This window comes from Acomys russatus, chromosome 2, assembly GCF_903995435.1.
Source record: "Acomys russatus chromosome 2, mAcoRus1.1, whole genome shotgun sequence".
In the NCBI taxonomy this organism is placed as follows: domain Eukaryota; kingdom Metazoa; phylum Chordata; class Mammalia; order Rodentia; family Muridae; genus Acomys; species Acomys russatus.
Window position 1 is genome coordinate 41,865,222 of NC_067138.1, and position 72,089 is coordinate 41,937,310.

Consider the following 72,089-nt stretch of genomic DNA (forward strand, 5'->3'; position numbering starts at 1 on the left):
TGCCTCCAAAGTGTCCTCCCTTAATTGGTCCAAACTTTGAAGCTGAGTGTTGTAATTGCCAAAATCACTGTAGTGTCTACCACTTCCAAAATTGTTTCATCATTACCAAGTCCATTATAGCCATCCCCACTGCCACCATATCCACCAGCTCCATAGCTGACACCAAAGCCACCAAGGCTTTTGAAGGTTTCTCCTCAACTGAAATTGTCAATGTCACCAAAATTGCCTCCATGACCACCACCAAGTTTCTGAAACCACCCCAATCTCTCTGGCTGGATGAAGCACCCGCCATCTTTTGCTTTGATGTGGCTTTTCTTGTTTCACAGCTGTAGCCACTCACAGTGTGATGTTTTTGAACAATCTTATCCAGAGAGTCATGGTCAGCAAAGGTGACAAAAGCAAAGCCCCCTTTTTTTCCCACTGCCTCTTTCAGTCATGATTTCCTTTTTTCTTTTTTCTTTTCTTTTCTTTTTTTTTTTTTTTTCATTTTCTTTTCTTTTTCGAGACAGGGTTTTTCTGTGTAGCCTTGATTGTCCTAGACTCACTTTCCATCTTCCCATATTGCTCAAAATAGTCTCATAGGAGATGCTCTTCACTGTCTTCTTTAATACCACTAACAAAAAATCTTCTTCAGAGTTAAGTGAGCATCTAGTTTCTGGGAATCTTCTCTTGACACAGCTCTCTTGGGTTCCACAACTCTTCCATTTGCCTTGTCTGTTCTTGCATTCATAGCAGCATTCACATCCTACACAGTGGTGTTGGACCTCTCATTACACACAGTCAGTGAGTGTCCCCCATTGCTCAAAATGACTCTTCCTGCTCTCCTTGGTTGTTTCAAGCTCAGCCCTACAATGAAGAGCTTCCACAGCTGTTTTGGCTCCTCAGGAGACTCTAACTTAGACATGATGGCAGGGAGATGGGTGCTTTCCGTGATGCTATCTCGCCTGTGTCAACGACCAGAAAGGAGTCATCTCTCACTTTTAATTTTGACTCTGGTGTCAGTCATCATTACCACTGCAACAAAAGCATCCTTGACCATAACAGCATCACAGCATGGACCACAGACACCAACAAGTTCTCCTTAGGGAGTCCTGATAAAAGACACCAACTCTGTCTCTGGAAGAAGCATGGATCACAAATTCGCATGGCCTTTGCTATATGTCAGGTTTTGTTCTAATTCAATTCTCTGCAACTAAGAGTAATTTGCATCCAGGCCAGGAAGATGTTGATGTCAAGGTTACCCTAGGACTTCCCTGTATCAGTTTCCCATTATTTAAAATTTGGAATTAAATAACAGCTTCTGGGTTGGTTATCCACTTAGAAGTACAAGAATGTTAAGTGCTGGCTTAACTCTTAATAGTATCTATGAGTAGATCCACAATCTGCAATGTGTCTGCATTTTTGAGGCAATCAGACAGACTCTTTGGTTTATGCTTTTTCCTTTTCCAATGTGAAGGCTTATAATATCTTGCACTGACTAAACATTACTGTGAGTCTGTGTTAAAATGATGGCCAGAATGTTTTCAAGTTTTAATCAGAATAAATAACAGAAATATTAGTACTGACAAGAGTGACTCTAAAGTGTCCCTATTTATTGTCAAAACAGCCTCTCTATTTAAAATATCCAAATGTATTAAGTGCATGGAAAACAGTGAGGATCAGGAGAACTACATGTGAGAAAAGAAACTAATAAATATTTAAACAAGTTTGTAAATTATTTATAAATATCTTTTCTAAAGTCTTTGATGTTCATTCCTTTTCTTTTTTTCTATCTCAGTTTACTCTCAGAAAATGTATAAAGTTTTTCCAAAAACTATGTATGTCATTTGTTCTTTTTCTTTCAGCTTCTTTTTTATATGTCGCATAAATATTTCATGATGAAAGTTCTTCTCTTGTTCTTATATATGGAGCTTAACAAAATGTTCACCACATCCTTATGTTCAAAGAAAATACTATCCATTTTTAAACGTACTATGCACTAATACTAACAAACACCTGAGCCAAACCTGGAGGCATCTATCCATTGTTTGGCAAAGTTTGGAAGTACTATTTTATTACTGAGTAAAGAAGTTGCATCCACATATTTTAGGAAGGAAATTGATGAAGTCCCTTCATATTAACCCTTTAAGAATGTCAGCAGTAAGCAATAAACAAAAATATGCTTCTGGATATTTTGAATTTCTGGAGCTCTTTTTGCTGGTGGCATGTGGTGGGGATAAGTGGTATGTTTCAGTATCTTGAATAAGGCTTTTGGGGGATTATGGGTGACAAAGCATATTTATACATTCCTTATTGTTGGATTTAACCAGAATAATACAGAGTGGTAAGGAGAAATGGGCAAGAAAACTAAGCAGTTAGGAGAAAACTCCAAATGAAACTTGACAAACTGTCCGTATCTCACAAAGATATCTTTGATGCTAGTCCATCATATGGTTTAAATCCAGTCTGGATGAATGAAAACACTCTTCTTAGTGTTGGAAAGAATTAGTGAGTCTAGACGTTCCTTCTGATTTCTTGGTTGAAACTGGCTTTAATTTTTGCACACAGTGGAAACGTATGAGTTCCATGTCGTATCACTTGATCCTTTCTCACAGTCCTTGGGAAAGTGATTTACTATATGTTGGATCGGTTGTGGCTATGTGGGGATATTGGTGCTGCCACTGAGGTTGGTGTGAGGAAAGCACTGCTGAATGTTGATCTACATTTCTGAAAAAGGATATGATTAGTCATGTCACAATATGAAGCAAAAGGAATGCCCACTGTGCATTATGACTTGACACTGTCTCTTTCCTTTTCTAGAAAAAGGACGGGAAACCACAGTCTGGAGAGCTGCTCCCTGAGTAGGCATAGCAACCCATGAGAACCAAAACCAGTGCAAAGCATACGTAGAGCTATTAAGATCACCTTCTATATTCTGAATCACATCCACACCATGAATTATATTAGAATTATGTCTTTGAGATGAATTGTTCAGAATGAAATCATTGAGATTACATGTAGAAGATGTTACTGAGAGTTAGGTGGAAGAGCATGTAAATTAATAGAAATGTATTTCTTGCTGTTACAACTGTTCTTTTTTTTTTAAAAAAAAAGTCTGTTCAAAGTTCAGTTTTTAGATTTAATTTATTTTTTTAACAATTTATTCAGATTACATGCCGATTGTTATCCCCTCACTTGTATCTTCCCATTCCCCCTCCCTCCATCTTTCACTCCATTCCCCTCCCCTAGGCCTGTGACAGAAGGAAACCTTCTCCCCCTCTATATGACCACAGCTTATCAAGTCTCATCTGGTTAGCTTGTTTCCCCTTCCTCTGAGTGCCACCAGGTCTCCCTACCAAGAGGAAGTGGTCAAATAGGGAGCTAGATCTGAATAGAGGGTCTAAGTTTACTGCATGCATTGTCCTTGCTTGGTACAGCAGTTTGTGCAGACCCCCCTGAGTCCAGATCCACCATCCTTGATTGTCTTCTTGTAGGTGTTCCTAATAATTAATTTTTCTTTTTATTTTGTTTGAGAATTTTCTATATGTGTACTGTAGTCATATAATTTCTTCCTACCATTTCCAATTCTATCCATGCTACCCACTACTCTCTCTCTCTCAAATATATGACGTTATTTTTTATTTTCTTACATATAAATATATATGCATATGTTAATACATCCTGCTGAGTCTATTTAAAGTACTACAATGTATATGTATTTAAAACTAACCATTTGAAACTGGATAACATATCAAATACAATTTCTTTTTATATCTGGTGATTATACAAATGTAATCACTAATGTATTTTTAGGTCTTTCAGGAAGACTCACTGGAGGAGTACTACAACAACATTCAGCTCCCACATTGACTCTAGGCAACCAGAAGAGTCGTGGACCCAATTTATTAATGGCTGTAGGGTTACTTTTTGGGAATGTGTGGAATGATGGGAACAGAAGGTTGAAAATGGACAGCCATGTCAGGGAAAGGACCCCAAAAGTTATGTACATAGTTCTCAAGCCAGGAAATATAGAGAGAGTTCTGGTTTCAAATCTCTTCATAGATGGTCACTCCTTACTAAATTCTTTATACGAAGGTAGGAGCTAGAACTGCAGATCAGGCATTGATCTCTTCTGGTGCAGTTTATGCCTTGGATCACCAGACTTTCATAAAAAAGAGATGAAGTCTATTTCCCAATTTCATATCATCTAAAAGATTTTATAGTTATATCAGAGGAGAGATAGTATAGTAAAGAATAAAATCTGTCTCTAGCTAGGAGTATGCTATTGCTTTCTCCATTCAGGGTGGCCTGGCCTCAGGAAAGTAGAATTATCCCATAGGAAGGTGGGCTTACCTTAAGCAATGATAAAAACACAGATAAGTACTCATCCATGTAATGAGGTAGTACTTTTCCTTCCCAGAGTTTCTACCACCTAGAGCAGTAAGAAAGACCACATCCACACAGTTTTGCCTGTTGTTCTGTTTTTCTAAAATATCTAGAAAAACATAACTTTTCTTCAATCTCATTTCTGAGCTCATTCTTCCCAACACTGTGGCTTTCCCTAATACTCTGGGGTTCCTTTTTTGTTTCTAAACAAACCCTAGTATCTGAACATGAGATCTGCACCCATGAATATTTTTCTTTTAAACTCATAAATGTATATGTATATGAAAGCTCACTGCAGAGTCAGCTATATGAGCTCATATTTGCAGGTTACAGACATTGGAATCAGCAGCAATACTGTAAAGATTTTCAGGAATACCTGGCCTCCTCATGCTCCAACGTTTGTTTTATAAAAAGCTTCAGACTACTCAATGCTATTTTCCATATTCCCTCCAGGCCTTCCCATCTCAATTATATTCTATTCTCTGGGAAAGCCCAAAGAAATACACCTTGAGTGTGTTTTACTAATCCCTTGTGATACAATATTCCAGTCAGCCATTTTAGGAAAGAAGTGATGAGCATTCAACAACATTTATTGAACATTTGCTGTGCTCCAAGCGTAGAAACACAGACTCCCCATGTTTACTTTGAATAATTTAGCAGGAAAGTAATAATTTAAAATCCTTGCCAGCAAGTGATCAATATTAATTGATTGTTGATCTCAGCTATTGAACTCAAGTGGAAAAGGCAGACATTATACAAATAATGAAAACTAAATAGCTATATACAGAAAATAAAGTAGCAGTGGGGAATAGCATAGAGTTTATCTGATTTTAAACTATGCAGAAGTGAATTAAAATAGAAGGTTTAATATTTTATATTATAGAAATTACTGGCAGGGAAAAGTAAAATTTCCCTAAATCCATATGTTTGAGTATGATTGCTTATGAAGACATTTTAAATTAAAATCAAGGCCCAATTTTCAGTTTTACATACAGTTGAGGACAATAGCAAGAGGGAAGAGAGGGAGAGAGAGAAAAAGGGAGAGAGTGAACAATAAACAAAGAAAGGAAAAGAAGAGACAATAAATTAAAAGTACCAGCATTCAACTCATAGTTTGATGCATATACATCCTTACATTGAATAGGAATTTTTATAGGTAGTGGTCTATAATTTACTTAAACCTGCTTGCAGATGATATTATAAACATTAATATTATATTTTATCTTATAATGGAGTTTAAATTGATAACAGTGGCTTTTAAGTGCAAGTTCTACATTAAAACACCAATAATGATAATATGCTCAGTGTTAATTCAAAACATGAAGTGGACCAAATTGATCATTTCTGGTTTCTGATATATATTTTAGAAACTTTTATAGTCTTAACTCTTGGTAGTAGGCCACTGTTCTTCATCCTAATTAAAGATGAAGTATGGTTTCTGTACATAAAGAAAAGGTCTTTGTTATTGAGACAAATTGCTCTCTCTATTTTAGTACAACTTCATTGAATTAGTATTACTTGGCTCTGATTCCAGCAAAGCATTTAGAGATCAAATCATATATTAGCTTTAAGCTTCAATGTTAGATTTATGATTTTAATTTCAAATTCTTTAATGTTTCAAAACAATGGTGTCAAAATTGTTAGCCCCAACGTCTAAGTCTAGGATATGTATCTTGCCAGGATTACCATGTATGGCATCTATTTATATATTGGAATATATCCACAGCTACATTTAAAAGTTTGATGTTCCATTAAGTTTAATCAAAAGTCATTTTGAGTGCCAGTAAATGGTTACTATAAGGCTGAATGTTTTTAGATGAATAGAACATATAATATTCTAGACTCAGTTTTACAAATGATCATCACAATAAATTTGTAAATGTTTAGGTAGTATGTTGTTTAGATCATTGTCCTTGAGATAGTTCTACATTATGTTTTATATTACAAGTTTCCGTTACAATAGCAAACTATAATATAGTGTATCTCCAAAAAGTAGATGGGTAATAAACAATGTATTTTACTGAATTACTAGAAGTGAAATAAAATCATGCTTATATTGAGTCTATGAATTAAGATAAAATGTTCTATTTTAAGCTTTAAAGGCCATTTTAATACTTCATTTATCTTTTTTCCTATTTTATTCAATTTTGAATAATATATACAGTAGTATAAACAGTTATTTACAAATCTGCAGTGAACACAATTTGGGGTTCGCATTTTCTTTTAAATTGTGACTTATATTACATTTTAGTGTTCTCTATTGTCATTGCAAAGCATTATGCCAAAGGCAATTTATAGTAGAGAGCAATTAATTTGGGGACTCATGATTCCCAAGGTTTTGGGGTACATTTGCATCATGGTGGGAAGCGGGAATACAGGCAAGCAGCCAAATCACTGGAGCAATAGCTGAAAGGCCGTATGTTCACACAATAACCACAAGGCAGAGAGAGCTAAGAACGGGATGAGCTTTGAAAACCTCAAAGCTAACACCCAGTGTCATACATCCTCCAACAAAGCCATACTACCCAATCCTTCCCAAATGTTTCTACCAACTGAAGAAGAGTTTTCAAATGTTTGAACCTATGAGGACTCTTCTTACATAAACCTCAACAGATTGCATCTTGAAAAAGGTAAGAATAAGAAACTAATAAGCAAATGTTTAATAAGTAACTATTTCATAGCTCTTAGTACACAAAAGTTAATACACATTCCCATTTATTTTTCCTTATATTTTACTGTTTTATTTTATGTGAATTCTATTGTGTATTCTATATGAATGTATGTATATGTATCACATACCTGCTTTGCGCTGAGGTTACAGGCAAAGCTACTATGTCAGTCCTCAGAAACAAACCCGCGTCCTCTGCAAGAACAGCAACAGCTCTGAACCCCTGAACCATCTTTCTAGCTCCAGATGTACTTTTTTTTTTTATTATAGACATTAAAAATATTCTGTTTTATACTTTAACTTTCTATTTTAAGTATTTACTTTAAGTATTTAAGTATTACTGTTTTAATGAACTATTTTCTTATTTCATAAATTTATGTCTTAAGATGTTTTCATTGAAGTGTGTTCCGAATTCTGAGCAGACTCTCCCTTTACTCTCGTGTTTCCCTCTTCCCACTCATTAGTCCTCTTTTCTCCCATACAGTTCACTTCTACTTTTATATTAACTATACATAAAGGATTTTATGTATCTATATAAAAGCTGGGGCACAGAAGTAAGAAAAATATTTAATATTTGTCTTACTGAGACTGACTTAATTCATTTAATGTAATTTTCTCCAGTAATATCCACTTTATAAACAACAAATGTTCATCCTTCTTGATGGCTGAAAACTATATTGTAATCCTAAACATCACAGAAATTAAAATCAAAACTGCTTTGAGATTTTAATATTATCACAATCAGAATGGTGCCAGGAAAATAAATAAAAACAAATTTTAGCTGAGATGGAGACAAAAGTAAACATTTGTGTGCCTCTAGTGGGAGTATAACAGTCCACCTACTCTAGATATCAACATGGAGGTTTCTCAAAAGAAGAAAACATATAATGGATAATACAAGTTAGCAAAAACCTAACCTATAATTAACTTATTCTGTTATTGAATTTGCTGATATATATTTTTGAGTATATGTAGCTCCACCAATGTTTCAGAGCTCAATGTTTTGAATTATCCTTGCCTAAATGGAACACAAAACAGACTATAAGATAAAAATCATTCAAGTTCTAAAGGGAATTTAAAATTGTCCTCTTTCCATCCACACAGTGCTTTTCTGGTAAGTCAATCATTTCACTTCATATTTTAATAGCCATCATAAAATTTATTATTTTGATAGAGCTTAATGTCATGCACATTGGTGCATGAGAAAGATAATGTGACTTGATCTTTTAGATAATGACTACATACATTTCTTTTTTCTTTATTTTATTTTTTATTTTTTCAACTAAACCTATTTTATTTTTTACATACACATTTATATTATTACATATATGTACAATAAACTACCTATAGCTAGAAGAACCATGACACAATCAGGAATTATATAAATGTTACATTTATAGTGTCTGGCTATTTGTATTTGACAGCCTTGAAGAAAACATCTTTCCTATCCTTGTGTGCCTAAAATTCTGAATGTAAATCAGTATCTATCATATCTCATCATTATCAATTTAAAACATCTATCTAGACCAAGTAATATCTTAACCCCTAAACAACTAAGCTTAATTGTAAAACTAAACAATCTAGTCTTCAACCCCATCAGAGACTTAAGAAGGAATAAACCTAATTACCTGCATATACAGGCAGTGTAGGTTAACAGCGTAGTAAATGAGAAGGTGACTGACCTGAATAGTCACCCAAAACTCTCTATAACATTGCAGCGTCAGCCTCAGCCTTCTGGCCCTATATATCTGACAGACATATTTGTCAGGGAACAACTATTGAGGACTTGCTTATCCTGTCTTGGCAGAGTGTGGCCATTGACTTTTACCTGCATCCAAGCTTGCCCATTTTTAGGCATAATTCTGTCTGTGGTACAAATGAGCACATTTTCCCAGTGGCTTGTTTTCCATATTTGAACCTATCTCTATAAGGAGGTTCTTTGATGCTCATCCACTTTTTTGAGGTAGGCTGCATGTTGCCAGGAGTTAACCTGTATCATTGTCAGTGAATATTTAAAATGATAGAAAAACACTTTAAAATGCCATATTCTGCATGTCTCTGAGGTATTTGAAGACCTTGTCTAACTATTCTACCTTATATTTCTATAAAACTGTATCTATCTGTTGTACCTAAGATGTATATTATTGTAATAAAAATAGACTAGTAATTGATATGATCGTGATTTTATCAATTAACAATTAACTTGTGTAACTTATCTGTCATAAACAGTCTGAAATAGCACTTTCAAAGTATTGGAAGTAATCTTGTATCATAATTGAATTATAAGGGTACAATACTTCATATTAATATAAAAATATGTCTAATATGTGTGAATAATAATCTTACATTTGAATTATATACCATTGTATCAAAAATTAAACTTATTTCATATCTATATACAAAATTCTATACCAGTGAATTAAAAATAATCTTGTGAGTGACAATTGAGGCCTTAAGTATGGAATAGATTCACTAAACTACTTTTTGTTCTATTTTCCCTATATATTTCTATATTCCTCCTTCTTTATCTTTCAACCCCTATCTCCAAACCTAAGAATGGGAGATAAAGAAAAACAGAGACATCCCTGAGTCCAAGCTTGTTTTCTCTCCAAATAAGACCAATAATAACTTATAACTAATTTCCACTGAAAATAGCCCTCTATAGCTGAAGGAAGCAACCAAGTACCTTACACTTTAAAAATAGTTTGAACACTTTCTCCTCCTATATTCACTAAAGCAAATAAAGGCAAATCAAAATGCTATAGCTTACTTCAAGAATAGCTGAAACTCTTTAGTATTCCTTAATGATGTGTCTTATAGGTGTTTTTGAAGCATGGATATACTGAAAATAGTTTATGAAAAGTATTTATCTGGTATCTACTTTGTGAGAAACCTTTATCATGCAGTTCCTGGGAAAGCAGAATTAATACACTTCCCTCCATAGTTAAAAGCATACTTGAAGGTATTCTCTGAATGTGTCTTGGCTCTCTTCAAGCATGACTGACTCCACAGCAGGTGCACATCATTGAATATTTCATTCATAGCCCTTATTTTTCCCACGATAATATGTCATTTTATTTCACAAATCTTACTTGATGAATGTTTACCCAAGTATAGAATACATAGAGTGTTCTCAATTCAGGTAATTGAGAAGATACTTTGAAGCCTTCACATAAGGAAAACCCCAAGCACTAATGGTTTCACCAGGCCGACTCCAGACACTTAAGGAAGTAATAATCCTAATCTTATAAGAATTTTCCAGATAAATTCAAGGAGTCAGCATTCATATTCATATTCTCCATCTTATTATCTCCTGCTTAACTTAATTAATTATAAAATATGACAATAGCAGAGAAACAAGAAGCTATATAAAAATTTACTACATAGGCATCTGTTCAGATTCAAAACTAAGAACATGAAGTCAAAATCCAAATAATATATTAAAAATATTTAATAATTTGTATTTGTCCAATGCTTTACTTAGATTAAAGTACCTTAATAAAGCATACAATATTCACAGTATTTTTACAGTAGCCTTAGCAGCCACTGAGTTTTGGGGTCCTACCTCCTATTTCCCTGGTCACACTAAAAGGACAATCATTAGTTTTGCTGCACATTAGTATTTAAACTTTCATGTGATAATGATGGTGGTATCTGGGATTTGTGAAAAACATTAAGATGAAATTACCTTCTCCTGATCAAAGGAGTAGAATGAAATTTCAACCTCTGGCCCTACAGCAGGACCATAATATTTTATCATCCTTAAGATTCCATATAGTATTTTCTCTTCTGTGTAAGAATTAATCCAGTTTGGCATGTCAATCATATAGCCAAGAGTCTGTCTCCCAATAAAGCTGGTTTACACGAAGATAAACTAAGAACAAAGAATAATTTATCAATGTATTTATTCTCCCGAGAAGCCCTCCCTCATTCAAGATGTTAGACGTTTTCGTCACTTAACATAACAGAAATTTCCTGTTTTTATAAATTATTCAAAAATAGTATATTTTTTTCCTCTTTATTTTATCCTTCCTCCCTTTCTTTTTTTTCTTTGCATTTTGTTACTGTCCAAATCCTACTTTCCTAGACACTCATCTCACTGTTTTTCTCTGAAGCTGATCTTTCACTACTACCAAAAGACTACATTTCAGAATGGCTTGCTCTGCTTAGCATGGCTTTCTTTCTTTTTTGTCTTCATTTCCCTTCTGGTAAGTGCCAATATTTAAACCTTTCCTGGTGTGCTATTTTTCTCTTAAACATTAACAAAAATTTTCAAGTGTTCTTCTAAGAAAATATCTAAATTACTTTATTAACAAGATAAAGAAGCCAAAAACAGATGGCTGATTTCCTCAATACCAGTATCATGAATATAAGTTATTAAATGTATAGAAGTTGTCAGCCAGGCTGGAGAAATGGCCCAGTGGTTAAGAGCATAGCCTGATTTTCCAAAGGTCCTGAGTTCAATTCTCAGCAACCACATGGTGGTTCACAACTATCTGTAATCTGATATAATGCCCTCTTCCTGCCTACAGGTATCTTCTCATCTAGGTGATGTTTTCTGCAAAGCTTAAAGATTCTTAGATAATTAATGTCTGCTGAATATTACTTAAAGAGGTTATATAGATGAACTCATAAACTAGACGTTCTCATTAAAATATTTGAAATATTTTTAAATAATTTTGGATTATATTTTCCCATGACTTCATAGATTTAATAAATCAGAATATATATAGAAATTTTTTTCTTGTAGAAATACTCTGGTCTTACTTTGAAGATGACTTTTTTATAGTGTAAATGACAAGTTTTGGTGGTAAAACACAGTAAGAGACTGTCTATTGTTTTCAAATTAGGTGTTCTTTTTTCTTCTTTCAGTCCTCCTTTTCTTCCTTCTTACTGGATGTGAAAACAAAGCCCAGAATCTCGGTCATCTGAAAGACTTACTCCCAGCCCCAGTATCTGATATTTCCCCTTTCTATGTAATTAGTGTGCATTTACTGCATATATTGTATGATTTGGCCAACATTTTTGTGCCACAAATTAAAGAGTTTCTTGTAAAAAGAGAGAGAAAAACTGTAAACATATGACTAACATAACATGAGAGAAGCAGGAAAACAACCATGGGAACACTGAGCCAAGACTGGAGGTTAGGAAATTTTCTATACTTATGTCCAAACAGAACTCGAAGGTCTCTCATGCTTCCTCATTGGGCCAGCCTCCTATATGATTTCTGACTACACGAAATAAGGATTTATTTAATGAAAACTTGAAGGGTGTAATTGTCTACTACCTTCACATTTCCACATGTTTTTTGTTTGTTTGTTTGTTTGGTGCTTTGGTTTTTTGTGTTGATGTTGTAGTTTTGGTTTTTCAAGACAGAGTTTTTCTGTATAACAGTCCGGGCTGTCCTTGAGCTCTCTTCATGGACCAAGCTACCTTGAATTCACAGCAATGTATCTGCCTCCACCTCCTAAGTGCTTAGGTTAAAGGCTTGTGCCACCATGCCCAGCTCACTTTTATTTTCTTATTCATGAGTACCACTAATACCTTGCTCATTATATCACTCTCTGATCCCCATCTTTGGTACTTTCTGTATCTATAGATTTGATTCATTTGCTTACTCAAAAATACTGTTCTCATTCAAAGCAAATAAATGTTTATTCTGAACAGCCATGGCCTAGAAACACAGATTTTGGTTACCTCAAATTCCATGTTCCAACCTAAAAGCAAATTCATGAAGTTTTTAACGTAACAGAACAATGAAAATTACAAATACATTGGTTAAAAACAAAACAAAACAAAACAGCTTGGCAGGTTGTAGGCCCCAGATACCATGTGACTGTATTCTGGGGCCTTTGGTTGATAAAGAATAACATTTTGTTAAGTTAACACATTCCAAAGTTTTAATCTGTTATCAGCTTGTTAGACCTGCCATAGAGGAAAGCAAGGAGTGGCTCTTTACAAAGATAAATACTGCCCAAGACCTGGGTGGACCTGCAGCACTCTAACCTCTACTTACCACTGAAGTTTTAATCAATCAATCAGCTTTTGTAAACACAGCTTCTTTCTAGAAAGTCTTGTGCAGATGCTCAACACTATTGATTTAGCTTATGATTCATTAATTTCTTACCATCAGTGATCTGTTTTTTCCTTGGATGTAACCTAAAACCTGCTGCCAGAATATATGTTTGATTTTTGGTTCAAGGTTTCATCAGTGTCATCTGTGTCTGAATTTCCAATTCTTTCATCTCAGACACCATGAAACCACAAGATCCTTATCTAATTGACAGGTTATGGCACACTCTCCTTTATTTTACAGATATGATATCCTTAATGGTCCTCATTAGTTCACTATTAAAATTCTTTCCTCAAATATTACTTTAAATATGTTCCTTTATTTCTCTCCATTGACTACCAGACAAAATCACATTTTGGATATATTAAATTTTTAGTTGGTACAAAGCTATACTGGAACAGTATGATGTGACTAGATACACAAAAAAGAAATACCCTTACTGTTCCCAAAAGAGTCCTTTACCTACTGGCAATAAACTATGCTTCAGTGTTCCATTCATTGACCATTCTCAAGGTACTTGTTATATGTCATTTCATCACAAGCAAAACTTCAACATTCTCTTCCCACATCTATATCTGAGAATACTCTTTTCATATTTCACTGAAGAAATGGAATGAATTTGAAGAAATGTCATCCTGTTGCTAAATCAAGTACATAATCTGTCACTGTACACACTGCTTTCCATCCCCACCGCCAAAAATGAATGAGTTAACTGCATTCTGTTTTTATGAGAAAAGCTCCACTTTTTATCTCAGTCTTATTGTGCTTATTATTGCATATTATGGTTTTAGATCATCAATTCCTACTCTGTCCAGGATCACTTCCCTGTCATCACATATAGTAATCCATCAATCTGCTCTAAGAACCTGTGTGAATGCTAAAATCTTCAAGTTGTCCAGTGTATAAATGATAGTGTTTTCCTATGATGCATGCACATTCTTTTGCTTATTTTAATAGTTTTAGATTATTTAAGATAACTAAAAGAGTAGGTATGCTATGCAAATATTTGTCACCCCATTGCTAGTAAAAAAATATCTGTTCACATTGAGTACAAATTCGAGCGCTTTATTTATTTAAATTGTTTTAATTGACTCTGTCACCAAACACACAGTTATGGTGTGTTGACTATATTATAATGTCTTCCTTCTTAACAAATAGTCATAGGCAATGCTATTTATAAATTATGTATTTCTGTTTTGCTTACAAAATAAATATTTGGTGGTTTGTCTTCATAAAACTAACTAAATGTAAACTCCATTTTAATCTAGATGTTTGTGTGATTTCATATTGGTATTATCAGCTAATGTAATACATAGCTCAAAATAGAACTCCAGGAGAAACTAGGGATTAGATTTTTGTATCTGAGTCAGAACTGCATAGAAATTAATTGAATTTTTCTATTTTCTTTTATCACATAAATATTTCTTCTTCACAAAAGAAAATTCACCAAATATGTAGTTTCAACTTCCTTAACCTCATTTTATCCTTTCCAAATATAAAGTAAAGTTGACCATTTTAGTTTATTTAGAGAATGTTCTTAAGAATTGATTATTTTATTTCTGAACTTAAACATTTGCTGCTCATATAAAAACCCATTAGAACTTTTCACCAAATCCCTCAATACAGGATTAGTTACATAATCTGAAACACAATTTTTTTCAGCATATGCCATTCTAATAAATAGACAGAAGTTTACCTGAAATTAGTCTGTCATTTCTAGTATAGACTTATCTGAGACAAATAATTCACTCTGAACCTTTGATATACTACACAGACTTCTTATTTGTCACAAAACTAAGTCATTCACATATTACAGATTGCTGAGAATTCCCAAGGTGCTCAATTATGCTTATGGAACAGAATGAAAATGTTTGTGATAAATGTCCAGGTAGCATGATAGTCTCACTAAGAGCAATTTAAATCATGAAAAAGTCTTTCCACCAATCCATAATATATATATATATACATATATATATATATATATATACATATATATATATATATATATATATATATATATGTATATATACATACATACACAACAAAACAACACTATAACACAAAACAAAACTAACAAAAAATCTAATCTGACTTCCTTTCACATTCAAGAAAGGTTTTAGAAATGTGATCTCTAAATATGTGACAGGATAACAGACTCTGCATATAGTACCTCGAACTGATCCTGGGCCTGTGGAGTACCAGCACCTACCTCTGCTGACCCAGTGGGGGAACCAAGGTGTGGAGCAAAATTTCCTGGAGCTGAAACCAGGTCACCTACATGTTCTAGTGAAGAGTTCCCTGATTCCCATAGGCAAGGGCCCTCGACCTATAACCACTCACCAAAAATAAACTCTCAACAACCAGTAAAGGATGCCAGAAGCTACCTCCCACTATCAGAGACAGCAGGATGACTAAAGCCCAGCATAAAAACAATAAACAACAAAAATCAAACCAATATGTCATCTCCAGATCCTAGCTATACCAAAAAAAGCATTCCAGAGAACCCAAACACAATTGCAATACAAGAAAATGATCTCAAATACTTAGTAATGAAGATGGTAATGGAGAAAATGAATAAAATCCGTAAACAAATGGAGGAAGATGCAGCCAAACAGGCTAAAGACATAAAAGAGGTTTATAGAGAAGCACTGGAAGAAATTCAGGAAAATACAAAAAAAAAAAAAAAAAAAAAAAGAAAGAAAGAAAGAAAAAAAAGATGAAAAAAATCAATAAAACAGCTGATGATCTGAAGATGATAAAGACCCAGAAGAAAAACAGAAACTAGAGAAATTACAAAAGAAAGCAAGCAACACAGAGGGGAGTTTCTCTAAGAGAATCCAAGAGATAGAGGAACGAATCTTGGGACTAGAAGGCACAATCATAGAATCTGTAGCAACCATCAAAGAAAATGCTAACTCTGAAAAATTCCTGGCACAAAACATCCAAGAAATCAAGGACACCATGAAAAGATGAAATCTGAGGATAATAGGCATTGAAGAAAGAAAAAACACCCTACTCCAAGGCCCAGAAAATATTTTCTACAAAATCATAGAAGAAAATTTCCCCAATTTAAAGAGGAGATGCATATAAACATACAAGAGGTCTACAGAAAATAGAAGAGCCCAGAAAAGAAAATCTTCCCATCACATAATAATCAAAACACAAAATATACAGAAAAAAGAAAAACTATTAAAAGCAGCAAGGGAAAAGGACCAAGCAACATATAATGGCAAAACTATCAGAATTACTCCCAACTTCTCAGCAGATACTATAAAAGCCAGAACGCCTGCACAGAGGTCCTCCAAACCCTACAAAACCAGAGATCCCAGGCCAGACTGCTATACCCAGCAAAACTATCAATAACCGTTGATGGAGAAAACAAGATATTCCGTGACAAAAACAAATTCATTTCTGGTATTCTTGGTTTGAATCATTTCTCTCTGTCTTTTAGGTAGTTTGGCTAAGAATTTGTCTATCTTGTTGATTTTCTCAAAGAACCAGCTCGGTTTAGTTAATACCTTGAATTGTTCTTTTTGATCATAATTTACTGATTTAAGCCCTGAGTTTGGTTATTTCCAGTTGTCTACTACTCTTAGTTGTGCCTTCTTCCTTTCTTTCTAGGGTTTTCAGGAAAGTCATTAAGTTGCTTCTCTCCAATTCTTATTTTCTTCTTCAGTTCTTTTTTTTCTTTAATTGTTATAATTTACTCAGCTTTTATCTCAACTGTTATCTCCTCCCTTGTATCTTTCCATTCCTCCACTTAGTGCTATGAATTTCCCTCTTAGCACTGCTTTCATTTTGTTTCATAAGTTTGAGTATGTTGTACCTTCATTTTCAGTGAATTTTAGGAAGTCTGTATTTTTTTTTCTTCCCTGACTCAGATGTCATTGAGTATACAATTCTTCAGTTTCTATGTCTGTGTTGACTATTATTTTTTAATTTGTGTTGTTGAGGTCCAACTTTAGTACATGGTGGTCTGATTAGGTGCAAGTGATTAATTCAATTATCTTGTATCTGTTGAGGCTTGTTTTGTGGCTAATTTTTTGAAAGTTCCATGAAGTGCTGAGGAAAAGAAAGATGGAAGTTCCTGCAGGAGCCCTTCTAGGATTCGTGGGTATGGTCTCTGACTGCAGAGTGGTTTTCAGAAAAATGTCCATGACTCTACCCTGATGTACAATTATGAGTTCCAGCTCCTCAGACACTGTGCTTGTTGAATGCAGCCATTTTGGATACCTGTGATGTTAATGGAATTATTCAGTGCTGTCTTCCCCTTGACATTTATTTTGAATAAATAGAAATAGACATCTACATGAACGTTTACTTTGTTGTTTTACATAATCTGTAATCAATGCAAATTATGATATTGCCTTTTTTGTTTTGTTTGTTATTTGTTATATGTTTTGTATTTGATTTTTCAAGATAGGGTTTCTCTGTATATCCTTGGCTGTCTTAAACTTCCTTTGTAGACCAGGATCACCTCAAACTCATAGAGAGCTGCCTGTGTCTGGATCTCTGAGTGCTGGGATAACAAGCATGTGCCACCATCCCTGGCTCCAAAATTAACTACTTATCTGAAGAGTGATACAAACCATTTACATGTGTTGTCCTAATAATAGTATATTGTTACACTCTTGTTTCTCTTCAGGACATATAGATTCTGTTTATATATAAAGTATATGTCCCATCATTTTACATAAGCATACTTTTATAATAGTCTATTCATTATTAATAAAATTGTCATCACATCAAATGTCTTACCCCCTCCCCACATTTCTAATTTGAATGCTGTATACTTTTGTCTAAACTCAATTTTGTGTATAAGACTGATGTGTTGTCTTCTGCATTTTGGAAGCAGGGGCCTCCTGATTTAATTCTAGCTAATGGCAGCATTTATCTTTTCAAAACTGTTCTTGTAGTTCCCATTAAAGTAAAAAATTAAAGTAAATTCTACCTCTTGATTTTTCTTAGTAAGATAGTCAACTTGTCAAATGTTTATAGGCTTCTTTCTTACATATTTATTTAATGGTTTAAAAATAAATTGAAAGGGGATCCAAGATGGCGGCGAGCAGTATGGACCGTGTTTGGAGGCTCCAGTGAACAATTCAAGGATTTGCACAGATTTCTGAGCCAGGAACACCGAGGTCCGAACATCACGGCAGCAGGAGTGCTCCACGGTTTGGAGGGACCAGGGTGCGAAGGACCTGTGTGCCCCTGCACACAGGAGGAGCATGGATTTTCTCTGATCGGAGCGGCAGCGGCAGAGGCAGCAGCACCAGCGGCACCAGCAGCGGTGGCTGAGGTTTGCAGCTCATAACCTTCCGGTGGAGGCGATTGGTGTGGTGGCTGGTGGGAATTGCTGTGGGAGAGGGGACTTGGGGCAGGATTTGGGTCACGTGGAGCCTTCGGACCCAGACTAGACTCAGCGGACAGTTCGGCCCCAGAGTCCCGGGTACTGGCCCAGCCCAGCAAGCAATTCTGCCCGAGGCACTAACTCAGCTTCGGCCACAGCTCCCCTGCTGTGGCGCAGGCTTAGTTGAGCCCGCAGCTCCACACTAGGCAGCACCTCAGCTCAGCGGCAGCTCCCCTGCGGAGACACAGTCTGGGCGGAGCACTTGGTTCCAACACAGGCGCTAAATCAGAGCAGCCGCAGTTCTCCTGCTGTGGCGCAGGCTTGGCTGAGCACTCAGTTCCACCCAAGGTGCCTCCTCAGCTCAGCGGCAGGTCCCCTGTGGTGACACAGTCTGGTCGGAGCACTTGGTTCCAACACAGGCGCTAACTCAGAGCAGCCCCAGTTCTCCTACTGTGGCACAGGCTTGGTGACGTGCTCAGTTCCATCCTAGGCACCACCTCAGCTCAGTGGCAGCTTCCCTGCGGTGACACAGTCTGGGCGGAGCACTTGGTCCACCACTGGCGCTAACTCAGAGCAGCCGCAGCTCTCCTGCTGTGGCACAGGCTGGACAGAGTGCTTGGTTCCACCAGCTCTAAGACTCTGGTTGGACACAGTGTGCAGTTTGAATCCAGAATTCCTGGCTGAGATTGGTGGTCAGTTCGGGCCCTGAGTCAATAACTGACCACAGCACGCACTTTGGGCCAAAAGGCCCTAGCGGAGCTTGGTGCGTAGTCCTAGCCCAAAAATTCTGGCTGGACCCTGTGTGCATTTTGAGCCCAGATCCCTAGCTGAGCTTGGCAGACGGTTCAGGCCCTGAGAATCTAGCTGAGTTCAGCCTGTGGTTTGGGCCCAATGTTCCTGGCTGGATTTGGCAGGGAACACAGAAGGCTGTGGATACCTTGGCCTGACCCAACGCTCATTCAGAGACCCAGAACAATTTCAGGATCCACAGCACAGGGGGGCTGAAGATCACTGGCTGTGAGAGACCAGAACAACAGGGCTAACCTCCTAACATCCACACCAGTGAAGCTTTGAGCTCGCAGCCTAGGGAAATCGTGAGAAAACAAGTGAATCTATCATCAGAGACCCTCCATCCAACTCTGGAAGCTACCCAATAAAAAGAAAGATGGCAAGATGTCTAAAGGACAACGAAAAAGCATACACAAAAAAACCCCAAAACAACATGGCATCTCCAGTTTCCAGCTATCCCAAAGAAAACAACCCAGAGAACTCAAATACAATGGAAATACAAGAAAATGACCTCAAATCCTTAGTAATGAGGATGATAATGAAGGAAACAAATAAAATTCGTAATCAAATGCAGGAAGATGCAGACAAACAGGTGAGAGACATAAAAGAAGCACATAGAGTGGAACTGGAAAAATTGCAGGAAAATGCAAACAACCAGATAAATAAAACGGTTCAAGCTCTGAAGACCTATAAAGAGGCAATGGAAGAAACTCAGGAATATACAAAAAATCAGATGAAAGAAATCAAAAAATCAGTTCAAGATCTGAAAATGAAAATGGATTCAATGATAAACACACAGACAGAAGAAAAACGAGAACGTGAGACCTCAGAGAAGAAGGCGAGCAACACAGAGGTGAGCTTTTCTAACAGAATCCAAGAGATGGAAGAACGAATCTCAGGGCTAGAAGATACAATTATAGATATTGAATCAACAATTAAAGAAAATGCCAAATCTGGAAAACTCCTGACACAAAACATCCAAGAAATTAAGGACACCATGAAAAGAAGAAATCTGAGGATAATAGGCAGTGAAGAAAGAGAAGACATCAGACTGCAGGGCCCAGAAACTATTCTCAACAAAATCATAGAAGAAAATTTCCCCAATCTAAAGAAAGAAATGCCTATAAACATACAAGAGGCCTACAGAACACCAAATAGAATTGACCAGAAAAGAAAAACTGCCCGCCATATAATAATCAAAACACAAAACATGCAGAACAAAGAGAAAATATTAAAAGCTACAAGGGAAAAGGGCCAAATAACATTTAATGGTAAACCTATCAGAATTACACCCGACTTCTCAGCAGAGACCATCAAAGCCAGAAGGGCCTGGACAGAGATCCTGCAAACCCTAAGAGACCACAGATGCCAGGCCAGACTATTTTACCCAGCAAAATTATCAATAACCATTGAGGGAGAAAACAAAATATTCCATGACAAAAACAAATTCAAACAGTACCTATCCACAAACCCAGCTTTACAGAAGGTACTAGAAGGAAAACTCCATCCCAAAGGGTCAAGCTACAACCAAAACTACTCAGGAAATAGATAACTATCCCATGGCAAAAACACAACTACACAAACGCTTGACTGGAAACAACATTAAAATTAAGACTCTTAACAGTCACTGGTCATTAATATCTCTCAACATCAATGGCCTCATTTCTCTAATAAAAAGACACAGACTAACTGAATGGGTATATAAACAAGATCCAACATTCTTCTTCATCCAAGAAACACATCTCACCCATAATGAAAGGCATTACCTCAGGGTAAAAGGTTGGAAAAAAATATTCCAAGCAAATGGTCACAAGAAGCAAGCAGGCGAAGCCATTTTAGTATCGAACAAAATAGACTTTCAACCAAAATTAATCAAAAGGGATGAGGAAGGACACTTCATACTCATCAAAGGTAAAGTCAACCAAGATGACATCACAATTCTGAACATCTATGCTCCCAATACAAGGGCACCCACATTTGTAAAAGATCTCCTAAAAAAGCTTAAACCACACATCGATCCCCACACAATAATAGTGGGAGACTTCAACACCCCACTCTCACTGAAGGATAAGTCATTGAAACAGAAACTAAGCCGAGAAATAACATCATTAACCAATACCATGGGCAAATGGATCTAACAGATATCTATAGAACCTTTCACCCAAACAAGAAAGAATACACCTTCTTCTCTGCACCCCATGGAACCTTCTCCAAAATTGATCACATCGTAGGTCACAAAGCAAGCCTCAATAGATACAAGAGGATTGAAATAATACCTTGTATCCTATCAGATCACCATGCTCTTAGGCTGCAATTCAACAACAACAGAAATAACAAAAAGCCTACACGTACGTGGAAACTAAACAACTCTCTGCTAAATGACACCTGGGTCAGGGAAGAAATTAAGAAAGGAATCAAGGAGTTTCTGAAATTCAATGAAAATGAAGAAACAACATACCCAAATTTGTGGGATACATTGAAAGCAGTGCTAAGAGGAAAATTCATAGCACTAAGTGCCTTTAAAAAGAAATTGGAAACATCGCACATAAGCATCTTAACAACACAACTGGATGCCCTAGAAAAAAAAAAGAAGCAGAAACACCCAAGAGGAGTAGACTCCTGGAAATAATCAAACTCAGGGCTGAAATTAACAAATTAGAAACTAAGAAAACAGTCCAAAGAATCAACAAAACCAAAAGCTGGTTCTTTGAGAAAATCAACAAGATAGACAGACCTTTAGCCAAACTAACTAAAAGGCAGAGAGACAGTATTGAAATCAACAAAATCAGAAATGAAAAGGGAGACATAACAACAGACACTGAAGAAATTCAAAGAATCATAAGATCCTACTTTGAAGGCATATATGCCACAAAATTTGAAAATCTAAGGGAAATGGATGATTTTCTTGATCAAGTTCACTTGCCAAAGTTGAATGAAGAACAGATAAACAAGCTAAATAGTCCCATTTCCCCGACAGAAATAGAAGCAATCATCGATGGTCTCCCAATCAAAAAAAGCCCAGGGCCAGATGGTTTCAGTGCAGAATTCTACCAGACCTTCAAGGGCGAGCTAATACTGATACTCTTCAAGCTACTCCAAAAGATAGAAATGGATGGAAAATTACCAAATTCATTCTATGAGGCCATAGTCTCATTGATACCTAAACCTCACAACGATTCAACAAAGAAAGAGAATTTCAGACCAATTTCTCTTATGAACATAGATGCAAAAATACTAAATAAAATACTTGCAAAACGAATACAGGAACACATCAAAGATATCATTCACCATGACCAAGTAGGTTTCATCCAGGCATGCAGGGATGGTTTAATATACGGAAATCCATCAATGTAATCCACCATATATACAAACTGAAAATAAAAAACCACATGATCATCTCTTTGGATGCAGAGAAAGCATTTGATAAAATTCAACACCCATTCATGTTTAAAGTTTTAGAGAGATCGGGGATACAAGGCACTCTCCTCAACATAATAAAGGCTATATACAGCAAGCCAATAGCCAAAATCAAAGTAAATGGTGAGATACTCAAGGAAATTCCTCTAAAATCGGGAACAAGGCAAGGCTGCCCACTCTCTCCATATCTCTTCAATATAGTACTCGAAGTTCTAGCCAGAGCAATAAGACAACAAAAGGAGATCAAGGGTATCCAAATGGGAAAGGAGGAAGTCAAATTATCCCTATTTGCAGATGATATGATAGTGTATATGAGTGACCCTCAAAATTCTACCAGAGAACTCCTAAAGCTGATAAACACCTTCAGCAAATTGGCTGGATACAAAATTAACTCAAAAAAGTCTGTAGCCTTCCTATACACAAATGACAAGCTTGCAGAGGAAGAAATTAGGAAAACCACACCCTTCACATTAGCCACAAGCAATATAAAATATCTAGGAGTTACCCTAACTAAGCAAGTGAAGGACTTGTATGAAAAAAGTTTCAAAACTCTGAAGAAAGAGATTGAAGATGACCTGAGAAGATGGCATGATCTTCCTTGCTCATGGATCAGGAGAATTAACATATTAAAAATGGCCATCCTACCAAAAGCAATCTACAGATTTAATGCAATCCCTATCAAAATAACTACACAATTTTTTAAAGACATTGAAAGTTCAATTCTGAACTTCATATGGAAAAACAACAAACCCAGAATAGCTAAAACAATCTTGTACAATAAAAGGTGCTCTGGAGGAATATCCATACCTGATCTCAAACTATACTATAAAGCAATAGTAATTAAAACAGCATGGTACTGGCACAGCAACAGGCTGGTTGATCAGTGGAATCGAATCGAAGACCCAGATATGAATCCACACACATATGGTCACTTGATTTTTGACAAAGAAGCCAAATCCATTCAATGGAAAAAGGATAGCGTCTTCAACAAATGGTGCTGGTCTAACTGGAGGTCTATGTGTAAAAAAATGAAACTGGATCCATATCTGTCACCTTGCACAAAACTCAAATCCAAGTGGATTAAAGACCTCAACATAAAACCAGAGACACTAAGCCACTTAGAGGAAAAAGTGGGAAAGAGCCTGGAACATATTGGCACAGGAGACAACTTCCTGAACAGAACACCAACGGCCCAGGCCTTAATGTCAACCATTAATAAATGGGACCTCATGAGGCTGAGAAGCTTCTGTAAGGCAGGAGACACTGTCAAGAGAACAAAGCGACAGCCTACAGACTGGGAAAAAATCTTCACCAACCCTACATCTGACAAAGGTCTAATATCCAAAATATATAAAGAACTCAAGAAATTAAACACCACCAAACCGAATAACCCAATTGAGAAATGGGGCTTGGAACTAAACAGAGAATTCTCAACAGAGGAGTATCAAATGGCTGAGAAACACTTAAAGAAATGCTCAGCCTCCTTAGTCATCAGGGAAATGCAAATCTAAACAACTCTGAGATTCCATCTTACACCCATCAGAATGGCTAAGATCAAAAACTCAAGCGACACCACATGCTGGCGAGGATGTGGGGAGAGAGGAACACTCCTCCATTGCTGATGGGAATGCAAACTAGTACAGCCACTTTGGAAATCTATCTGGTGCTATCTCAGAAAAATGGGAATAGGGCTTCCTCAAGACCCAGCTATTCCACTCCTTGGAATATACCCAGAAGATGCTCCAGCACACAACAAGAAACTTTGCCCAACCATGTTCTTAGCAGCCTTATTCATAATAGCCAGAACATGGAAACAGCCTAAGTGTCCCTCAATAGAAGAGTGGATAAAGAGACTGTGGTACATATACACTATGGAATACTACTCAGCTATTAAAAACAAGGAATTCCTGAAATTTGTGGATAAATGGATTGCACTAGAAATGATCATAATGAGTGAGTTAACCCAGAAGCAGAAAGAATCAAATGGCATATACTCACTTATATCTGCATACTAGCCCAAGGGGCATGTCCCACAAAAGCCTTCACTTACCAGGAAACTGGGACAGAGGGGAAGGCATCCTATTGGGACTCTAAATGAGAGATGCATGGGAGAATAGCAAAATAAAAGGATACAGAGGGTCCTAGAAAGCTACAAGTAGAACAATATGATAGGCAGATTTGGGCCCAGGGGTCCCGCTCAAACTAAGGCACCAGCCAAGGACAATACAGGAGGTAAACTTTAAACCCCTTCCCATATCTAGCCAATGGTCAGAATATTCTCCACAGTTGATTGGAGAGTGTGATATGACTTTCTCACGTACTCTGGTGCCTCACATTTGACCATGTCCCCTGGAGGGGGAGACCTGGTGGCACTCAGAGGAAGGACAACAGGTAGCCAAGAAGAGACTTGATACCCTATGAGAATATACAGGGTGAGGTAATCCCCTCCAGGAACAGTCATAGGGGAGGGGAATAATGGGAAAATGGGGAGGGGGAGGAATGGGAGGATACAAGGGATGGTATAAACATTGAGATGTAACAAGAATAAATTAATAAAAAAAAAAGAAAGAAAAAAAAAAGAAAGAGAAAAATATAAAAAAATAAAAAAATAAATTGAAATATTAACAGATTGGTCAATTTCTAGTATTTTTATATAAGTTTTCATTTGAAAATATTATTTCCATAGTTTTTTTCCTAAAGGAATTACATTTATTAAATTCTACACTCTAAAAGTTACATTGGGCTATAGTATATTTCCTAGGCTACTTCTCTCCAAATTTGTCATTCATTAGTAGTCAAATATGCATTTTGTATATGGATGTATTTTAAAAGAAACTGTTTACTACATAAACTTGTTATAGGAGTAAAGGTAAAAGAAAGCAGTTCTGAGCTAAATACTACTGTCTCATACATGATGGATGAAGCTCACATAGCTGTGTGGATGGGAAAACAGTAGCTGTTGGAAAGAGATGTATAAGATGTCTTCAGTTGTTTAAGTGGCTGTCATGGCCAAGGATTTTCATTTATAGTGGTTATTGTATAAGGCTTCAAATATTCAAAGAAAAACTAACAGCCTTGGTAAAATCTGTGAAAAAGAACCCAATAAAGGAAGAACTCTATTCTCTCCATTTGCTTACATGTTAAGAATTAGTCCCTAAAGAAGAAATCGGTGGTTACACAAGGATATATTAAAGTTGTAGATTCAAAGCATACTTTAAGTGAATGGTGATATTGCATCTCTTACCATGTCCATTCATCTCACATACTTTTGATAGATCAATGACATCTTCCTTACAAAAGTAAAATTGAAGTTTGGAAATCCTAGCAACTTTTCTACCTCAATTTGCAGATGAATAATTATTATTTAGTAACTGTGATTTTCTTGTCATACATGGTCTAAATTTCATCTTTATGTTTTCATAGCAGGGCCATGGAGAGACTTTTATGTAAGGTCAGTAAGTGGCACCAGACTTCTCTGTTTCTTTTTTTATAGCCTCTGTCTGCAGTGCTGTAATAACTGCCTATGGATATGTGGCAGTCAACATTTTTCTCATAATTTCAGGAAGATATTACCTGATCTACATCATTCAGTTAGTGCAACGATCAATCATTCTAGCTCATTAATTTTGAAAGTGTTTATTAGAAGGTATTTTGTGTGATTCAAATCTTTGAGAGTGAAGCAAATTTCCTGTTGCCAATTATTGTTCATGTTAGATAACATTATCAAATTATGTAAGAATCAAAGGATCACAGCAAGGACTGAAGCATCAACCAAGAACCATGCCCTGATGATACTTAGGCCCCCTACATATATGGACAGCTTGGTTTTCATGTGGGAGTAAAGGGAGCAAGGACTGTCTTTGACAAGGACTCTGTTGCATGGTTTTTGATTACTTCCCTCTGGTGGGACTGCCTTGCCAGGCCACTATGGAAGGGGATGTGCTCAGTTCTATTGCGACTTGCAGTGCTGGGCTGGGTTGGTGGAGGACAGCTCTCCTTTTCTAAGGGATAAGGAAGGGGGCATAGGGAGAAAAGGGAGAGAGGAAGGGACCGGGAGGGTGGAATGAGGGGGCTACGATTAGGATGCAAAATTAATTAGTTAATTAATAATTAAAAAACAGAATTGTAGGACAGGTAAAAAATTGTTGCGCAAAGTATGACATCATTCTATAAACATTATACATAGTAAACTTTTTCATTGTAAATTATTGACACTGTTGGGAAATACTTAATTAATGATCAAATATAAAATACATCTTGAGAAACTTAGAAACTTCAAAAATATTAGTTGGGCATGATGGTGTATGTCCTTAGTCACAGCACTCTAGAGGCAGTGGACCTTTGAGTTCCAGACCAGCCTGGACTACAGAGTGAATTCCAGGACATCCACTGTTACACATAAAAAATCCATCTCAAAATACATAAACAAAAAACAAATAAACAAGAACAAAAAACAAAGGGAAGAAAAACTTGATAAATATCTATCAACTTAGTAATTTTGCCTACTAATTCTCCTAAAATTCACTGAAAATTGATTTACCTGAAAACTAGTTTTAAGATATTTGCAGATATTTGGATGGACCTGGGGAAATTATACTGAATGACATGAACAAGGCAAAGAAAAGTAAATGCTACATCTTCCCCTTGTCATGTGGCTCCTAACTTTGAATCTCTAAATGTATATGTTCCATTTGGAGTTCTTGTCTGGAAGCAAGAAAAATAGAAAGGCATTCCTTCATGGATTTCCTAAGTAGGAGAGGAGTAGACTTGAGATAATATGACACAAGTGAAAAGTTTTATGCAGGGAGAAGTTGAGAAAATAAGGGGAATGGATGGGAAGTGATGAACAGAATTTGGCTTAGTCAAAATAAACGGGCTATGAAAAAATATAGAAATCAACTATTAGGTAAACAAATTTGAGAATACAGCTATGAAAAACTTGAAAATATAGAGCACAGTTATCGTGCATGACTAGAAAAGGCTGCTCCTGGAAAGAATGGGTTATTAAACAAAAACGTGAGTGCTAGGGGTGGATTTCCTCCATATGAGATTTTGGTAAGGGAGACTCTTGGGGCCCTAAAAATACAATATGGTCTCACCATTTTTTTTGTCTGCCTCCCTAAACTAGATGAAAACTCTCTATTTTGAATACAATACGTATTTTAGTTTTATGATATAGAGAAATCAACTGTAACTGAGGCTGGACATTTTCTTTCTGCTTTAGTTTTCATTGTGCTGGAAGATGCAATGCTGCTGCTGGAGAAGAGACAATGTCCTGGTATTTCCTAGCTGTAAACCCTGCTAAGTACAAGAGCAGCCTGCCATGCAATACCATAAGTGCCATGAGAGGCATGACAGTAACATAACAGAGGTATCTCTGATTGGATTTGAAACACATTTCACAGGAAGTGATAGACCTAATGACTGATTGTAAACCTAGGGAAAAGCCCATGCTGGACACAGCTAGAAGCTCTGAGAAAGGATTACAATTTAGCTAAGTTAATACAGCACTATGCTACCTTCTTAATATCTCTTTTGAACTCATTTTAAAAATACATTCTCTTGCTGGGCAGTAATAGTACACGTCTTTAATCCCAGGACTCGGAAGGCAGAGGCAGGTGTATTGCTGTGAGTTCAAGACTGGCCTGGTCTACAAAGTGAATCCAGGACAGGCCAAGGCTACACAGAGAAACCCTGTCTCAAAAACAAAAAACAAAACAAAACAACAAGAAGAAAAAAACACAAACAAGCAAACAAAAAAAAAATTCTCTTTTTCTTTTGTTGTTTTTAGTTGTATGTTTACTCATTCATTCAATTGTTCACTTTTATATTAATTAGCTTACAAAGTAACAGTTTTCTGTATGGTATTTTGATACACACTACATTTTATTTTCTTCCTCTCCTCCCCTCTACTTAACCTTGCTTTCCCTTTCCCTATTGTACCTTTTGTATTCTGTATATCTTCTTTTTTATGATTTATTTATTTATTTTACTTATTAATTTATTCAGATTACAACTCAATTGTTCACCCATCACTTGTATCCTCCTATTCTTCCCTTGCTCCCACCCCCATTCTATAGCCCTCCCCTAGGTCCATGATGGAAGGTATTCTCCTTCCCCACTTTATGCTCACAGGCTATCAAGTCTCATTTCAGTAGTCTGTCTATTCTTTCTTTGAGTGCCACCAAGACTCCCCACCAAGGGGAGGTGATCAAATATGGGCCACCAGAGTTCATGTCAGAGTTAGTCCCTGTTCTTCCCATAACTGCGGAGAATGTCCTGTCCGTTGGCTAGATCACAGTAGGTGTTTAGTACTTATATTGTCCTTGGTTAGTACAATAGTTTGAGCAGCTAGTGACCATTATAAGTGAGTATACACCATGTGAGTCTTTCTGCTTCTGGGTTAACTCACTCAATATGATTGTTTCTATTTCTGTGCTAGTGAGGATATGGAGAAAGAGGAGCATTTCTTCATTGCGGGTAAGAATACAAACTTTGGAAATGTATCTGGCACTTTCTTAGAAAACTGGGAATAGGGCTTCCTAAAGACTGAGCTATTTCACTCCTTGGACTATACCCAGAAAATTTTCCGCCACACAACAGGGACATATGCTCAACCATGTTCATAGCAGCCTTATTCATAATATCCAGAACCTGGAAACAGCCTAAGTGTCCCTCAGTTGAAGAATGGGTAAAGCAATTGTGGTACATTTACACTATGGAGTACTACTCAGCTATAAAAAAAAAATGAGGAAATCCATAAATTTATGGACAAATGGATGTAAATAGAAACATTCTCTTAATTTTGACAACTTCATACATATGTACAATTAAGTATGATGTTATCAATCCATCTATTTCCTTTTTCTAAATCCTCCCATGCAGTTTGCTTATAAAGTACTGGGTTTCTACAATGTCGTTTCACACCTCTAGGTTTTAGATGATCCTCCTCATAACACTCTTCTTTCCCTTGAAAACAGTCACCATTAGAGCGTTTTCAAGCCTATTGTCCCTCTACTGCTCTCTTACTACATGAGTTCTATTAACCTCCCAAGGCAGCACTCTTTCTCATATCTAGTGCATACATAGTGTGATCTAGATACTGCAACTTAAACACACAAATGTGAAAATCAAAAGCTAAGACCCACATCAATGAGAACATATGATATTTGTCCTCTTGATTACGGATGACCTCTGTTACTAATCTACCTTAAAAATTCTTTCAGTTTTTCTGCAAGCTTTATATTTTTATTTACATCTAAACAGAATTTTATATATGTACACACAACATTTTCATCATCTATCCATTAGATGACAGACATTTAAGATGATTTAATTTCTTGAGTACTGTGAATAAAGCAGAGATTAATATGAATAAGTAAATGTCTCTATAGTAGGATGTACAGTCCTTTGGGTGTATGCCCAGGAGTGAAATTGCTTAGTCAGGTGGTAGCACTAGCTATATAGCCTTTGGAAGACTACTGATAAGGATTTCCATAATGGCTGGAAAAGTTTGCACTGCCAAAGCAGAATTGGGGTTTCTCTTTCTCTACACCTTCACCAGCAATCTGTGTCACTTGATTTCTTGATGAAAGTCACTCTGACTGTGGTGAGATAGAATTACATATTACATTTAATTTTCTTTTTTTTTTTATTAATTTATTCTTGTTACATCTCAATGTTTATCCCATCCTTTGTATCCTCCCATTCCCCCCCCCCCCCATTTTCCCATTATTCCCCTCCCAATGCCATACTAGCTAAGGGTGCTAAATATCTTTGCCATTTATAATCCTTCCCTTGATAATTCTTTGTAATACCTACAGTCTAACTTTTGATGAAAATCTATGGTTCCTTCACATTTTGTTTTCAGAGTCCTTTATGTAATCTATATGTTATTCATTTTATTTATAGCTGGAAAGTGCTTTTTCCCAACTTGTTAGGCCTCTTCACTGTTTTGACTGTCTCCTTTGCTATATGGAAGCTTTTTAAGGGCATGAATTCTCATCTCCAAATTGCTAGTTATTTCCTAAACTACTTGCAACTTTTTTTTGGAAGCATCTAGTTATTCCTGTATATGTAGTTCATTTCTTCCTTTTATTCCTGAACTTTCAGAGTTTCTGTTACCCAATGAGACTTATACTTACAGCCAACAAGAAAGTAGAGCACTGACCTGAGAGACATGGTTATTGTACTTCAATTCCTCATACTCTTTATTAGAACAACTGGCAATATTTGAGCCCCTCATATTCTTTCTAAAGATCGCCTTATCATGTGCAAAACAGAAAATATTCTCTAACCAACTACTATTTCTATTGTCTCCTAAAGATGCATTTGCTGAAAATGCTTATGAAATGAAATCTTTTGTGTACTACACATGAGCTAGCATTAAACTTGGAGTATTCCTGGTAAGGTGGATAATTTCAACATTTTAAGAGGTAAAAAAAAAAATAAAGATAGATTAAGTAGGATCTTTTAGTCTGTTGGGCTATTTAATATTTTTACTACATGTCAGGTAGGTTACTGAGTTAAGTAGTTTTTTTCATAGTTGTGGAGAATCCCATCAAGGCATACTATGAGGTGGTGGTCTTCTTTGAAAAACACCCAATAAAATCTCCAGGAATACTTTTGTCATTCAACTGCCCATCCCAGAGGCACTGAGTGTGAATCTCAGTATATTTGGAAATTACGACTTTAAAAGAAATAGTCTTGTGACTATAATGGTCACTTATATAAGGAAAGTGTTACCTGAAGGATAAAATAGAGAGATGAGAATTACAATGCTATAGCACTAAGCAATGCAAAACTCTCCTTCCTTCCTTCACAACATTTTATTGTGTTTTATTTATTGTATTTTTAGCCTGTTTGTAAGTAATTGTCTTTATTTGGGGATAAAAATGTATTTCATATATATTTCATCATTCTGGTTGTAATCATTTCCACTTACTTAAAGTAAAATATTTGAAAACTAGAGAGAGTGGCTTCTGGTTATAGCTTAATTAGTACCAAATTGAAATGCATGAATACTGCTTGCATTTCCTATTGTATTCTCTAGCTGTCAAATCCAAATTACAGAACAATTTTATCTAGTGTGTCACAATCAGTTTTCAATGATCTTACTTGCAATTAATTCATTTTGTACAAATTACACAGTCTTGGTTATGATGAATGATTTACCTATGTCATTTATGCAGTTGTCCCCAACTCTAAAAGTTCTAATTTTCTCATAAAACAAAACTTCATTTTGATATGGGTGATCTAGAAGAAATATTTGTAAAAGGATTTTCAACATTGATTATCAATTTGTGTGGTGTTTTAAAATAGGATAAATTTCAAAAATAAAGGGCCAACGTAGGAAAAATTCAAACTAGACTAGATCTCATGAATTAGCAGTACCGAGCCCTTTGTTCCCAAGAAGAAAGCAGCAAGAAAGAGTATCATCAAAGGGCATGTACCATCGACATAGCCAAATCCAAGTTTTAGCATGAACTTCTTTTATGACATTAGTGCTGGAAAATGCCATCTATGGAAGTTTTTTCTGGGTTCCAAGTTTCTGGTAGAATAATGTTATTATAGGTAACAGTATCTGTAGAGTGTTTTTGTAGTACCTGAAAATATTACACTCTCAAGCTGAATTTTTAAATTTTAAGCAAAAGTTATGTTTTTAACTTTAAATAATTATTATACCACCAAAAATTGATATTTATATTTCCCTGTAACTCAGCTAGATGAAGAATGAGGTAAGTTTATGCTTGGTCAGTTTTACATGAATGTGTCACAAAGTTTTTCAGAATAAATAGTTATATAGGACTGTAATGTAACAAAAAGACATCTCACAAAGGCCAGAAGATGATGATTCCTTAAACATCTATCTCTTTGTGTTGGCGAAAAAATATGGCGCCATAGACCTTTTGGGTTTTTTGTTTTTTTGGTTTTTTGCCTATATTTTGTTTTATTATAGTTTATTCAAACTACATACCCATTGTAATCCCCTTACTTTTATGTTCCTCTTCACAGCCTCCCTCCCCTAGACCTCTGAGAGGTGAGCTCATTCTTCACCACTCTCTGACCACAGCCTATCAGCTATCATCAGTGTAGCCTGCAGCTCCTTCCTCAGTGTTCCCACAGGCCTCTTACCCAAGGGACAGTGATCGAATCTCCAGTACCAGAGTTTCTGTCAAAGGCAGTCATCCATACCCACTCCTTCTCTCCCTTTGCCACATGGAGAATGAGCTGCCCATTGGCTATAACTGAGTGAGGTTAAGGTTCTCTGCTTAAATTGTCCTTGGTTGGTCCATCAGTTTGTGCAGGGCCCCTGGGTCAAGATCCACCTGCCTTGATAGTCTCCTTGTGGAGCCCATAACAACTCCTCCCCCCACACTAAACCCAGTCCATCTATCTCCCAACTTTTTCATACAATTCACAGTGCTTCTTCCATAGTCCTACTTCAAGTCTGAGCATCTGTCCAAACCTGTGGGGAGCCATGCTAAATTCAGCCATGTTAGAAATCCCATGCTTAAGTTGTAGGCTGTGACTTTCAAGTTGGTGACCCTTGCTGAAGGAGGTCTTGTGCTCTAGGCTATCTTTGGATTATCTACCCAGAGAAATAGGGAAGTTCTCACAGGGAACTACCCTGAGGATTAGGAATTTCTTCCAAGGATTGTATTCTTGCCTGGGGGCTAGGGAAAGTGGGATTAGAATAGATCCCGTTGACCTTGCTATATAAAGTCTTACTTGTCTACATTAAAGAGAGTTTTGATGAGAAATTTCCAGACTTGACTCATTATTTCTCGTGTTGCTGGGCCTCAATTTCAATCCCTACTCCCTCTTTCAGGGGAATGCTTGTTCGAAATTTCCTAGGGCCAGGATACAAATCCCCCACTGGTTGGAGTCTCTCAGAGGACATCTATGTTGGGCTGATATTCAGTTATAAGTGAGTATACACCATCAGTGCCTTTCGGGGTCTGTGTTAGCTCACACAAGATGATCTTTCCTAGTTCCATCCAACTGTCTGCCAATGTCAAGATTTCCTTGTTTTTGATAGCTGATTAGTATTCCATTGTGTAAATGTACCACAGTTACTTTAGCCATTCTTCAGTTGACAGTCATCTAGTTGTTTCCAGATTCTCGCTATTAGGAATAAAACTGGTATAAACATAGATGAGCAAGTGTCCTAGTAGCATGGTGGCATACCTTCTGGGATATGTGCCCAGGAGTGGTATAGCTGTGTCTTGAGGTAGTACTATTCCCATTTTCCTGAGAAAGCATCATAATGATTTCCAAAGTGGTTTTACAAGTTTTCACTCACATCGGAAATGGAGGAGTATTCCCCTTTCTCCATATCCTCTCCAGCATGTACTGTCACTTGAGTTTTTATCTTAGCCATTCTGATACTTGTCGTATGGGATCTCAGAGTTGTGTTGATTTGCATTTTCCTGATGCCTAAAGATGCTGAGCATTTCTTTAAGTGATTCTCAGGCTTGCTGTATATTGTCTTTACTATGTTTCAGTACCTACCATCTATCCATGCTCTTTCTAAGACTTTTTAACATTAACATATGTTGGATTTTGTCACATGCATTTCAGCATCTAAGGAGATAATCATTTGCTTTTTTTTCCTTTTAGTTTTATTATATGATGGATTATATTGATGGATTTCCATATATTGAACCATCCCTGCAAGACTGGGATGAAACCTAATTGGTCATGGTGAATGGTATTTTTGATGTGCCTTGGATTTGGTTTGTGGGTATATTCTTGAGTATTTTTGCATCAATGTTCATCAGGGTAATTAGTCTGAAATTCTCTTTATTTGTTGAGTCTTTCTGTGATTTAGGAAGTAAGGTGACTGTAGCTTCATAGGATGAGTTTGGTAATGTTCCTTCTGTTTCAGTTTTGTGGAATAGTTTGAAGAGAATTGGTAATAGCTTTACTTTGGAGGTCTGATAGAATTCCTCACTGAATCTGTCTGGGCAAGAGCTTTTTTGTTTGTTTGTTTGTTTGTTTGTTTGTAGACTTTTAATCTCTGCCTCTATTTCCTTAGTGGATACAGGTCTATTTAATTGTTTACTTCATCTTGATACAGTATGAATAATTGGTAGGTATCAATAAAATTATCCATTTCATTTGAATTTTCAAATTTGGTGGCATGTAGGCTTTTGAAGTAAGACCTAATGATTCTTTAGATTTCCTTGCTGTCTGGTGCTATGTCTCCTTTTTTATTTCTGATTTTGTTGATTTGAATGCTCTCCCTTTGCATTTTAATCTGGCTAAGGGTTTGTGTATCTTGTTGATTTTTTCAAATAACCAGCTCTTGGCTTTGCTGATTTTTTGAGTTGTTCTCTTTGTTTCTAATGTATTTATTTCAGCCCTGAGTTTGATGATTTCCAGCCATCTCCTCTTGGGTGTACCTGCTTTCAGGTGTGCTGTTAAGTTGCTAGTATGGCATCTTTCCAATTTATTTATGAAGGCACTTAGTGCTGTGAAGTTTCCTCTTAGCACTGCTTTCATTCTTTCCCATAAGTTTGGGTATGGTGTGCCTTCATTTTCCTTGAATTCTAGGAAGTTTTCTATTTCTTTTATATATCATCCCTGAGCCAGAGGTCATTGAGTATGGAGTTATTCAGTTTCCATGAGTTTGTAGGCCTTCTGTTGTTTCTGTTGTTGAGTTCGAGTTTTAATCCATGGTGGTCTGATAGGATGCAAGAGATTACTTTGATATTCTTGTATTTGTTGAGGATTGATTTGTGAATAAGTATATGGAGAAGGTTCTGTGAGATCCTGAGAAAGTGTATTCTTTTGTGTTTGAGTGAAGTGTTCTGTAGATATGAGATAGGTCCATTTTATTCATTTTATTCATTAGTTTCATTATTTCTTCACTTAGCTTCTGTCTTGATAATCTGTCTATTGGGGAGAGTGGAGTGTTGAATTCTCCCATTATTAATGTGTGTGGTTCAATGTGTGATTTTAGCTTTAGCAATGTTTCTTTTACAAATGTGGGTGTTCCTGAATTTGGGGCATAGATCTTCAGAACTGAGATACCTCTTGGGTATTTTTATTTTGATGAGTATGAAGTATCCTTCCCCATCTCTTTTGATTAGTTTTGGTTGAAAGTATAATCTATTAGATACTAGAATGGCTACTACAACATGCTTCTTGGATCTGTCTGCTTGGAATAACTTTTTCCAGCCCTTTATTCTCAGGTAATGTCTATCTTTTAGAAGTCTGTTTCTTGTATGCAGTAGAATGAAGAGTCCTGTTTTTGATTGCGTTATTTTAGCCTGTGTCTTTTTACTTGGAAGGGGAGGCCATTAATATTGAAAGGTGTTAATGATCTGTGGTTATTGGTTCTTGTTTCTTTCTTTCTTTATTATGTTCTTTGTGGTGGTGAGTTTGTGTGTGTGTGTGTGTGACATGTGTGTTTGTGTGTGTGTGTGTGTGTGTGTGTGTGTGTGTGTGTGTGTGTCTATGTTTCCTTTCTTTTGGTTTTGCAAATGTGGAGTTATTTATTTTATTTGTTTTTCTGGTTAAAATTAGCCTCCTTGGATTTGAATTTTGATTCTAGTATTTCTGTCCAGCTGGATTTGTGGATAGGTGCTGTTTAAATTTGTTTTTTGTTTTTGTTTTTTTTAACTGAATATCTTCTTTTCTCCATCTATGGTGCTTGAAAACTTTGCTAGGTATGATTGACTGGCTTGGCATCTGTGGTTTCTTAGTGTCTATGCAACATCTTTGTAGGCCTTTTTCGATTTCATGGTCTCTGTTGAGAAGTCAGGTATCATTCTGATAGGTTTGCCTTTATAACTATCTGACTTGGATTTTTTCTCTTGCAGCTTTTAATATTCTTTGTTTGTTCTGTACATTTATTGTTTTCATTATTATGTGACAAGAGGAGTTTTTTTTCTTGTCCAATCTATTTGAAGTTCTGTGGGTTTCTTGAATATTTATGGGCATTTTTTTCTTTAGTTTAGGGAAATTTTCTTCTATGATACTGTTGAAACATTTTCTGTGCATTAGGAGTCTTTTTTTTTTTTTTTTTTTTTTTTTTTTCTATTTCTATTATTCTTAGGTTTGGTCTTTTAATAGTGTCCCAAGCTCTTGTTGTTCTTTGTTGGAAGCTTTTTAAATTTAACATTTTCTTTGGCTGTTGTATTGATTTCTCTAATCATATCATCTACCATGAGGTTCTGTCTTCCATTCCTTGCATTCTGTTGATGATGCTTTTGTCTTTAGTTCCCTTCCTCTTCCCTAGATTTTCCATTTCCAGGATTGTCTCAGATTCTGTTTTATCCATTGTTTCCATCTCCATTTTTAGATCTTGAATCCTTTTATTATTTCTTTCTCCTGTTTGATTGTAGTTTCCTATAGTTCACTAATTTCTTTAGGTGATTTGTTCAATTCTTTCATCTTTTTCTTTGTGTATTCCTGTTCTAGTTTTAGGTATTTACTTTCATTCTTTAAGGACTCTATCATTTTATTAACCTCATATTTGAAAGTTTTCTTTTGTCCATCACATGAGATATTATCTCCAGGGCTTGTGGTTGTGGTGCTACTCATGGTTTCTCATGCTATCAGATAGCCTTGGGATCTGTTGCTTGTGTTCTTATACTCACCTCTTCCCACTGTGATGTCTCTGGTATTAGCAGAGAGATTAATTTGGTGGTCTCTGATGGTCAGAGTTTGGAGTAAGTGGAAAGGTTTCCAAACAGAGATCTGCTCAGGTGGGCCATCCAGACTCCTTAGAGTGGAGGAAAATGGGCTATGCTAGTGTTTTTGTAGCCCACAGCTCCCTCTGAGACCCAAAGGTAAGGAGATGTGCACCCTGATGGAATGTGGCTGGTTCATGGAGCCTGACCCTGTGCCTGCAGTGATGCAGGGACTTTTCTGTCGATTAGCTGGGTGACCAATGCCAGACCCACTCCACTCAACACAATTTGGGCCCCTCTCACCTGGGGACCACCAGCACGGGTATTTTGTAGTTGTCAGTTTGATATTTTGGCCACTGTGTAGACACTGTTGTCCTCCTGAACAAACAAGGTATGTGTTTGGTGCCTCCATCTGGGATACTTTCTGCCTTTTGATAAAAAAAAAATTTAAGTACAGTTGCCACTTTCAAAATTAATCATTATATTTGTGTTTTGTGATTGCTATTATTGATTGTCAACTGAATACACCAGGAATGAACTACCATCAAGAAATGGATGGCAAACTTGTGAAAGATATCTTGCTTTCTTATGGTTGAGTGATACACCTCAATTCCAAACCTTTGAGACAGGAAGACACATCTTTAATCTGTGCCACACCATCTTCCTGAAGCCTATATAAGGACATGGAAAAGAAAAGCTTTTGCTCAGCTTGCTAGCAACACCATGCCATCACTGGCTTTCTAGCCCACTTCCTGAGGATTCTAGTGCCTATTGAAAGCCACATAAGACATCCAGCCTCGTAGACGAAGCCAATTCTGGTTGTTAGACTTTCCAATCATGGCTAGTCATTCTTGGTTTATTTGGACCACAGCCAGTTGTTTTACTAATGATGTCCTAACGTAATAAAATAACTACAGCTGTTAGAAATCTTGGGGAAAAAACCATAAAACTAATTTTTAAGATATTTAATCTTTATAAATGAGTTTTATTGAAGTCATAAGTAGTAGAAGGATAAATGGCTAGTGAACTCATGGCTGCTGATAGAGATCAGGCCACTTATTGTTACAGAAAAGCATTATATTTTAGTCCTGGTTGTACTGTGACAGTTCTCAGATAGTGTTCATGGTCCTGTATCAGGCTCCCCAAATTGTTAGAGAATGTACAGATATGTGGCTTGAAAATTAATATTTTGAAAATGATTATCTTAATTCATTCCAGGGCAGAGAAGTAACTAAAAATTGTGAATTATCAACTTCTCATGGTAAACATTCTCTTTGACATAAGGATAGCTAGTTCTGAACCACACGTTCATACATCTGATCCTGTAAGTTGAAGTTTATTCATTAACCAACAAGCAAGAAAGCTAAAAAAACAAATAAATAAACAAACAAACAAACAAAAAACAAAAAACAAAACGAAACAAAAAAACCTGAAGCTTAAGTGGGGAGGACACAGATGACGACATTTGTTCTTTGGGAACAAATGGTCAAGAATGTACCACACTTCTTGTGACACATTTTAATTTATTCTAATCAAGTAAAATTATTTCAAAAATGCATCTCTCATGAAAGAAAAGGAATGCCTTCAAACCTTTCAACACTGTGAAAAACATCATTGTACCTTTACAGTATGGTTCAAAACATAGGATCCATCAATTGCCTTGTCATTTGCTTTGAGACTGATATTGAAAAGATTCCTCCTTCACTGCAACAATATAACTTTCCCTTTGCCAGAAGATGTTGCAGACAAATAGAAGTCTCCAATGTAATAATTTTATTGCTTCAGAATCTATGGCTTGATATTACCATCATAAATCACTGAAGCATGTAATTGCAAGAGAGAAAAGAAAAGGAACAGCCAAAAAATATTTACAAAGAGTGCCTGACCATAGCGTTGCATTGTGCTGAATCACAGCACTTCATGACATACCTAATATTTTTTTTTCTGTGCAGAAATTGATCTTCACTTCTATATATCTAATAGTTTTAAAAAATATTCTCTATCATGATCGAGGGATCCTCTAAATCTTAAGACAATGTAAGACAGTATGCATGAGATCATATATCTTGTTCTGAAGAACATTTTATACATTTTGCATCACTAAATTTTACATCACAAAATATAAATTATTAAGTTTGTGAAAATAATTTTGTGCTTTGTGATTTAAAGAATTATTAAAAGATTTTGGAAGCATTGAAATTCCTCTGTAATATAGTCTTCCACCTAGAGATATTTCTAAATACTAGACAATAATTTTTTGATTTTAATATTAAAAGAAATTTCACCTACGAACATTTTAAATGATTAGTTTTTCCAATATCCTTGGACGTGGTAATTAAATTTGTCAGGTATTTATTGAACATAGAGAAGAAGAAGTAGGAGAAGAAGGAGGAGGAGGAGGAGAAGGAGGAGGAGGAGGAGGAGGAGGAAGAGAAGGAGTAAGAGGAGGAAGAAGAAGGTGAGGGAAGAAAAAACTACATGTGGTGAAAATGACCCCTAATATATTCTTTAATACTTATAGACCAGAGCCTTTTTAGTTTTTAAAATTACTGTATTTTTATATTTTACATATGTATTTATATTATTACAAATATATATAATAAACTACGTACAACAAGAACAACCATAAAACAATCAGGAATTACATAAATGTTACATTGATAGTGTTTTGGCTATTTGTTTTCTGCAACCTTGAAGAAAACATTTTTTCTATCTTGGTGTGTCCAAAATTCTGACTGTACATCATTATTTATCATGTCTCATCTTTATCAACTTAAAACATCTATCTAGACCTAAACAATCTTAACCCCTAAACAACTTAATTTTAAAACTAAATTATTTGGTTTTCTACACCATCAGAGACTTGAGAAGGAATAAAACTATTTACGTGAATAAATAGGAAGTGCATGTTAGCACATTCCAAAAGGAAAAAAAAAATTAAAGAGACAGTTTGCTGCTTGAACAGTCACCCAAAACTCTCTGTAACAGTGGAGCATTATCTTCAGCCTTCTGGTATAGATTTTTGTAAATTGATGCAAAATTAATTTAACTTTGATACATTGGTATAAAATTCAAATTTAAAATTATTTTTCACACACATTATATATAGTTTTACTCTAATACAAGGTATTGTACCCACACAGCTCAAGTAGAATACAAGGTTAACTTCCAATACTTTCAAAGTGATATTGCAGGCTGTTTAGGATAAGTTATACAACTTAATTGTTGGTTAATCAAATCATTGTCACATCAATTACTAGTCTACTTATATTACAAGAATATAAATCCTAGGTTTAACAGATATATATAATTCTATAGGTAGATAGATACTTAGGTAAAATACTTAGATAAGGTCCTCAAAAACCTCAGAGACCTACAGAGTATGGCATTTAAAGATCTTTTTATTATTTTAAAGATTCATTGTCAACAAGACAGGTTAACTCCTGGCAACACCCAGCCTACCTCAAAGAAGATGATGAATATCACAGAAACTTCTTATGGAGATGGCTTTAAGTGTGACAAACCAGACAGTGGGCAAAATGTTCTCGTTTGTGCCACAGTCAACATTCTGCCTAAAAATGGGCAGCTTGGATATAGGCAGAGTCAATGATCAATCTCTGCCAAGACAGACAGGGTAAGCAAATCCACAGTAGTTCATGCCTCACAAATATGTCTGTCGGATATACTAAAATGCTTTTTTCCTGGTTTTCTTGAGTTCCTAAGTGGTTAAGAAAGCTCTGGTGGCAACTTAAGTTGTTCTATCTAGGTGACCATTGTTCACCGAATTCTATCATGAATAACTGATTGAATATAGTTAAATTAGTCAATATTATCTTCACTACACATGTGCCTCAGTTCTTTGTATACTTCTGACTAATGATCTGTTCTTCTTTGGTTCTAGGTAACCGTGACTAATCCTAGACACTGTGAAAAGTAGACACTGTGTCTACTATTATCTATTATAACAACACGTTTCACTCCTTGATATTTTCCTTACATGTTTGACAAGTCATGCAGTTTTACTTTTTCAAATAAAAATATCCATTCCCTTCTCTATTATGCTCTGTCAAGATGATGTTCTTTCAGAGTCCTTGTGGCTTTTAATGATTCCTCCACTTACATAGCTAATGTGTATAGTCAGAAAGTATGTAGTCAAAATGCTCTTATCACTTTCATTGTGTTCATAGTTCAGCAATTTAGTATTTTCTTCTGTTGCCTATCCCACACAGAAATGATGTCATTAAAGCTCTGCCTAACTTTCCAAGAGTTGTGTCTTTTGTACTCAACAGTAGAATGTTCATGTTTCACTGTCCAGTTTTTATGCTTTCCTAGCATTTCAGCTACATTTATTAGTTACTCTTCTCTTAAGATGGTAGATGTTAAATTCATCTCATCTTTCTGAGGTAGTCATAATCTCTCATGAGTTTAGGGACTAGCTATAAATCTTAAAGACTTTACAATTTCAGTAAAGACCATTTGTACCCAAGTCTTGCTTTTATAATGTTTGACTTCATTTCACTTTCAGAACTCAGTTGTATGTGGGGAGTAAGGAGCTTCACTCTCTTGTTTCTACGGGTTCACAAGCATGGAATCACTAACCATATTAAGCTGGACCCTGCCCTTCCATAGAATTATAATAACCTAAGCTCCTGCTTTACCTTTCACTTATATTCTTACATTTAATAGTACTCACTGCTCAATTTCTCTCTTTTCTCTAAAATTATGTACCTTGCTATTTTCCTATATACATTTCTTTAAATTTATGTCTCCAATTAAAAAAAAAACTGAAAAGTCTTTTTCTTTTCATCTCTACTGAAAATTCTTAACAGTGACTACAGCTTGGCAAAATAAATTGTTATTTACCTTTCTTCTTTATGAGACATTAGTTCTGATTTTGACATATTGTCCATTCTATATTGAAATGATTCCTTTCATCTGTACATTCCCTATTTTTCTCCTCATTTGCTCTTTACTTCTTTTTGTCCTTTTCAATCACTTTTAAAGTGTGAGAAACCTCAAAGTTCGTCTTCTGTCATTTTGTATTCTATATTGTGTTCTCCATTGTTAGACTTCCTCAAATATTTTGTATTTTTGATGTTGTCACATGTATCTTATGTATGAGCGTGATATTTTTTAATCTTTATTGAGTTGTTAATTATACTTGAGATGCTACACTTTTAAAAATGGACTACTATATCTTTCAAACTTTTCAAATAATTTTCCATCTTCCATCTACTTTCTTGGAAAAAAATGTGTGTAGATAAATTCTGTCTTCCCCAGAGTTGATATCTTTCTCAACAAGCAAGGGTTTTTAGACTGTACTGTGTTAAAACACACTAATATCTCATCATAGTTCTAAATTAGAGATGTGTGAACTTAGGTTACCAAAATCTTGATATCTGGGAGTACCATTCATATTATATGTCACACAACGTTGCTGAGTTTGAATGAATTGTTGGTTTGTTCGCCCTCATTATGATATGGTAGTTTTTGTTTTGTTTTATTTTGTTCTATTATTAGTCCATACAAGCCTGTTTGTTTTCTAATGAGAGACAGAAAAAGGCAACCTCCAAATGGAAGGGCTGGTGGAGTGAATTATTGGGAGTAGAGGGAGGAAAATTGAAATTAGAATATATTATGAGAGAAAATGTATTCTAAGGTAAAGGGAAAAACAAAATAAAAGCCTTGAGTTATGAGGTGAAAGAAAGAAAGAGAGAAAGAAAGAGAGAGAGAGAGAGAGAGAGAAAGAAAGAGAGAAAGAAAGAGAGAGAGAGAGAGAGAGAGAAAGAAAGAAAGAAAGAAAGAAAGAAAGAAAGAAAGAAAGAAAAAGAAAAACAATGGTAAAAATCATGGTGGTCTTATCTGGTGCACCCTGCTACACCTAGAGACAAAAAATGCTGACATGGATGTTTATTTTGCTCATTGATTTTTGAAAGAAACTGCTCTGTTATCATGTGTGTGTGTGTGTGTGTGTGTGTGTGTGTGTGTGTATCTAGATACACACACACACACACACACACACACACACACACACACACACACATATATATATATATGCATTTACACATAAGGTCATGTTTAAACACATACACTAAATGTATCTATTAAATTATATGCATCAAGAATTTAGTTTTCATAAAGTTTACCTTCATGCTGTTTGATGAGTATTTTGACAATAATCAGTACAAATTTGGCTGCCACTGCCGCTTTAGATGACATTTTTCTTTTGATATTGTTAGCTAAAATAGGTATAGCTGTCAAGACAATTTATAAATTCAATTATAGAAGAACTACTGGATTGTAAATAAACAACTTTCTGTCAGTTAGTGTTACGTGGGTGAAATCTAAGGCCTCAGTGGAAACTATGTACTCATCCATTCATTAAGATTATTTCCCCCTCTTCTAAACATAGGATCTGTGTGACTCTCCTGTCATAGCTAACAATTTAGAAACTAGATCCATGGGCTGATCTTCACTGCTACTGTGCATTAATGTGCACAGGTAGCTCATGGCAGTTCCTGAAAGTCTAGTGAGCACTAGCCTCAAAGGCACTACATCAGTTTATTATCCTGTCACTTGTTCCAGGAAGATTGTCGCTAAATAAATAAATAAATAAATAAATAAATAATCCAAAAAACAAACAAGCAAACAAACAAAAAATCAAGGAGCACTTCTCTTTATATTTGTGAGTGCACAGCAGTGACCTCATATCCTCTTTAGCAGTGGTTCTCAACCTTGCTAATGCAGTGACAATTTAATATAGTTCCTTATGTTGTGGCATCTCCCATTAATAAAATTATTTTTCTTGCCACTTCATAACAGTAAGTTTGACTCCTGTTATGTGTCATAATATAAACATTTGATATGCAGAATAACTGATATGTGACACTGTGAAAGTGTTGTTCAACCCCTAAAGGGGTTCAGACCCACAGGTTGAGAAACATTGTCTTCTGGTTTCCTCACTTAATTTTTCCATTCTTTTTAGAGACATCTTATTGAAGTTCTGAAGTTCTTCATGTGGTAACCACAAAAGTCATTCTTTCCTTGATCATGTGACCTTTGAAGTACTAATAACTGGGTGATTTTCACATCTTGCATAGATGTAAAGCTGGTATTGAGTTAAGATTAAAGATGGGGAAATTAATGAAACATGAGAAGGGAGGCACTCAAACACAAGACAAGTGAATGTCAAGGTTTCCCACACAATCATTAAAATTTGCTGTGAAATCTCCATACACAGAGATAGTTTTCTATCATAGAGATGCTTCATACAAGAATGTAAAACAGCAATGACTCATTCTTCAGTCCTGGGCTTACATTGTTTTTCTTCCTTCTCAGTTGTACACCTGCCATTCCCTAGGAATCTAGGGAAATCCATTTACAGTTAAATGTACTTTAATTCTCTTGTGTGACCTCGAAGACCCATGGTTTTGCCCATTATATTACAGATCTATAATAACATAGGCCCAAAAGAAGAGGAAATGTTTCTCATCTATCCCAAAAAGAGTTGATTTTAGAGCCATCAAACCACTATGTATAACCACTACAAAGACACATCATTGTGGTACTCCCTGTCCCTGAATGTCTCTCTTTCTACTAACTTCCATGCTTTATATTATGTTAAACATTTCTTCTTAATAAACTCTAGATTTATATCATATTCTCATCCACTGAAATTCTTTTGCACAGTGAAACCACGATTCTGATATTCATGGGAGCAAAAAACTTAGAGAAAAGGCAGTGTTTGGCTCTGTTTATAGTCCACACTCCATTGCCACTGATAGGAAATGAGATACTTTGGTTAATACTTCAAAATATAAAGAGAGAAATGAAGTTGAATTAAAAAGTAACAAAATAAGAGAATTTAAAGAAAAGCAGTGAGGACCCTTTCTAGTTTCTCTAACTTGAATAACATGAGTAGTTCCACTTTGAATACAAAAGTTCCTACCTATGTAAAATATGGCAAAGTACAACATTTAACATTTAAAAGTAGTTGTTTATTTCATAAATTATAGTTTAGTACATTATTTTACTTTATTTGCCTTGATTTGACTGCAAAATAAGGTTGCAAATGAATAATAAATATGACTTACTTTTTAATGAATTTTTGACCTTTGCCTTTAAAAGAGAAGCCAGAATGAAGATATCCCATTCAATACGGGAAGTACTGAAACTACTGGTTTGTTGTTGTTGTTGTTGGTGGTGGTGGTGGTATTTTTTTAATTTAACCTATTTTTTTTTTTTTTTTGCTTTTTACTTATTTTTTTGTACACATACATCTATATTATTACACATATATACAATGGATTACATAGGGCAAGAAAAACTGTGACACAATCAGGAATTATATAAATGTTAACTTCTTAGTGTTTTGGCTATTTGGATTTGATGGCCTTGACGAAGACATCTTTCCTATCTTGGTGCATCTCAATTTCTGAATGGAAATCAACCTCCATCACATATTGTCATTATCAACTTAGAACACCTTTCTAGACCTAAAAACATCTTAACCCCTAAACAATTAAGTTTCATTGTAAAACTATGCTACCTAGTCTTCAACTCCCTCAGAGACTTGAGAAGGAGTAAACTTGATAATCTGAATATTCCGGGAAAACAGGGTAAGGAACTCCTCAGTAGCTGTCTGTCAGATATATTAGGCCAAAAGGCTGAAAAAGATGCTCCAACTTTATAAAGCATTTTGGGTGACTATTCAGTTAGAAAACTTCATCTGAAATTAATATTATGGGGAACTTATACTGCTGTCCAGTTGAACTGTGTATGGACAAGAGACAGAAAATTTAAATGGTTTTTACAAGATTACCAAAGGAAGAGCTCATGTTATCCCAAGAAACATTCTCAGGTGAACTCATATTGTGAATGTAGCATACAGGTAGCTGCATTTGTAAACTCCATAGACAACTTACTGTCTTGGAATGATTAATTTTCCTTACCAATAACTTTTGCTACAATAGCCCATAACTAAAATATCCCAAAAACTAATGTATGTATAATATACATCAGGAAGTTTCAGAAGAGGCCAACAATGCGAATGAGTAGATTACATGAGGGAAATAAGGAAGAGGACAAAGAAGGAGAAGGAGGAGATGGAAGAGGAAGAGGTGAGAAGTCCGAGGAGGCTGTCCTCTTTTTTCTGGAAACCCTAGTTTGGAAATGTCAGTATTTTTTTTTTTTTTTGTATTATTTGATTAGTACTTAAATATAACAAAACAGCAGGATTTTTATATTTCACTGAAATATTAAACGACTTATTTATAGTTTTTGATTTTAGTAAAATCTGTTTTGTTTTGTATTTCAGGCATGGAAATCATCTTTACTTTTACTTCTTACTCCAGGTAGATAGTCTTTCATGCCCACACAGAATTTACCGCACTCAATGGCCACTGATAGGAAATGAGATACTTTGGTTAAGATGGTGACATCAGTAACCATCAGAGAAATAAGAATCAAAAAGTATGTTGAGATTCCTCCTTACCCTAGTCAGAATACAAATCTTATGTAAGCATCAACAACAAATGCTGGTATAGAAGAGGAATAGATTAACCCATTACACAACATTGGCAGGAAAGTAAATTAGTCCAGTCACCATCCAAGTCCATAGTGACTGAACTAATAATTAAGATTCCTTCAAATGATAAAGATATACATTCCACAGAATCCAATTACACCAATCAAAGTGCCTAGTAATATTTATTGAAACATGATGGAGACTTAATAAGCTGTAGAACTAACCTAGGTATCCCTCAGCTCAGAAATAAATAAAATTATATATGTGTATATATGTGCATGTGTGTTGTGTATCATTGTGTATCATTACATATACACTTAAATTTCATATATATATATAAATATATATGCTCAATATTACATTTTATATATAAAGAAAAGTAGATGCTATTTCATTTACAGAAAATGAAAGTGACTAGCTTTTCTTTTATTAATTATACTTTTTTTATTTTTTACATATGATTTTTGTTATTACACATAGACAGTGTTGGCTCAATTTTCTTAATCAATATATTTTATTGCAAACTTATTAACTGAATGTACATCTCTTATAACCCAACTAACCAAAACAATAGGAAAAAAGGATTAAAGAATAACAAAACCTTACGGATATCAGTTCCAAGGAACGATTCTCTTGGCGTAATCAGCAGAATTACTTCTGCTGGAACCTGGAGTAACCAGAACCAAAACCTCAGCAGGAGCCCAGAGCCCCGTAGGCTTCCCTGGAGTGGTTCTCTCTAGGAGTATCTCCAGGTAGAGTGATGAACAGCCAAAATCTATCCCAAGTCTACCAAGGCCCCACCTCCAGTTTTGGGCTCATTTACATATCTCATCCCAGAGTCTGTTCATAAGCTCTTTTCAGCTGGCAACAATCAAGCTCCCACATGAGGTGGTTTGTCTTCTAGTGGATTGACCTAATCTGTTCTCAAAAGACCATTCTGATCCCATTCTTGGGATCATAACAAAAACATATTTATCTCTCCTTCAGTATACAATAGACTACTTATAGCAAAAAGAACATGACACAATCAAGAATTATATAAATATTACATTCTTAGTTTTTTTTGGCAATTTGCATTTGACAGCCTTGAAGAAAACATCGTTCCTATCTTGGACCATCTAAAATTCTGAATGTAAATCAGTCTCCATCACATATTGTCATAATCAAGTTAAAACATCTATCTATTTCTAAAAACATCTTAACCCTTAAACAACAAAGCTTCATTGTAAAACTAAGCTATCTGCTCTTCAACTCCATCAGAGACTTGAGAAGGAATAAGCTTGATTACCTGAGTATGCCAGGAGTGCAGGCTAGTAGCTTTCTAAATGAGAAGATGACAGAGACAGTTTACTACCTGAATAATCACCCAAAACTCTCTGTAATGTTGGAGCATCTTCTTCAGTCTTCTGGCTCAATATAACTGACAGACATATTTGTGAGACAGGAACTATTGAGGACTTATTTATCCTGTCTTGGCAGAGTTTGGTTGTCCACCCTGCTTTATTCCAAGTTTGCCCTTTTTTAGGCAGAATTCTGTCTGTGGTAGAAATGAGGACATTTCCCCCAATGGCTTGTTTGGCACATTTGAAGCCATTTCCATAAGGAGGTTCTTTGATGCCGATAATGCTCTTTGAGGTAGGCTGTGTGTTTCCAGGAGCTAACCTGCCTCATTGTCAGTGAATCTTTGAAATAATAAAAACATTTTTAAATGTCATATTCTGCAAGTCTCTGACATTTTTAAGGACCTTATCTAACTATCTTACTTCATCTTTCTATAAAATCTATATACTGTACCTAAGATGTATATTCTTTTGATAAAAGTAGATTATTAACTGACATGAACATGATTTGATCAACTAAATCATAACTTATTGTATATCTTATTTATCCTAAACAACCTGCAATAGCACTTTCAAAGTATTGGAGGTAAACTTTGTATTATAATTGAGTTATATGGTTATAATACCTCATATTAGAGTAGAAATATATCTAATGTGTGTGAAGAATAATCTTACATTTGAATTCTATGCCACTATATCTAAAATTAAACCTATTTGCATCTATATATAAAATTCTATACCAATGAATTAAAAATATTCTTGTGAGTGACAATTGAGGCATTAAGTCGAGGAGTAGATTCACTAATCTACTTTTTGTTCTATCTTCCCTATATATTTCTATATGCCCCTCTTATTTCTTTTCAATCCCTATCTCCAAACCTAATACTTGGAGATAAAGGAAAAGAGAGACATCCATGAATATAAACATGTTTTCTATTTAAATAAGACCAATAATAACTTTTCACCAACTCCTATTGAAAAATAACCCTCTATAGCCCAAGAAAGCAATCAAAAACCTACCCCACCCCTCTTAAGGAAAATGGGACATCATTCTCTTAAGGTTTTATTCCTGCTGATTTAGTACAAATAGTATCTTTTTAGGGGCCCAAATAAAATTGGAGAAAAGGTTAAACAAGCTAGGAACAGGATTCGTGGTCCAGTTTCTAAATTTTGAGAAATTCCAGGCTTGATTAGTGTCCTCTGTGGGATAGTCTGAAAATGTTAGATGGTCTTACTCTGCATATTTAGTCAACTCAAATTAACAATTATCCGCTATTTTTCTTATTTGGGTTTCTAGATTTGGTGTACATAGGTAAATTAATACATATGTATATTTATGATAGTATATTAAAAGCAAAACTGTATAGGGGAATGAAGGATTCTAATGGTAGGGAAGGTAGGATTAAAAAACCTTACATGTAGCCACATGTAGAGGTACACAGGCAAAGTGCATTATGTATGTTAGTGGAAATGCCTCTAGGAAAACCAGTTCTATGTGTATTGATATTATGCTAGCAAAAATTAAATGTGGAATTTGGAAACTTCAGATAGTAAATTAATTATAAATTGTCATTAAACATGCTCAAGATTCACTGACAAGAACAGATATATCAAAAACCTGATGGACTCTTAAAAACAATGGCTATAAACTTTTACCTTGTGACCCTTCAAAATAAGGCATAAAGAATATGTGCTTTCTAATGTTGTGACAGTAGGATAAGTATTTTTAGAAGCATTCCACCAAAAATTGTAATATATATATATATATATATATACCATCACACAAATATACATATATATATTTAATAAAAATACAAGGATATAAAAAAATACAAGGATATATTTTTAGTTATTGAAAGCATTAAAATAATAATAACATGAATATTTATTTAATGGCTATCAAACAAATTGTTATTTTGGTCTATGAAATTATACCATTTAAACTAATTAAAAATAAAATAATGTTTTAAACTTAAAAATTTTCATATCCATATGTATTATAGTTGTAAAAATACTTTTTCCTATTTTTTACATCTTATAAATGAAATGAAGCAAACTGATTTATATCCATAAGTATTCATATAATTTAATCAGTTATTTGAATATAGTTTACTCTAATTCTAATTTTGTAAACAAATATAATTTGGAACTACCAACAGTTTTTATTAAGTATGTTTACTATGAGACTATTTAAATTGTTGAATATTAGTTCATCTTTCTATTAAAATGTCCATTTCTAAGTGAGGAAATCATCTCTTTATATTTAATTTCAAACCCAGAGCAATTCCTGATAAATACTGTCTATTACAGATATAATTTTATTTTATGATGTACATATAATACATTTAATCAAATATTTGGCTAGGAAGTCTTTTTAACATTCTTAATATTTTGATATATATGTGAATAATTCTTACTATGTTTTTTATCTATGACTCATTTTAATGATCAATTGTCAACTACAGTTTGCTGAAAAAAAGACATCAAGTTTATACATTTTCAGAATACACTTAAAAAGACACTCCACAAAAATTCCTTCCTCAAAATCAAGGTATTTCCTGGAATATTTATAGGAACTCAAGATAATTATTATTTCAAAACTCTTCTAATTTGTTCAAGGCCTTGTTTTTAGTTTGCTTGTTTGTGTGTTTGTTTTGAGACAAGATCTCCTATACTCAATCTGTCTTAAACTTCCTGCTCAGTGGAGGGTGAATCTAGGCCTCATGTAGCCTGGGCTAGCTTTATATGACAGATGGCCTTGAACTGTTGTTGGTTCTTTTGTTTCTACCTGGGCTTCAATGTGTGCTCCACCACTCCTGGTCTGTAATTTAGTGCTACAGGTGGGAACCCAGCTATGCAATCATTCTAAAAGTCTATATCCCCCACCCACCCAATTTTTTGATAAGCATATACTTGTGTGATTTTTAAAGTGCATTTTCTGAAAGTTTGGTTTTTTATAACTTTAAAGTTGAAGATTTGTTGCTTTTTTCCTCAATCTCTTTGTAGATACTTATAAGTTTCCAAATAATTTTGACCATATTAAAATTAAGGTTTTTAGTTTCCCATAGGACATGTTTTTATAACAAAGTACTTCTCTGACTGATGAGGAACAACAGAGAACAGCTACAGTACAATGTACATTGTCTATTAATTTTGGTTTCTGTAATCAGAACCTCCTTGAGTTTGTAACGTATTTTCTTGATTTAGTTATGGTAGGTCCATAATAGACTTATGTAAGTTTTATAACAACTCTTCCATTCCGGTTGGACATAGAAATTTGTGGGATAGTCAATCTTTGTTGGTCAAAGTACACTCCTATGTCTAGCGTTTCACAAGAAAGGTATAAGCTGGGCTCACAGGAGAAAACAAAACTAAGAGGAAGTTCCCTTGGATTATTTCCAATTTAAATTTGTTAAACTTGGACACTGTCGATGGTTCAAAACCTTGCAAAAACCTGTTGTAAAACTGTGGAATCATCAAAGACATCCCGTATGCATGTGGTTCACATTCTCGTCAGTGGGCTATATTTTCTCCTAAGTAGGGAAAACCCAGCACCACAAAAAAAAAAAAAAAAAAAAAAAAAAAAAAAAAAAAAAAAGAGGACAACCTTGCCAAGATTCCTTGTAAACATGGTAATATTGTCTCACTGGAAAACATAATAATAGTTTTCACTGGAGAGTTCTTATCTTTGGAATGCTTTTAGCAGAATGAGTCCCATCTATCTGAATCCTTGTGGTAAACAAACCTCAAAACTAAATTTATAAGGCAGGGCTTCCTGAGGAATGTCAAGACGACATGTAGTTATATAAGGGTGAATGAAGATGTTTCCCAGGCAGATGGTCCCCTTCTTGTTAAGACAGATCACTTCACATGTCAATGAATGGACACTGTGCTGAAGCTTTAAGAGACTTGGGAACAGCACAGTATCACTCCACCTTCTTCTGGGCCGCTGATATACATGGCCTCCGGAACTATTAAAATTACTTGTAAACTTTTATATGAGCCAAGCCTCAGATTCATAAGTCTTACTGGGAAATATAATCATATAAGCTATCATAAAAAACAGACAGAACATAATTTCCTGTTGATTTGAAACATTTAAATAAAAAAATAGTGGAGGGAGCCTGGGGCAGTTATCTCTTTACAGTTGGGATACAAAGCAGGTCCCTAAGGAAGTCTAGTGTCTGGGCAGAAATTCACTCCCAGTAGACATGCTGACAGTGTGACATCTGTTTACTTGGTTCTCTTCAGAATGAGGCTTTTTTTCCTTGGAAAAAGACATGTTTATGTACATAGAACTGGATGTACTATAGTCTCTCCAAATGACAAGTGTTTTGAACGAGTCATTGGTAAATGAAATATACTTGGAGGTCTGATTAAGAAAAGGGTACTTTATAAATTGTCAGTGTAAATTTTATGAAGTGTCAAATAGGTGGAATAAAAAAATTTTTCAGATGCTCACATTATGTGACCCATAGAAAGGCTTTCTTATCCCTCAGTGTGCACGATAGCGCAAAGGAGAATAGAAGTTTTAAAGGAGCATATAGTGAAATAGACGTCAGTAGTGTTGCTAAGGTTTCACCTCTGATGGAACACAGCAAATTGTTCATCTTAATACATTCTATAAAGCCATCATTATTCCCCTAGTAATGAGGTGTTTGGGCAAAAAGCAGCAATTGTGGCCAATGCCTTCAAATCAATAACACATACATTTTAAAAGATATTCATTTATTCCACACATCCATGAAAATATTTTCCCAAACACAAGAAACTATGCAAAGATGGTTATAGGAATGATTCAGTCTTCTCTAGGTTTTTATGATTTTTAAAATATATTTTATTAATTTATTCATATTACATCTCAGTTGTTAGCCCATCCCTTGTATCCTCCCATTCCTCCCTCCCTTCCATTTTCTCCCTACTCTGCTTCCCTATGACTGTGACTGAAGGAGACCTCCTCCCCATATATAGGCTCATAGGATATCAAGTCTCTTCTTGGTAGCCTGCTATTCTTCCTCTGAGTGCTGCCAGGCCTCCCCATCAAGGGGAAGTGGTCCAATATGGCACACCAGAGTTCCTGTGAAAGACAGACCCCACTCTCCACTCAACTGTAGAGAATGTCCTGTCGATTGGCTAGATCTGGGTAGGGGTTTGAGGTTTACTACACATATTGTCTTGGCTGGTGCCATAGTGTGAGCAGTCCTCCTGGGCCCAGATCTGCCCATAATAATGTTCTTCTTGTAGGTTTCTAGGACCCTCTGGGTCCTTCTATTTTCCCATTCTCCCATGATTCTTTCACCTAGAGTCCCAATAGGAAGTCTTCCCCTCTGTCCCACTTTCCTGGTAGGTGAAGACATTCATAGGACATGTCCCTTGGGCTAGTGTCCAGATATAAGTGAGTATATACCATTTGACTCTTTCTGCTTCTGTGTGAACTCATTCATTATTATCATTTCTAGTTCAATCCATTTGTTCACAAATTTCAGGAATTCCTTGTTTTTAATTGTTGAGTAGTATTCTATAGTGTAAATGTACCATAGTTTCTTTGTCCATTCTTTTACTGAGAGACACTTAGGCTGTTTCCATGTTCTGGCTATTATGAATAAGGCTGCTATGAACATGGTTGAGCAAATGTTCTTGTTTTTTGCTGGAGCATCTTCTCAAGCTGTACTATAAAGCAATAGTAATTAAAACAGCATGTTACTGGCACAGCAATGGGCTGGTTGATCAGTGGAATCGAATCAAAGACCCAGATATGAATCCACACACATATGATCACTTGATTTTTGACAAAGAAGCCAAATCTATTCAGTGGAAAAAAAGATAGCATTTTAAACAAATGGTGTTGGTCTAACTGGATGTCTACGTGTAAAGGAAATGCAATTGGACCCATATTTGTCACCATGCACATAACTCAAGTCAAAGTAGATCAAAGACCTCAACATAAAACCAGAGACACTAAATCAGTTAGAAGAAAAAGTGAAGGAAGAACCTGGAACACAGGAGACAACTTCCTGAACAGAACACCAACAGCCCAGGCCTTAAGGTCAACAATTAATAAATGGGACCTCATGAGGCTGAGAAGCTTCTGAAAGGCAGGAGACACTGTCATGAGAGCAAAGCGACAGCCTACAGACTGGGAAAGATCTTCATCAACCCTACATCTGACAAAGGTCTAATATCCAAAATATATAAAGAACTCAAGAAATTAAACACCACCAAACCAAATAACCCAATTGAGAAGTGGGGCTCAGAACTAAACAGAGAATTCTCAACAGAGGAATATTGAGTGACTGAGAAACACTTAAAGAAATGCTCAACCTCCTTAGTCATCAGGGAAATGCAAATCAAAACAACTCTGAGATTCCATCTTACACCCATCAGAATGGCTAAGATCAAAAATTCAAGTGACACCACATGCTGGCGAGGATGTAGAGAGAAAGGAACACTCCTTCATTGCTGGTGGGAATGCAAACTAGTACAGCCACTTTGGAAATCTGTCTGGCCCTATCTCAGAATACTGGGAATAAAGCTTCCTCAAGACTCTGCTATTCCGCTCCTTGGAATACACCCAGAAGATGTTCCAGCACACAAGAGCATTTGCTCAACCATCTTCATAGCAGCCTTCTCTAGTTTTTTTTAAAGCTAAAAACACTGAAATTACATACATGTCATATTAAACAGACAGAGCAGATTGCATTTATGTGCTTAGCAATATAATATTATATTTAAGATCTATTCCAAAGTGTGTGTGTTTGTAAAAATTAAAAATAGGCATTGAATTTGATAAAGAGCAAGGATGGTCTGTGGAAATGTTTGGGGAGAAGGAAAGGGAACAAACTGATAAAATCATATTACAATTTGAAAATTAAGGAAAATTTGAAAATCAATGTTTATAGTTATCAAGTAAATGAAATTTGATATAATGATGATGTTGAGTACCACTGCTTACAGAACACTTGCTTTATGACTAGAACCCTGCTTTACCTGTGCAGTCTGTCTAATTTTATTAAGATCAACTCTCCTCTGACATAGGCACTTTATTACTCCCCTCACATGCCAAAGCTGACAGAAATGAGGTTCCCTCCAAAACTAGAAATGTCAGAACAACTCAGATATGTGTAAATTAAAATCTGCACACCTGCCACTGTATTTCTCCTTGAGTGTGTTAGCATCTTCCCTCCCTCCTTTTCTTCTTCCCTTAAAATTTTAGAGTCTTGCTTAAAGGTGACTATGTTTTCTCTCAAATATTCCCTACAAAGATAAATTACTTCCTTGTGTCTCTTGTTTCTAAACTGTAAATTCCTGTTACATCATTGCAGTCAACAATGGAGTAAGCAGTTTTTAGTCACAGAACTCATCAACTGCTTGAAATTATCTTGATAATGATGAACACACATTAATTGCTTAAATATCAGTTATCCAACTGTCCAGACATTCTAATGCTGAAATATTCCAGTAGCAAGAAGCTTACTTCTCACTTTTAACATGTGTATTAAAGAAATTTCTGATTAATGTGAAAATAAACCCTTAATTTATTTACTGAGTAAGTATCTATTATTTATTATGTGTCAGTCATTTTCATAGAATTATGGATGTACCTATAAACAAAAGAAAGATTTTACAATACATATACTTACTAATCAATGAGTTACAAATGGGTATATTTACACTTTCAGTTATCTTCATCTTTCAGATATAAAAACCCAGGTTTATATTTAACTTTAATCTTTCCTTTCCTAAGCCAAGTGTTTTCTGTTAAAAGGATGTTTGTAGAATTATTTTAAGACCTTAGCATTTATCTATCTCTGGGAACATAGTCTCTGGCATTACATCCCCAGTTCATGGGATGGCTGCTTGCACAATGTTTCAAGACTAATGACTCTGTTTATTTGGTTACATAGAAATTCTTATATATGACATTCATAAATTATTTACTTCTCAGTATATCCATAATGGATGGAGATTATCCATGATTCCTTCCTGTTTTCTTCATGTTTGCCTCTTTTCTCTTTGACAAAATTATTCAACTACTTTAATGCAGAGTCTTATTTATGTAAGTCTCAGTTGATTGCTTCCAAAAGATTTGAATGACTATAACTAAGTCTTGGTAATGAAAACCTTGAAATCATGTTCTCCAATCATGTTTTCCTGCATTGTATGACTCTATGATTCTATAAAAGGGACAAGTGTTAAGAAACACATATTTAACATAAGTTGTGCTGCAAAGGCTCCTTTGGTCAATGATTTCTTCTTAAATTACCACTCATGTCAAGTCCAAGGCTAGATGACATTTCAGATGGAAGTCATTGATCATTATGGAAAGGCACCCTGCAAGAAGAGCAAGCTTTGGTTATGCTTAACAAATAGAAATACCAAATATTTCTTAAAAAAGCCATGAATGTTAAGAAGAGCAAGGAAGGGCATCTTCAAAGGTTAGGAGTATGGAAGGGAAAGGAAGAAATGTAATCAAATAAAAATTTCCAACTGGTATGGGTGGGTAGTAGGGGGCTTCCCCTTTATTAGGAATAGAGGAGGTGGGAAGTAGTAAGGATGGAAGTGGGATAATTAGGAGAGGAGGGAGTGGCCTGTGATCTGCATGAAAAATGAACAAATAAATTTTAAAATAAATAAATTGCAATTTCAAAAATATAAAATATAAAATCCCAGGCAAATAAATATATGTATAAAAGTAATTTGCAGAGGCTTTTTTCCACATCTTTATTTTTGCCTGTTATAAATTCTTCACTAAGTCTCTGTGCCTAAATTGTTACTCACAGCATTCTGCTCTGACTAGGCCTTCAACGATAACTCATGAACAATTGCCACCACCTTTCCCTGATCTTAAGAGAAACAAGTATTTGCAGAAAAATTCATACATTTGACCTTAAGGCATATACATTATTGTACTATTACATTGAGTGTAAAACTGATCTTAAATTAGTTACTTAGGTATATGTCTTTCATACATCAAATAGATTAGGAAGATATAAGTATCAAGTTACCTTGCCAAAGCTTCCAGACTCAAAGAAAATTACCATAGACCTATCAGAAACATTGCCTCTCTCAAATATGTTAATTTCCACTTGTTGCATAGGAAATTATAATTTGGGGAGCTTCAGACAGCAAACATTGAATTCTCTCAGAGTTTTATAGGTTAAAATTCAGATATGTATTCTCCTCTGCTCTCAGTGTCTCAGAGGTGCTGAGTAAAGTGCTAAATGAACTGTTTGTTATCCTGGAGACTCAGTCAGGGAAGAGTCTTCTCCAAGACTGTGTGTCTAGCCTATGTATTTCTATAATGGTCTCATGTGGCTTCTATAACAAGTTACAATAAACAACACGCCTTCAACCAGACACAGTTTCTTCTCTTACCATCCTGGAAGCTGAAAGCAAATATGCCAGGACATATTCTCTCTCAAGTCTCTTTGGTTCTTCATTCATTGCCCTGTCCGGTTTCTGGTTACTAATGGCTTTTTGGACTTTCTTGGCTCATGGCCACAAAATGAAGCCCTGCTACCATCTTTGCATGAATCTCAGCTCCCTCTTGTGAGGGAAGGAAACTGACTTGGAGTTTCTTCGGAAGGTTGTCCTCATGTAGCAGAGTCTAGCTGTTCTCTTCTATGTGGGCTTTTCAAAGAAATACTTATTTTATCACTTGCAAGTAAGCTCTGTCTCTCACCTCACTGAAGGCTTCATTTCTGTTTAATGACATTTATCCAAATAAGTTACATTAACCCAGTACTAATTCAGAACCAAATGGGTTGGAGGACATTTATTACATCTGTAAAATTCCTTTCTTTTTTGCATATACTATTTGTTATAAGTATGTTGTGTTTTTCTCATTGTCTTGATCAATGTTGTATTGCTGTGAAGAGACATCATGATCAAGGTACTTGTAAAAGAAAGCACTTTATTGAGGGCTTTTTAAAAATAGTTTCAGAGGTTTAATTTCATAGCAGAGAGAGAGAGAGAGAGAGAGAGAGAGAGAGAGAGAGAGAGAGAGAGAGAGAGAGAGAGAGAGAAATACATAGCCTAAGTGGGATGTCTCCATCAAGTCTCTTCCATCAGAATTCAAGGAATCCAAAGGAAAAAAGAGACAGAAAGAGTGCTAAGAACCAGAGGGGACAGAAGACAAGGCTCTTTAAGTCAAGATGATCATAGCATATCTGAACTAACAGACGGGGGACAGACTGTGGACTTTACATGTCCTTTTTGTTTGTTTGTTTTTTGTTATTTATTATTTGTTTTAGTTTTTGTTTTTCAAGATAGGGTTTCTCATGTAGTCATGGTTCTATGGCCATCCTGGTCTCACTTTGTATACCAGGTGGACCTCAAACTCACAGAGATACACCTTTCTCTGTCTCCTGAGTGCTGGGATTAAAGGCATGAGCCACCATTGGCCTAGCTTTTTCACGGTCTTTTAAAACATCATATCCCACCCCCACTTCATCCAACAAGGCCAAACCTCCTAATCCTTTCAAACAGTGCCACTGCCTTGTGACCAAGGATTCAAATTTATGACCCTTTGATTCTTGTTCAAACCACCACATTAACATTAAAAGAGACTAGATTGTTTAGATATTAATACTACAAAATTGGAATTATAGTTTTAGCCTAGGGTCTGGGTCTGTCTGTTTGTCACAATATCATATATATCTAAGTTCATAAATCAAAGTATATATATACATATATATTTCTCCTCTTTACCTCTCATAAGGTATCAGCTGACATTTGGAAAATTATTCTTTTTCATCAAACTCAAAGAAAAGGGGGAAGCACTCAAGCCTGCCTGATTTAGTTCTAGCTTTCCCCTACCACCAAAGATAGAGCACCATGTCTCAAACTTAGTGAATTGGTCTTTTGGCTTCTGGTTAAAAAGCCCAGTGCCTGAGCTCATTGTCTTTTAAAGCAGTCTGTTTTCACAGTAGACATAAGGTTCATTTTTAATAACTGAAAATTTCTTTCATCACTGAAAAGCAAGTAAAGAAATCCAGCTGTGCGGTGTTGAACAGCGTACCTCCCAAATTCATATCTACCTGAAATCCCAGAGTGACACTTTTTTGAGGAGTAGAATTCAGGCAGATATGAGCATTTTTATGAGGTCAGTGGATTAGAGCAGACCTTAAATATTCTTTGTCCTCCTAAGTGGGTCATTTGGAAACACAGAAAGAAAGAATATGACAATGGAACATGGATTTGAGAGATGTTTCTGCACACCAACAAATGCCAAGAAACGCGACAGTTAATGACTGGACAAGTCAGGGGGTATCATTCCCTGAAGACATGTGGAGGTAAAAAGATTTTTTGGTGCCTTGCTGCCTCCATAAGTGCAAAAGAAAATATTTCTGCTTTTTTGTTATCCAGTTTGTGTAATTTGCTCTGGTAGCCCTAGGAGTCTAATATACAAACATGTCCACACCTTTATCTTTTATCCAGGAACAGCATGCTACAGGTTTATTCCATTTTACTTATAACTATATTAAACACAACATTATTCTTTGACTCTGGCTTTCTTCAAGCTAAAGTCAACAGTTCATTAAAACTTTTTTTCTTTCACATGACATAATTATATACTTTGATTCCTTAGTTTCAAAGTGTGTCAACCCTTTATTAAAATACCACGTCAAAGACAGAATGTACCACAGTAGTGTCTTTTTTGAGGCAAAGTAGAAAATGGCTAAGTTTAATCTTAGAACAAAACAATTCCACAATTTCAATGTAAAGCGATATTAAACTTCTAAATATCTAACACAAAGTATTGGATGATATTGTCAGTAGTTTCTTTAAACTTTGAAATTCTATTTTATGAGATTTATAAATTTTGGCCTTTGTATATCAAATACTGTGACAGGGATTTTCACAACAATATGTGTACTGCCCTCGGCTGTTGTTATATTGATCTCAACCTGAAGCTTTACTGTCAGCCCCTTAATGTTTTCTAATGTGGAGTTTGAGCTCCATTGAGCACATGTAATTTTGTTTTGCTTGAGGATAATCAAATCATGCTTTCTGTGTTTTCATCCAAGTTACTGATAGCAATGCAAGACTAGATAGGATAAAGTTCTGGAAAATATGACTAAAGTAGCATTCAGTGACATACAAACTGTTTCTTTGGTGAAGAGAACTTCACTAAATCAATCAAGGATCCTTAGGAGAAGAAGAATCAACTAAACCAAAGAAGAATCAACAAAACAACATTAATATCAGTCAATGTTTTGTTACATAATCCAACAGATGGTCAAAACAGTCTAGCATATCATATGTTACACAAACTTTTAGAATATTTTTATTATTATATTAAGTAGTTCATAAATTGCAATTAAAAGTAAAATCAGGTTATTTTGACAGAATTAATTTGTGGAGAATTTGTATTGTTTTAAATGTTCACCAAATATTTATCAATCAGCTATTTTATAATTTTTATTCGGAATTTTCAATAAATTTGTTGACTCTAAGGTAAACATTTTAATCACACTTTTAAAAATCATCTACCCCTAAAAGTCTTAGCTTATCAGCATTTCCTCTTGTTTGATTTTTTAAAATTAATATAATCTCTGCTATATTAGAATCCAACAGCAGCCTTTCCTCCCTGTGCTCCTCCAAGTCTCTTCCTTCTACATGCCCATCTCCATCCACTTCTTTTTCATCATAACCCATTCCAAAGAAGGGGCAGGCTTTTCAAGGAAAGCAACCAAACCAGGAACATATTAAGCTGCAAAATGACCCTCATATCAAGGCTAGAAGAGGCGTAGAATTGGAGGACAAAGTTGTCAAAAAGCAGACATAAGTGTCCTTCTGTTAGCAATGTCACCAAAAAGTCAAACTGCACACCTAAAACCTATAGGCAGAGTCCCTAGTACCACACAGGCTCCCTAATTGTTAGTTCAGTCTCTGTGAATCCCTATTAGTCCAGGTGAACTCTATGGATAATTTCAGTGCCTACCTGCCCATCCTGGTATCTGATATGCTTTTATGTTGATGGTTCTAAGCTTTCCAATCTGAGAACTATCTCATTGGAGGAAAAGTGGGAAGCACAGAAAATGCTTACTAGATTTTTCTGATGTGTTGCTTTGTGTTACTTCACTTTCTTGAACAAGGTCCTAGACCATCCTTGCTCATTTTTATTCTAACACAGCAGGTAATATTCTTGCAAAGACGGCAGGGAAACCTTGGCTGTAATGATCATAGAAGCAAATTTCTTCATGACACATATATTAATGGTATTTGCATCAATTTTTTGCATTAAAAGTTTCTATTTTTAGAAGTTGTTAAACATGCAAATTTAATGAACTGTACACTGTAAGTAAATTTCCTAAATTGTGTTGTATTAGTCATTAATGTTCTTTAACAATCCATGTACTTAAAACATTTTGAAAATATTTTTAAAATTAAAATATCTATATGAATTTGGGAAATACTTTATGTACTTCCTCTTAGTATGCCACTATGCTATGTAATCAGTTTTAAATATTTACAATTGAATATGTATAAATCCTACAGCAAAGGAAATTCCGGAATTGTGTAATACACTGTGTTTCATGGTATTATAGAACTTGAGCATAAGCCAGGTGGCAGTGGTGCATACCTTTAAATCTGAGCACTTCGGAGGAAGAAGCCGGTGGATCTCAGAGAGTTTGAGCCAGCCTGATCTACAAATCAAGTTCCAGGACAGCCAGGGATATACAGAAACCTTGTCTTGAAAAATAAAAACAAACAAACAGACAACAACAAAAGTAACATGGGCACAAAACATTTTTCCCAAAGATAGTTCCTAATAGTTATTTGAAGGAATATATTTAAGCAATTGTTGAATTAAGTCATTAGCACAAAAGACTTTGGTTTGAATTACTGGATCACATGAATCCAAATGACGCAGAAAGATTTCATGTAGACTATTCTTCAAAGACAACTTTCTGCTCAGCTGTGGGGAGTTCAGTCTACACTGTCCAGATGTCTGTTCTAGGAACAGCTGTCCCTAAGTCCACAGCTCCCCAGAGAGCCACAGGTGCTGACTAAGCAAATCACTCGGAGCATGGATCTGATCATTCGTCGTCAAACTAGCATTTGTTCCACAGCTTGCTGCTGTAATGGCCGAAGCCCCTTCAGACTCTGATTACACCTCAATCTCTTTCCTGTTTATGCCTAATTCTCCCTACTTCTCTCAACTGCTAGACTCACATCATACACCCAAAATACCATATCACCATCTGTTCCTTGAGAACTTAATAATTGCAAGGAAGAAGTTCTTTTGGAAAAAATTTCAATACAATGTTTTTGAATAATTTATTTTATTGAGAGTTGGGTGGAACAAGCATCCAGAATGGATTACAGTTAGGCAAAGCAGGCATAGATTGTTATTTCCTGCATGAGTCAAAACCATAGCTATAGACACATGAAGGCAGGATTTGTAAAATGGGAAAGAAAGCAAATATACCGGGACCGATATAACTATGATTTAGCTGCATTATTTTGCTTGACTTAATGGTAGGTCTCAATGTTTAGTGCTTCTTTAGTCTTAGAGCCAAGAAAAAGGCTAACCTTAACTTTAAAGATGAGTATAAATTAGGGCCTTGATCAGATTGTCAAAACTACTTTATTCTGTTGCTCAATTTCAAACCTCCACTAAAATTAGCCTTATGGTTAGCTGCAGGAAGTGGTAAAAATAGTTCAGCAGACATATTTTGGTGCTCAGATTTACATGCAGAAAAATAAGCCAATTCAAGAAAAAATAAAGTGGTCCTGTATCTCTCCTGTTAAACTAAATAATTCCATTGGGCTATTTAAACAAAATCGTTATTTGAAAATTTAGCCAAACTGAACAAGCATTCAATAAAAATAATGTCAAAATGAACATGCTTAAATTATATCTAAATCAGACATAAAGTCTGTTTGTTTGTATGCCTATTATTTTTCATGGCACCTTAATGGACCATTGGCATGGTTTCTCCTTGACCTCTTCATGATAGTCTCTTTCAAATAAGCATGTATCATTTTGAAATATGTGCATATATTATATATTTATAAATAATGTTATATGTAAAATTTCCATATGTATTTGCATATATATATATATATATATTTTTTTTTTTTTAAATCAGGTCTAGATAGCCGAAAGTGTTTAATATCTTCCTTGGTGATGTACTATACATTATAGAAGTAGGAAATAGAGAGACGTTTCTGAAAAATGCTATAGTATTTTGCATTAAGCTTCAAGAGTTATTTAGCTTATTCATAATATCTGACTCAAATTTGTTCTTTAAGAACAAACAGACATAATCAGCATAGAAATGTAATAAACATACAGTTAGTCTGCTTATTCACAAATTTGAAAGTTGAGCATATTTTCACAATAAAGAATTGCTCAAAAACAAATACAATTGCTACTTTAAATCCCCTTCACTTCCAACGTTCTGTTCATATTCATGAGTTTCCATGTACATCAAACATGAAATTTTTAGAAATTTAGTGTATTTAATGTGTTATTATTTAAGAGAATCAGATCCAAATCAAAGTACTGTTCAAGGAAAGCTGCATTTTATCCTTTAACAATGCAGTGTACAGCTTCCTATTTTGACTGTTTGGTTAGTGTTCTTGGAAATACGCTGCAGTCAATAACTTCTGGGTAGGTTCCTACAATTACTAGAAAGATGATTATAGATGGAGGTGCTTTTAGAATGTTATGAACACCGTGAAGGAGATATTAATACTCTCTTACTGTCTTGGTGTTAATCTGGTGAATGAAATATATACATCACTGCAGTGTACATAACTACTGCAGTGAAGTGGGTAGTGATCCAATTTCTTAGCCAAGAGATAATTAAGTCAGTTGCATAATATTCCTGAGTCCTCTAAGCTTCTAACATGTGCCTATTTGACTTGAACTTTAAGCTCTGAAGTGTGTGTTCTTTCTATTTCATTAAGCTCCATCTATTTGTAAAGTGAACCATGAAGAAACAAAATTAAGCATGGTGGTTCCACTCCATGGGTAGAACTCAGCTGCTCTTATAGTTGTTCTTGATTAAAAGCAGTTGCATTTTAATAAGCTTAGGACTCTTTCCACTTTCGGTATGCCACCTGGAAAATGAAGCTCTCTTAAATTATAGATACCTTTTTATTGTTTGTAAAGAATGAAAACAATACATACTAATCAAAATATTTATGACATTCATTTTAATCTAACAACAACGGTTTATTCTATGAGCTCAAGTAATATCAAACTTAAAAATAACCCTCCACCTGAAGTATGCCCTTATACTTCCTTTTCTTTGTGTCTTCATCATCCTAGACTTGAAAACATTTGTATCCTAGAATAAGAGAATAGTGCAGGACTGTTTTGTTGGTAAGGGTACTACAAAAGCCAATACTTGTATCTCCTGACAAAAGTCAACTATTTTGTTTCATCATGACAAAAAAAAGACAAAACAAACAAAATGAAAACATATTGGTTTCTGGGGTTGATCTTTGCCTACTATAGGAAAACTGGAATATCAAATCTTGGGCACAGTCTCACCTTTATTGAGAGTACATCACTACTAGGGACAATTTTTTTTTTTACATTATAGTCCCTTATGTTTTGCTTTGTGTGCATGCACATGTATACGTATGCAAGTGTCTTGTGTAAAGGTACAATGTGTATCATTGCATGTAAATGCCAGAAGTTAAACTTAGGTGCTTTTCCCCATAAACACTCCACCTTGCTTGAGGGAGAATTTTTCATTTATCTAGGATGCACCAGCCAGGCTAAGCTTGTTATTTACAAAGCTCCAAAGATCTGCGATCAGCCTGGTTTTACCTTCTCAGTGTTGAGATTACAAGTTTGCATGTATCATTCTCATTGAAGTGAACCAAAGTCCTTTTGTTTCCATGGCAAGCACTTTACCAACTGGGATGGCTTCCTAGCTTTTTGGTTATACTTATTGGTCTGGTTTTAGAAATCAAGTCCAGGGGATTCCAAGATGGCACCAACCAATAAGCCACGTATCTGATCTACTCTGAGGAGACCAGAGACATAAGAGGAGCAACAGATTGCTGGACTTTGAGAACTGTAGGTGAGTGGGGCCCCAAAGGCTGCAGACCAAACAGGGGGCCTACCCCCCTGCGACAAGCAACATCCCGGAGGTACTAAATGCACTCCTCAAACTCTGGAATGGATTCCACATGCAAACTACAGCCTGTATATAAGCACAGTCTCGCTGTTTGGGGAGGGGATTTTCTGGAGTCCCCAGCCAGAGGAGTCTCAGTGAAGAGGGTGAATCTGCCCTAGGTCCCCCTTCCTCACCACTCCAAACTGCGGAGGATACCCACTTAGGCAGAGTGGAAACACAGGCGGTAGGACCCAACAGAGACAGCTAAAGTAGGACTGCAGCTCGCTGGCCTTCCGGGGCCCAACCTAACACCGACCATAGCGGACTGAGCCTGCAAACAGAGGCAGTGAGAAACCAGCTTGGACTGCTTCCACAGACCTATCGGGAGATGTGGGTCGTGCCTACAGCGATAGCTGAACATCTTAGCCCTGTGGGCTCCACAACCCCATTGTTCCTACCTAGCCTCAAGGCACTGGCCCTGCACTCCCCAAACAAAGGAGCCTACCCAGGGCTCCTGGCCCTGAGTAGGGCAGGCACTCCCACATTATAGGGAGACAAGACGTGGGTGGGTCGTGTTTGCAGTGTCTAATTGCTGACCTAGAGCATTAAAGGAGTGCCATAGCTCGGAGGGAAGATCTGTTTCCGCGGGCAACCGCCAGAGCTCTGCAACCCTAGGCTCCCTAACTTCCCAGCTTCAAGGCTGTGGCTCTGCACTCCTGGATTGAGAGAACCTAGCTCTGGCTCCGGGCCCTGAGCAAGGCAGGCATTCTCACATTATCAGGAGATGAGACGTGGGAGACGTGGGTGGGTCCTGTTTGTAGTGTCTAATTGCTGACCTAGAGTGTTAGAGGAGTGCCATAGTCCGGCGAGAAGATCTGGTTCTGCGGGCAACCGCCAGAGCTCTGCAACCCTAAACTCCCTAACCTCCCAGCTACAAGGCTCTCACCCTGCACTTCCCAAACGAGAGAGCCTAGTTGAGGCTCCTGGCCCCAACAAGGCAGGTACTTTCACATTATCTGGAGACGAACCATGGGTCTTGCTCACAGTGTCTAATTGCTGACCAAGAGCGACCTTGGTCCCTCCAGGCATATAGTTCTGAGAGAGGTTGGACACTGCTACAGGGTATAGAGACAGAGCTAAAAGACAGCTACACCCCCAGATGATCTGAACTACCTGGGGTGTGGACTACAAAGCCACAGGAAGGACAGGCAGCTGGCATCAACTTACACAACCAGAACGTTTGTGTGCGGACCTTATTCTACGTCCCAAAAGTGCTGTTCTGAATTACAGCAGTAAAGTCCAAACAGATATCTACTCTGGCTGACTCAGCCTGGAGCCAAAGGTGCAGAGGAAAATCACCAGGAGTGAAAACGGATCACCTACCTGTTCCACGGAAATACTCCTTGATCCCCACAGGCAAGAGCACCTGACCTATAATCAGTCATCAATTAACCACTCTCAACCAGCGAAGGTCACTACAAAATACCTTCCAACATCAGAGCCATCAAAATGACAAGAGGACAGCGAAAGAACACTAACAAAACCCAAAACAATTTGGCATCTCCAGATTCCAACAATCCCAATGAAAACAACCTAGAGAACCTAACAGCAATGGATAGGCAAGAAAATGACCTCAAGTCCTTAGTAAAGAAGATGATAATGGAAGAAACAAATAAAATTTGTAAACAAATGCAGAAGGAGGCAAACAAGAGGGCTGAAGAATTAAAAGAGTCATATAAAGAGGCACTTGAAGAATTTCAGAAAAATATAAATAACCAGATGATGGATATCATTAAAACAGTCCAAGACATGAAGATAAAAATGGAAGCTATGATGCAGGAACACACAGAAGAAAAACGTGATCAAGAGGCATCAAAGAAGGAAGCGAACATCTCAGAGTTGGCCTTGTCTAACAGATTGCAAGAAATGAAAGAACGAATATTGGGACTTGAAGATAAAATCGCAGAACTGGAAACAACAATTCAGGGAAATGCTAAATCAGAAAAGTTCCTAACACAGACCATTCAAGAAGTAAAAAGACAACATGAAAAGACGAAACCTGAGAATAATAGGGATAGAGGAAAGAGTAGATAGCCGACTCCACAGCCCAGAACACATCTTTAATCAAATAATGGAGGAAAAATTTTCCAATTTGAAGGAAGAGATGCATACGAGCATACAAGAGGCCTACAGAACACCAAGTAGAATAGACCTGAAAAGAAAATCTTCCCGCCACATAATAATAACAACACAAAATATACAGAACAAGGAAAAAATATTGAAAGCGGCAAGAGAAAAAGGCCGAGTAACATATAAAGGCAAACCTATCAGAATTACTCCTGACTTCTCAGCAGAGACCATGAAAGCCAGAAGGGCCTGGACAGAGGTGCTGCAAAGCCTAAGAGAACACAGATACCAGGCAAGACTACTATATCTAGCAAAATTATCAATAACCATTGACGGAGAAGACAAGTTATTTCATGGCAAAAACAAATTCAAACAGTACCTAGCCATAAATCCGGCTTTACAGAGCTATTAGAAGGAAAACTCCACCCCAACTGGTCAATCTACAACCAAAACTACATAAGAAATAGGTAAATATACCATTGCAAAATCACAACCTCACAAAATCTCGACTGTTACAAATACCAAAAATGAAGGGACTTACCAATCACTGGTCATTAATATCTCTCAACGTCAATGGTCTCAACTCTCCAATAAAAAGACACAGATTAATGGAATGGATGCATAAACATGACCCAACATTCTTCTGCATTCAAGAAACACACCTCAACCACAAGGACAGACATTGCCTCAGAGTAAAAGGATGGGGAAAAATATTCCAAGCAAATGGTCACAAGAAGCAAGCTGGGGTAGTCATTTTAATATCTAATAAGATAGACTTTCAACCAAATTAATCAAACAAGATGAGGATGGACACTTTGTACTCGTCAAAGGTAAAGTCAACCAAGAAGACATCATAATTTTGAACATCTATGCTCTGAATACAAGGGCTCCCACATTTGTAAAAAAGTTATTAACAAAGCTTGCCCAACTCATCAATACCCAAGCATTAATAGTGGGAGACTTCAACACCCCTCTTTCACTCAAGGATAGGTCTTTGATTCAAAAGCTAAGCTGGGAAATAACCTCATTAACCAATGTCATGAATCAAATGGATCTAACAGATATCTACAGAACTTTCCACCCAAATGCAAAGGATTATACCTTTTTCTCAGCACCCCATGGAATGTTCTCTAAAATTGATCACATAATTGGGCATGAAGCAAACCTCAATAGATACAAGAAGATTGAAATAATACCTTGTATCTTATCAGATCACCATGGTCTAAGGCTGGACTTCAACAACAACAGAAATAACAAAAAGCATACTAACACGTGGAAACTAAACAACTTTCTACTTAATGATACATGGGTCACAGAAGAAATAAGGGAAGAAATAAAAGACTTCCTGAAATTCAATGAAAATGATGGAACAACATACTCAAATTTGTGGGACACATTCAAAGCAGTGCTAAGAGGAAAATTCATAGCACTAAGCGCCTTCTAAAAGAAAAAGGAATCATCCCACATAAACAACCTAACAACACATCTGGAAGCTCTAGAAAAAAAAGAAGCAGAAACACCCAAGAGGAGTAGACACCTAGAAATAATCAAACTCAGGGCTGAAATCAATAAATTAGAAACAAAGAGAACAATCCAAAGAATCAACAAAACCAAGAGCTGGTTCTTTGAGAAAATTAACAAGAATGACAAACTGTTAGCCAATCTAACTAAAAGACAGAGAAACACTATCCAAATTAACAAAATCAGAAATGAAAAGGGAGACGTAACAACAGACATCGAAGAAATACAAAGAATCGTAAGAACCTACTTTAAAGGCATTTATTCCACAAAATTCGAAAATTTGAGAGAAATGGACAAATTTCTCGACCGATTCCATTTGCCAAAATTGAACCAAGACCAGATAACCAAATTAAATAGCCCTATTTCGCCTATAGAAATAGAAGCAACCATTGGTAGTCTCCCAACCAAAAAAAGCCCAGGGCCAGATGGTTTCAGCGCAGAATTCTACCAGTCCTTCAAAGAGGAGCTAATACCAATACTATTCAAGCTATTCCGAAAGATAGAAATGGACGGAATACTACCAAATTCCTTCTATGAGGCCACAGTCACATTGATACCTAAACCTCACAAAGACCCAACAAAAAAAGAGAATTTCAGACCAATTTCTATTATGAACATTGATGCAAAAATACTCAACAAAATACTCGCAAAGCGAATACAACAGCATATCACAGACATCATTCACCATGACCAGGTAGGATTCATTCCAGGCATGCAGGGTTGGTTTAACATACAGAAATCCATCAATGTGGTCCATCATATAAACAAACTGAAAGAAAAAAACCACATGATAATCTCTTTAGATGCAGAAAAAACATTTGACAAAATCCAACACCCATTTATGTTTAAAGTTCTGGAGAGATTGGGAATACAAGGCACTTATCTAAACATAATAAAGGCTATATACAGCAAACCAATAGTCAACATTAAATTAAATGGATTGAAACTCAAGGAAATCCCTTTGAAATCGGAAACCAGACAAGGCTGCCCTCTGTCCCCATATCTCTTCAATATAGTTCTTGAAGTTCTAGCCAGAGCAATAAGGCACCAAAAGGAGATCAAGGGGATCCAAATGGGAAAGGAAGAAGTCAAATTATCCCTATTTGCAGATGATATGATAGTGTATATAAGTGACCCCCAAAATTCCACCAGAGAGCTCCTACAGCTGATAAACACCTTCAGCAAGTTGGCAGGATACAAAATAAACTCAAAAAAGTCAGTAGCTTTCCTGTATACAAATGACAAACAGGCAGAGGAAGAAATTAGGAAAACTACTCCCTTCACAATAGCCACCAACAATATAAAATATCTAGGAGTAACTTTAACCAAGCATGTGAAGGATCTATTCGAAAAAAACTTCAAACCTCTGAAGAAAGAGATTGAAGATGACATCAGAAGATGGAGGGATTTACCTTGTTCGTGGATCAGGAGAATCAACATAATAAAAATGGCCGTCTTACCAAAAGCAATTTACAGATTCAATGCAATCCCTATCAAAATACCCACAAAATATGTTTAAGATATTGAAAGATCAATTCTCAAATTCATATGGAGAAATAAAAAAACCAGAATAGCAAAAGCAATCCTATACAATAAAAGATCCTCCGGAGGAATCTCCATACCTGATCTCAAGCTGTACTACAGAGCAACAGTAGTAAAAACAGCATGGTACTGGCAAAGCAATAGACTGGTGGATCAATGGAATCGAATTGAAGACCCAGAGATGAATCCACACACATTTGCTCACTTGATTTTTGACAAAGAAGCCAAATTTATTCAATGGAAAAATTATAGCATCTTCAATAAATGGTGCTGGTCTAACTGGATGTCTACATGTAGAAAAATGCAATTAGACCCTTATTTACAACCATGCACAAAACTCAGGTCCAAATGGATTAAGGACCTCAACTTAAAACCAGAGACATTAGTTCAGTTAGAGGAGAAAGTAGGGAAGAGCCTGGGACACATAGGCACAGGAAACAACTTCCTGAACAGTATACCAACAGCCCAGGCCTTAATGTCAACAATTAATAAATGGGACCTCATGAGGCTGAGAAGCTTCTGTAAGGCAGGAGACGCTAAGCAGTAGAACTAAGCAATAGCCTACAGAATGGGAAAAGATCTTCACCAACCCTTCATCTGACAAAGGTTTGATATCCAAATTATATAAAGAACTCAAGAAATTAAACACCACAAAACCAAACTACCCAATTGAGAAATGGGGCTTGGAACTAAACAGAGAATTCTCAGCAGAGGAATATCAAATGGCCGAGAAACATTTGAAGAAATGCTCGTCCTCGTTAGTCATTAGAGAAATGCAAATCAAAACGACACTGAGATTTAATCTTACACCTATGAGAATGGCTAAGATCAAAAACTCAAATGACACCACGTGTTGGCGAGGATGTGGAGAGAGAGGAACACTCCTTCATTGCTGGTGGGAAAGTAAACTAGTACAGCTACTTTGGAAAGCTATCTGGCGCTTTCTCAAAAAAATGGAAATAGGGCTTCCACAAGACCCAGCTATCCCACTCCTTGGAATATACCCAGAAAATGCCCTATCACACAACAGGGACTTATGCTCAACCATGTTCATAGCTGCTTTATACATAATAGCCAGAACATGGAAACAGCCTAAGTGTCCCTCAGTAGAAGAATGGACTAAGAAACAGTGGTACATTTACACGATGGAATACTACTCAGCTATTAAAAACAAGGAATTCCCGAAATTTGTGGACAAATGGATTGATCTAGAAATTATTATAATGAGTGAGTTCACCCAGAAGTAAAAAGAGACAAATGGTATATACTCACTTATATCAAAACACTAGTCCAAGGGATATGTACCATGAAAAACTTTACTTACCAAGAAAGTGGGTCAGAGGAGAGGACAACCTATTGAGACTTTAGGTGAGAGTAACATGGAAGAATAAGGAAATAGTAGAACCCACAGGGTCCTGGAAACCTACAAGAAGAACTTTATGACAGGCAGATCTGGATCCTGGAGTCCTCCTCAAACTAAGGCACCAGCCAAGGAGAATATAGGCATTAAACTTCGAACCCCTACCAACACCTAGCCGACGATCATGATATTCTCCACCGTTGAGTGGAGAGTGAGATCTGACTCTCACATGAACTCTAGTGCCCCTTTTCTGACCACGTCCCCTGAATGGGGATGCCTGGC

At 36.0% G+C, this 72,089-nt stretch overlaps 1 pseudogene; it reads right to left on the reverse strand.

Annotated features, from left to right (window-relative positions):
• The window catches only part of LOC127206846 (heterogeneous nuclear ribonucleoprotein A1-like), a 1,017-nt pseudogene extending 113 nt beyond the window's left edge, over positions 1–904 (reverse strand).
• Positions 905–72,089: the final 71,185 nt, after the last annotated feature.